This window comes from Amborella trichopoda, chromosome 7, assembly GCF_054954075.1.
Source record: "Amborella trichopoda isolate Santa Cruz 75 chromosome 7, AtrichopodaSantaCruz75HAP2 v2.0, whole genome shotgun sequence".
Taxonomy (NCBI): Eukaryota; Viridiplantae; Streptophyta; class Magnoliopsida; order Amborellales; family Amborellaceae; genus Amborella; species Amborella trichopoda.
Genome location: NC_142342.1, coordinates 29102501 through 29156048, shown reverse-complemented (window position 1 = coordinate 29156048; position 53548 = coordinate 29102501). Strand labels below are relative to the sequence as shown.

The 53548-nt window shown below is 33.8% G+C and overlaps 1 pseudogene; it reads right to left on the bottom strand.

Annotated features, from left to right (window-relative positions):
* Positions 1-13400: 13400 nt before the first annotated feature.
* Positions 13401-46794, bottom strand: LOC110007135 (BURP domain-containing protein 6-like; annotated as a pseudogene).
* Between the last annotated feature and the right edge of the window lie 6754 nt (positions 46795-53548).

The window sequence follows — 53548 nt, the reverse complement described above, 5'->3', positions numbered from 1 at the left end:
GTACCTTGTTTCAGGGTGCATGTTATCTATAAGATAAGCTTCTGCCACTTGATTTGGCTCTTTTAGAGCATATTCTTTTTCAATAACTATTATTGGTAATAATTCCTTTTCAATATAGGGTGTTCTATTTTTAGAACTTTTAGTTTTTTCATTTACCTCCTTATTTTTAGGAGAAGGTCTATTGGAGGCATTGGGTTGCATCTTTCTTCGAGTATCCCTGTAAAAACTCACGAGTCAAAAAGTCAGGTAGGGAGTTTGACTCCCATTTTATACATTCTATAGTAAAATCAAAGTGAGAAAGAATGGCTTGCCATCTGGCAAAAATCTGCTTGGATGTTGTATTTTTAACATCTTTTTCTATAATATCTTTGGCAGCCTTACAGTCTACCCTTATCAAGAATTCTTGATTTAAAATATCACTTTCAAATTTTGTGACACATTTTACTATTGAAAGTATTTCTTTTTTTATAGTTGAATAATTTTGTTTTGTTGGGTTTCAACCTCCTAAAGTGTACCTTACCAATTTTTCTTTTTCAATGGGTTTAAACCTTTGTTTTAGGATTCCACCATAACCTAGTTCTGAAGCATCGGTTTCAATGATTTTGAAAGCTTTTGGATGGACAATTACTAAGCAGGGTAATTGTTTGGCTTTTGCTTTAATCTGTCTAACTGCGAGGGTATGTTGTTCCCCCCAATCTGGAGAATTCTTTATAAGTCTTTGGAAAAGAGGTTTACAATCAGCCGCCAGATTTTTATAATAATACGCAATATAATTTAGGGATCCCAAAAATATTTGTAACTGATTTTTCTCTTTAATTTCATCAGGGAATTTGTCAGCAAATTGCAGAACTATATCAATAGGAGTTGTAGTTCCTTGGGAAATATTGTGTCCCAAAAATCTAATATTAGGATGAAAAAGTTTAATCTTTCTGGCTGAAACTGCCAATCCTGCTTGCACAATTATTTTATGAAAAATATGGAACTGTTTCCAATGTTGCTTTATTGATTCAGAGAATATAAGTACATCATCAATATAAAAAATTGTAAAAGTAGTAAATGGATTAAATATTTCATTCATAATGTTCTAAAATTTAGATGAGGCATTCTTAAGTTCAAATGGCATGACATTCCATTCATAACGCCTAAAGGGTACAGTAAATGCAATTTTGTATTTATCCTTTTCAGCTATTTGTATCTGCCAATAACCTGATCTCATATCAAATTTTGATAAAACAGTTGCCTTAAACAATCTATTGAGTAAATCCCTTTTGTTAGGGATTGGATAATGAATTCATCTTAAAGCTTTATTTAATGGTTTATAATTGATTACTAATCTAAGAACTCCTCTTTTGATTTCAGCCGCCTTTTCTACATAGAAGGCTGGACAACTCCACGGGGAGTATGATTTTCTTATAAATTTCTTGTTTAATAAATCTTGCATCTCTTTTTTACAAATCTCCAATAATCTATTAGTCATTTGAATAGGTCTAGACTTTGTTGGAATTAGTCTTTCATTAAAACTTGGTTCATAAGGCAATTCTACCATATGCTACTTTCTGTTCCAAAAGGCATTAGAGATTTCAGCACAAACTTCTTTTTTTAGCTTTTTTTGAAATATTTTTATTTCATTATGGATACTCTGGGATTTTAATATTTTATCATTTGTTTTATAATTTATTTCTTCCTTTAAGGAGAATAGAAATTTCTCTTTATTTTTTAATTGATTTTGAATCTGATTAATTTCCTTTATTTTTGGTTTATCAATAAATTCGAATTTTACTTTATGACCATCAATTTCAGATTCTATTCCTGTGTGATCCAATAGTTTTATTGGATGTAAGAGGTTCAAAAGGGTGTTCCAAGTATAACTGCTTGTGATAGTTCTTTTACCATTATGAATGATAATATAAAACAAGCTCCATTATTGTAAACAACTGCATCAGAAAGTTTATAATTAATCATCATTCTTTTACCATCAGCAATATTTAATATTTGTGTGGTTTTATCAAAATATTTAGAAGGGACAAGGTCTTCATTGATACAATTTAAATCTGCGTCTGAGTCTATTAAGGCGATAATATGAAAGTTAAATTCTTTATTAACTATGATTGTAATATAAGTGTGTCATTTTTTAGATATAACTTTATCAACCAGGTTGACATAAGTTAATGTCCCCAGATTTTTATCAGTAATAAGATTACTTTCATTTGAGTGAATATTTAAGTCTTCAAATTCAACCACAAGTGGGACATTCAGCTGATTTCTTTCTATAATAGGAGTATCTAATTGTTCAATTCTTAATTTAGGCTGTTTTATTTCTTGTTTAATATTATTTACTTCATACTTTAATTCTTCCATAGTAGTGTTTTTGGAAGTTCCTCTTGATTTTTCTTTTTGTTTCATCATGCTTATGATATTTTAAAAATCATAAGTGGGCCTTGTATAATAATCATTTTGTTCTATTATTTCAACATTAGGTTTTAATTTAGACATATAAGTGAGTAAAGCTTCTCTTTTATATATATATATATATATATATATATATATATATATATGGAAAATACTGAGATTAGCCCACTAGCTCATATGATGGCCCAGATTGAATCTGCACCGATCAGACAGTCACGGCTTCATTTCGTATTTGAATTTTAATTTTCTTCTACATATCAAAATAACTTGAAATTTTAGATGCGTGTCATTTAAAAATAGAATAATCTAATAAAAATATTAAAAATAATTTACAAGAAATAAATTAACCAAAATAGCCCTAAAACATTTCAGGGGTATTTTGATCAATTTATTTATTGCATATTATTTTTTAAATATTTTTATTAAGTGTACCTTGATGAGAAGAATAGATGTTTAAAATTTCAAGTTATTTGAATTTATATAAAAATAATTAAAATTCAAACACAAAATAAGGTCGTGACTGTCAGAACGGCCTAGATTAAATTTGGGCCGTTGGACTCATATGAGCTAGTGGGCTAACCCCAACTTTTTCCTTTATAATATATATATATATATATATATATATATATATATATATATATGTGTGTGTGTGTGTGTGTGTGTGTGTGTGTGTGTGTGTGTGTGTGTGTGTGTGTGTGTCATTCCGATTTGTAGAAAACAAATGAAAAATGAAACACTACCGGATAATTGTGACCGTATGATGAACTTTGGACGATGATGAAGGTAGGCAAAATCACTGTTTATTTTCGCCTATAGGTGTGTGTACATCTTAGTGAGGCGCACCTAATAAAAGTATAAAAATAATAATTCGCAAAAAATAAATTGACCAAAATACTCTTGAAACTTTTCGGGAGTATTTTGGTCAACTTATTTCATGTAAAATATTTTTTTGATATTTTTCATAGATTTTCCTATTTTTGATGAACACACGCTCCAAATTTTAGGTTATTCTGATTTGTAGAAAAAAAATGAAAAATAAAACACTACCAGATGAACTTTGCAAGTGATGAGGGTAGGCAAAATCACTGTTCATTTTCGCCGGTAAGCATTTTGTAGTATCTTAATATATATATATATATATATATATATATATATATATATATATATATATATATATATATATATATATATATATATATATATATATATATATATATATATATATATATATATGGGAAATGTTTCTATATTTCCCCTACAGCATGGAAGATCTATGCTTCCCCTACCATCCAGCCGTCCATTTTTTATCAAGTAAGCCATTTGATTTTAGATTTGATGCCTCATATTATTTTATTTTTTATTTTTTTATACATAGTATATGAATATGAAATTTGGTACGTTGCATCTTCTTATTGGGGCGCACCTACAAAAAATATTCAAAATAATTTTTTGATGAAATACAATAACCAAAATACCCCTTGAAACTTTTAAGGGTATTTTGCTCATTTTATTTTACTGATAATATTTTTTATAAGTGCGAGTTTAAGAAAGGAGTGGATGCCCAAAATTTGGTGTCAAAATAATTTGTATAGAAAAAATTAAAAATAAAATAGTGCAGAAATGTGACACTGTGATTGAGGCCGTCTCTACCATCTATTCAAAATGGATGGTTGGATAAGGGGAAGCATATAAGTTTTATACTATAGGGGAAGCATAGAAAGCTTGCCATATATATATATATATATATATAGGAAAACGCTTCCCAACGCCTACAGGCAAAAATGAATAGTGATTTCGCTTATCCTCATCACCATCCAAACTTCATTACACGGTCACAATTGTCCGGTAGTGTTTCATTTTTCATTTCTTTTTCTACAAATCCAAATTATTTGAAATTTTGAGCATGTGTACATCTTAGTGAGGCGCATCTAATAAAAATATTTAAAAAATAATTTGAAAATATAAATTGATCAAAATACCCCTATAAATTTTCGGAGGTATTTTGATCAATTTATATTTTATAAATTATTTTTTTCATATTTTTATTAGGCTCACATCACTAAAATGTACATACGCTCTAAATTTCATATCATTCTGATTAGTAAAAAAAAAAAAATGAAAAATGGAATACTACTAGATAACTATGACTCTGCGATAAACTTTGGATGGTGATGAGGGTAAGAAAAATCACTGTTCATTTTCGCCTATAGGAGTTTTGTAGTATCTTCCACACACACACACACACACACACACACACACACACACACACATATATGAAAAAAGTTCATGTACGCCCATGTGCGTACCGCTACAGTAAAGGCCCAATGGCCCAGATCGAATTTGGGCCGATCTGACGGTCACATTTGTTTGAGAGTATTTGAATTTTTTTTTTTTTAACAAATCCAAATCACTTGAAATTTTAGGTGTGTGTTATTCTCATCAAGGTGCACCTAATAAAAATATATAAAAAATAATTCACAAAAAATAAATTGACCAAAATGCCCCAAACTTTTCAGAAGTATTTTTAGTCAATTCATTCCATGTAAAATATTTTTTTTTATATTTTTTATAGATTCACCTATTTTGAAAAACACACTCCTAAAATTTCAAGTGATTTGGATTTGTAAAAAAAAATTAGAATTTAAGCTTTTTCATATTCATGATCACCTTACCCTAGATGATGAATTTTATTAAAAATGGAATTAAAAAATCTATCCTTAAAATGGACTTTAGAATGGGGCCACATATGTACATTGAGTTGGCCGACTCATGGAAACCTCATCTTGCTTCTTTGGGTTGGATTTTGAAGTCTAAAGTCATCAAAATTGTGAAGACTACTTAGAAAACTAAGGGTTGGGGCTTGGAAGAGTAAGGCCATCAAAATTGTGAAGACTTCGACCAATTTTTTTTTAAGAAGCGCCAATCTATTTAAACCATAAAGGATCAAACCCTAAGCTGAAACAAGTGCTTTAATACACGGGATCATGTCTTGATTGCCCACTTTTTCATCTTTGGTGCAGTTTGGGACTAGTGCCCTTTCCCACTTTTTTATTTTCTATCTACGATTGTAATGTAACCTTTCGAAATAGATGGCCCAGTGTACATTCTGCTTACGGTAAAAACTATAAGCGAAAACTGTTAGTGCTTATAAGAGGCAGAGCAGTTCTTTATTTTCCATATTCTTGGGGTTTTAGCTGGTTTATCCAAAGATGGATATGGAGCTTGGCTGCTAATGTTTTTCATTGTTCGTTCTTCTTTATCCATCATCTAGATTGGACATTTGGATGCAAATGAAATGATTATGTCCAGTAAAAAAAAATATATGAAATCTTAAAATAAAAATATTAAAAATTTGAAGTCTATGAAAATCACCCTCTTCTCTAACCTAGATCATCGATTCTACTGACAAAGTCACTCAAGTCATTGACAAACCTGGTTGACTCTACTTCCAACTACATCCTTTTGAGTTAACCTCTTGCCTTTATCAATCCTTTTACTTGAACTAACTCGCACCTCCTAACAGGTGCTAGATTGGGTTGATGCCACACATGGCCAGCCCATCTAAGTCTCATCTATCTCATCTTATCATCTATTGATGCTACACCTAAACTTTCTCGAATGGATTCATTTCGGATTCTATCGGCTCTTATCTTGCAACTCATCCATCTCAATATCTTTATCTCCCCTACACTCATTTTATAGGCATATTGCTTTTTGTTTGCCCAACCTTCTCAATCTCTCAATTTCATTGGATTATCGACCCAAGGTATCGAAAGTGCAATCATTTTTGTACTTCCTAGCTTCTCGTCTTTACTCATATTATTACTGAACTTGCATTCCATATACTAGGTCTTAGCCCGGCCAATTTTAAAACCTTTAGATATTTAATATAGTTTATCTCTCTACAACATTTGAGATAGTTTCTATCTCTAAAAGTTTGTAGGTACTCTATCTAAAATTTGATATAGTTTATCTCTCTAAAATTACAAGATGCTCTCTCTCTCAAACTTTAAATTTGATATAGTCTCTCTCTCTAAAAATTTGAGATGTTTTCTCTCTCTAAGAATTTTTATGTACTTTTTCTCTCTAAATTTGATTTATAATTTCTCTCTCTAAAACTTAAAATTTGAGATAGTTTCTCTTTCTAAATTTTGAGATGGTTTATCTCTCTAAAAAAATTTATGTACTTTCTCTCCAAAATTTGATAAGGTTTCTCTCTAAAATTTTAAAATACTTTCTATCTATAAATGTTATAATTTGAGATAGTTTCTCTCTCAAAATTTTTTGAGATGGTTTCTCTCTCGATAAAATTTCCAGTTAGTTTCTTTCTCTAAAACTTGATGTAGTTTCTTTCTTTAAAATTTTAATATACTTTCTCTCTCTAAAACTTAAAACTTGATATAGTTTCTTTCTCTGAAAACTTTGAGATATTTATCTCTTAAAATTGTTTAGGCAGTTTCTCTCTCTAAAATTTGATATAGTCCTTATCTCTAAAATTTTTATATACTTTCTCTCTCTAAAAACTTAAGATTTGAGATAGTTTCTCTCCCTAAAAATTTGAGATTATTTCTCTCTAAAAATTTCTAGGTACTCTTTGTAAAATTTGATATAGTTTCTCTTTAAAAATTTGCAATTACTCTCACTAAAAATTTGATATAGTTACTTTCTAAATTTTAATATGCTCTCTCTCTAAAAACTTTAACATTGAGATAGTTTCTCTCTCTAAAAATTTTAGATACTTTCTCTCTATAAAATTTTCATGCACTTTCTCTCTATAAAATTTGATATAGTTTCTCTCTCTCTAAATTTTTTGAGATAGTTTCTCTCTAAAAAAAATTTAGGTCCTTTCTCTCTTTAAAATTTTAATATATCCTCTCTGAGATAATTGGTTCATTCGATCCTTCTGGTCGTCATTAGGTCATCGATAACCATCACGTGGACCCTCTCCTCAGGGAGGTCGGTCTCTTGCGTGGTCAATGTCTTGCGTGCCTTCCGGGCTGGCTGTAGTAAGTCGGTCAGTAGGGGTTCGACATGCCCCAACTGAGCTCGAGCCTTGTACGCTAATCGGGTGAAGACCGATTCGCGACGGTCTTGGGACTACAGGGTCTGCATAGTTGAGTTGTCTCCTGTGACGCTGATGACCATGTAGGGTCCTGATCCTTCTACCTTAGGTTCTTCTCCAGTCTGTAAGGGGTGGAAGGGATTTTTTGCTAGGAGGTCAGCAAGCTTGTTTGCCCTGAGCTTCTTGGGTTCTTCCTTTGGCGCTATTCGTATGCCCCGGTCATATTTGGCTCTCAGGCTCTGGTGTACCTCCTTCCAGAACTAAGATGGGGAATGGTCTTCTGTCATTGAACACGACAAGGCCATCTTCATTAGGTGCTGCAAGGGATGTGGGTCAGAGATAGGGGCTAGTTCTAGTTTCCCTCTTGACTTGGGGAGAGAGGGGGGATGGAAGACCTCATCTCACATGGGAGTCTTGCCAAGTGCTCTCTTATGAGCTCCAAAGGTCGGGTCGGTCGGGAGAGGGTACTGCAGGAGGGTACTCTTCGGAAAGGTCTTGGAGTTCCAAGTCCTGGGCGTTTTGATCGGTGGAGAAAGGATGAATGGGGGAGTGGACAACTACCAGTGACCTCTTAGTGGGGAGCTTGATGCAGGCTGTGGTGGCAACGCGTGCGCACCCTTTGATGAAGGGTTCCGGGTGACCTGAGGGTTAACCCAGGCTTGAGCAATGTGTTCAGCCTTAGGAGGCTAGGTACCACGAGCATGTGTTTCTGAAGGATTGGCCTTGTGATCACCCCTCACAGGATGAACAAGCATGTGTTGAGAGGGACGACGAGGGAGTCGTCTCTCCTGTACTCGGCTAAGCGCTATCAAAGGACTACCCCTAGTAGTGCGATATATATGCATAAGGTATACAGGGCTTGGTTCGAGAATACTCGAACCTGGACAGTGGTTTGAGGTAGCCTAAGGGTTGCCCCGAAGTGTGGCTCGAGCGGGGCCTTAAGACCTACTCCTTCATGTGTCGAGCCTCTTGTTCTAGGGGCCCGATGTGTTAGAACATGGGGGGTGGCCTTTCAGTGACCACAGGAGTATTGACAGCTGGGCTGCTATGTGCAGGAAGGGAAGGGATTGCCTTTTGACTGCCTCGAGCAGTATGACCGACAAGTGACTTGCTGGTGGCAAGGTGTATGTGGTGTGGGGTGGCTAGTTTGCCACCCATGCAAGGTGCTTTGGTGGAAGGTCCACCAATGCTAGAAGATGGGGAATGAGGGACTTTTAAGTCCCTCCTCACACCATTCCAAGTACGCACCTGGGAGCGTGACGCCTGGTCCTTTCTCAGAAGGAAGGTCGGGAACGAGGTTCGAGGAACCTGTTCTCGAGGAACATTCACGAGTGTGGGGATCATCAAATTCCCAACTCGGATGAATGGTTTAAACAACCTAGAAATGTGTTTGCTAATTAGCAGGAAAACACAAGAAACGAAAGGCCAAACAAGAACGACCCAATGATGGGGTAGCGTATCCCCAGTGGAGTCGCCAAGCTGGTTAGGTACCTCGATCTCACCCTCTAGGTCGGGTTGACCTGGTGGCGTGGTTCTGGGTTTGAAATGGACCCGAGACTTGAGATCGCTCTCTCGAAAACCGTATGAAAAAGGCGAGGGTAGAAATACCAACCAATGACAGAGGAATTAGGGTCGCAAAGCAGAACTCACCTCGCGTAGGTCCGTGACGAGCTCAGGCTAACTCACGTGGGCTCCCTCTTAGATTAAGAAGAATGCCTCCCTGACCTGTGGCCGGCTCGAAATCGCCTCCCTTAACCTGTTTTCTTCTTACCTGTAAAACACACACACATTAGAGTGCATACAAGTGGGTCTGAGGACCCCACCTTGTCATAGGGTGAACACACACGTGCATGTGTACTCGAGGAGAAGTGAAAGAAATAGCATAAAAGAGTTCATGTCAATTCGACAGCCTTACAACATCTCCTTGACAAGGGGCTTTTGGTAAGATCCTATAGTAAGGAAAGAAAGGGGTGAGATAGAGGAAATGATAGAGAAAAAGGAAGAAGGGTTTGAAGGCTAGTATATCTTTCAACTAGTCCTTCAGAGAGAAGTGGGATGGAGATTGGTTTGGATTTCACCCAACTCTTCAGAGGCAAAGAAGAGAGATTTTTGTGGAGAGAAGAAGAATGAGAGAAATGATGAAGGTCGGCTTGGTTCTCGCTGAACCTTCAAATGAAGCCGTTTGACCCAACGGCTAGACGGGCGTAGTGACAAGACTAGCACGAAGACTGGTCTGGCACGACAGCTAGATGGGCACGGTAACTGGACCAGCACAATGACTAAAGTACTCGATGACAAGACGGACACCACCACTAAGCTGACACAATGGCTGATCTTGTGTGGCAGTTAGACGGGTACGGTGACTAGACCGGCACAACGGCTAAACTACTAGACGACAAGACTGACACAACGATTGTCCTGACACAGTGACTAGTCTGGCGCGGTAGCTAGACGGTCACGGTAACTAGTTCGGCACAACGGCTAAATTGCTTGACATCAGGACTAGCACAACAGTGCAAAGCTCAACCAGCCCTCTGGTCAAACGAGCAAAAGGAGATGAGAGAGAAAGGAATTTGTGTCCAGCAGTGTGTGCTGCTGTGCAGGGCGGAAAGTGGGAAGGAAGAAAGATCTCGCTCGACAGTGTTCATTGCCGTGCGCAACAGTCAGAGAGAAAGAAGGGAAAATCACGCTCGATAGTATGCGTTGTCCCGCGCAACAGACAGAGGAAGAAGTGAACATCGCGCTCGGCAATATGCACTACTGCGCGCAAAGGACAGAGAGAGAAGTGAACATCATGCTCGACAGTATGCACTGTTGCGCTCAACGAACTGACATACTGAGAAAGAAAAGGGCGTCACGCTTGGCAGTACACACTGCCGTGCGTAACAGACAAGAGAGAGAGTGTCACGCTTGCCATTTGTACTACTGTGCGCAACGAATAGAGAGGGAAGAGAACGTCACGCTCAAAAGTATGCACTGCCGTACGCAACAGACTGAGAGAGAAGAAAACCATGCCCGGCATTTGCATTGCCGTGTGCAACGAACAGGGAGAGAAGAGATCGTCATGCTCGGCAGTATGCACTGTCGTGCATAACAAATTGAGAGAGAGAAGAAAAACATGCCCGGCATTTGCACTGCCGTGCGCAACAATCAGGGAGAGAAGAGATCGTCATGCTCGACAGTATGCATTGCTGCACGCAGCAGACTGAGAGGAACATGAGACGAGAAAGCAACAGAGAGAAAAAGAAAGAGAAGAGAAAGGAAAAGAAAGAAGAAAGAGAGCAAATGAAAGAGAGAAGAAAGAAAAGGAAAGAAGAAAGAGAGAAAAGGAAAGAGAGAAGAAATAAAAGGAAAGAAGAAAGAGAGAGAAGGAAAGAGAGAAGAAAGAAAAGGAAAGAAGAGAGAGAAAGTTTACCTTATGCTTGGGGGTACCACCAAAAGTCTTCTCTCTCCTCTCTCTCCTTCTAAGACGTCCAAAATCTCAAGCAAAAAGTAGATTTTTTTATTGATGAAACTTGGGTCCTTTTATATGAGGTGTATGCTTGTTTATATAGAAGTGGGGCCCAAACATGGGTGTACAATCAAAAGTTGACCTAATTACTAAAAATTAACAATTAAGTGAATTAAAGAAATTATAAAAAAATAGGGTAAAATGATGATTTCGCCCCTGTACCAACAATCCACGAAATGTCAATTGAGTCCCTACTGTGCCCAAGAACTCTTATGATCTTCCTGGGTTGGTTTAGGGTCTTTCCGGTCTCCGTTCGGCTAAAAGATGATTCTTTTCTTGATCGGCTCGAGAAGGCGATCGTTTTGATACCACTTTCGCACCACGGATTGGGTCTTTGGACCACCATCACAAAGCACAAAAATTACGAGGAAAGTGGCTTGTTTAAAGACTATGCTCATTTCTCGATGTTTTTCGATGATTTCTTCGTTGAATACCGATGAGCAAGTCGTCGTGAGCGTTTGGCGACGAACATGGCTTGATTTAGTGCCCAAACGACCATTTTCCATTTTTGATCTTTTGGCCGGAATTTGGTTTTTGGTGGCTGGAAAGTGGAGCAACTTCGTACTCGTCGCACGTCAAATTTGACCGTCCATCACATGCGAGGTTCGGCTCTGATGAAACCTCGAACCTTGTGCTCATAATGGGTTTGATTTCGGGTCGATCTGAAGTGCAAACGTCATGATGTGGCCACTCGATCAAGGTGTGTTTCTGCTGGAAAACCTGCAACGCTGCCTTGAATTGCGATCTTCTCTCATATTTTTCTCACAACTCGGGCCATGACACGGGTCGTTCCACATATCAGATTGCTACACGCTCGTGAAATTTGAGCTTGATTCGGCTTGAGATGAGAGAGATACAGCCTTTTAAAAGTTGAGCCCGAAACCCATGAACACAGTTTCCGTTAATAGAAACCGGTTCATTGAGGGTGCACGGTAATAACTTGGTCTAGGAACGTCTGATCAAGCCGAAACTTGGTCCCTAGAGGTTTCAAATGTTCTGGATCTAATAGGAGTGGTCCCATAGTATTTTGACGCTATGGTGATAGGGATGTAATTATAAGGTCCATTTCAGTGCGATAGAGGCTGATTTTCTCGAAACTATTTATGCGTTTACATTGCCTTAAACTCGTCGGATTACGACGAAACTTGGCAGGTATTTTTAAGAGACCTTTATCAACATTATTGAACCTTCTTGGGCCATGTTGAGATATTTGAAAATTTCACTTTTGGATCAGGGCTTAGTATCCTACGGCTTCCATAGTCCACCGGTACTTTGGTACCTGCGGACCTAGGTCGCAAATTTCTTTTCTCTTTATTCGCAATGGGGATACAAGTGTTAAAAAATACCATTAAACATTGCTATGTTGCAAATAACTTTATCAATATTTTCATTAAATGATATATATATATATATATATATATATATATATATATATATATATATATATATATATATATATATATATATATATATATATATATATATATATATATATATATATATATATATATATATATATATATATATATATATATATAGTAAAAGGGTGGACACATGTTGCAAGAATAAAAAGGGACCTTGACCCTATATTTAGAGAGAATTTAAGGTAAGTAACCATTAAAAAAGATGGACTTTATAAAATGCACATGAGAGAATGAGGCGTGAGGTAGAGAGAAACAATGATACGATCTTTCAGGATGAGAGAGATATTTTAGGATAGAGAGAGAGAGATCTTTGAGAAGGGAAGAGAGAGAGAGATTTTATAATAGTTGATTGAGAAAAAATATATATGAGAGGGAGAGAGAGGGTGGGAGATCGAGAGAGAAAATTAACAGAACGACGAAGAGAGAAAATTAAAAGAGCTTTTTTAAAGGAAAAGAGAGAGATACGTCGAGATAAGGTAATGAAAGAGACTCTCTTTTTCTAACTAATGATGGATCTAAATGAACTAGATGATGTATTTCTCTCAATTTTCTATACATTTACATTTTTTTCTCTATTGTAAGGAAATTTTAGGGGAGATAGAGAGGGTATGTGAGTCTTCCATCTTTAAAAATTATATCTCATAACTAAAAATCTCTCAAAGATCTCTTTTACAATTTTTTCTTTCACTCTTTTATCTTTTTTCCTGAAATAAATTAATTAAATCCTTTGGTTTGTCATAAAAGTTACATGTAAAAAAACTGGAACATTGGCTACAAATCAAACTCTTTTCCTTTAAAGGAGTGCTTCATTCCAAACAGAGTCTTACATAAGCATTGAAATTTACTACAATCACACTACAAAAACTAACACCAAATCATGAGAATCATAGGTGAAATATCACCATATTACTAACTGATGAATGCCTTTATTACAATCCCAATTATACATTGAGATAGTGGCATTCAAGCTGGTCAACATCGTTTGAGGTTAAGATCACATGTCTGCCTCGAGAGACTTTGTGAGCCAAACTAGGTTATCCTCTGGTAGGAAATGGAAAACAGGTTCAACACCTGGCTTGCTGCCGAGCACTTTGAAAGAAACATGATTGGGGTCCCAGCTTGAAGTGTCCAAGTGACAAATTGCTACAGCATCAACCTTGTTTCCATCCTCACCTTCAAGTTTCGCCTTGAAGGCTTTGGCTTTAATCACATTATGGCAATAAAACACAGCATATGGGTAAGAAATAGTATGACAAACTACCAAAGATGGCAATGTCATTTGTACCGGAATATCTTGCACAATGTAAGCTTGAACAAGGGGATTCATCTCCCCTTTATTGTGCATGGTAGTGGCCAACACTTGGAGGTTAGCCTCAAGGCCAAATATGGATAGTACAAATTCATGCATGGACTCGAGACTTGTAGCACATAATTTGCTTTCTCCTATTGCTTGGGGGGACCTCACACATTTGAAGGGTTTCTTCTATAACTTTAGCTCGAGGCGATTCTCGAGGGATAGAGAAGTGTTGGAAGATATCAACAAGTGAAGTTGATGCAAAGGGAATGGAATCAACTTCATGGTGTGGTAAAAAGGAAGGGGCTCGAGAGATGTTAACATCAAGATGGTAGACCTCAAATTTGTTTCCAACCTTGAGATCCCTCTCATTGAAGAAAACTTTGGTGCCTACTGGATAATGATCTATATGGGGGCTAGAGTGGTCATGCTTTGTCACAGGGGATTGTGTGTCTATTTCTTTGATATTGTTCTCCGAGGTAGCATGCTTTGAAGATTGAGTTTGAGATGAACCTATGGGATCTTCTTTCTTTTAATAGGCAGAGAGAAAGAGGCTTCTCTTAGGGTCAAAATCAAAATGCTTCGTTGATAGTGCTTGTGATGCACTACCATCTTTTTTCCCATAACTATAGAAAAAGAGAGGGTTGCGCTTAGGGACAAAATCCTCAGTATGTGCAGTTCGGGATGAACCTAAGGGATCTTCTTTCTTTTGGTCGGCATAGAAAAAGAAGTTTCTCTTAGGTTCAAAATCAAAATGCTTCGCTGATGTTGCTTGTGATGCGCTACCAGTATGCACAGTTAGGGATGAATCTAAGGGATCTACTGTTTTTTGGTAGGCATAGAAAAAGAAGTTTCTCTTAGGGTCAAAATCGAAATGGTTTGCCGATATTGCTTGTGATGTACTGCCATCTTTTTTCCCATAATTATGGAAAAAAAGAGGGTTGCGCTTTGGGACAAAATCCTTAGTATGCGCAATTCGGGATAAACCTAAGGGATCTTCTTTCTCTTGGTAGGCATAGAAAATTAACTTTCTCTTAGGGTCAAAATCAAAATGCTTCGCTGATGTTGCTTGTGATGCACTACCATCTTTTGGCCCATAACTATAGAAAAAAGAGAGGGTTGCGGTCAGGGTCAAAATCCTCATTATGTGCAGTCTGGGATGAACCTAAGGGATCTTCTTTCTTTTGATCGACATAGAAAAAAAAATTTTCTCTTAGGGAAATCAAAATGCTTTGCTGATGTTGCTTGTGACGCACTACCATTTGTTTGCCCATAACTATAGAAAAAGAGGGTTGCGCTGAGGGTCAAAATCTTTAGTATGCGCAGTTTGGGATGAACCTAAGGGACCTTCTTTCTTTTGGTAAGCATAGAAAAAGAAGTTTCTCTTAGGATCAAAATCAAAATTCTTCGTTGATGTTGCTTGTGATACACTGCCATCTTTTGCCCATAACTATAGAAAAGAGAGGGTTGTGTTCAGGGTCAAAATCCTCAGTATGTGCAGTTTGAGATGAACCTAAAGGATCTTCTTTCATTTGATAGGCATAGAAAAAGAGGTTTCTTTCATGATTAAAGTCTTTCATGGATGCGGTGTCTTCTTTGTTTTTTTGTTTTTTCTCTTCCAAAATCCTCGCATCACTGAAGATAAGCTGCACAAATACGACTGAATAGTAAGTATTGCTTGGGAAAGTAGAAAAGAGAGTACACAGAACACCAACCACATATTATGGTATATCATTAGGATACACTAAAGATACTCCAAAAGGTATTCAAGGAAATAAATTTTCAATTATACCAAAGCATTACAGCCTCTTGATCCTTTGTTTGGCCCATGGTGACATGCTTAAATCTACGCCTAGCGTAATTAATAGTAAGCCATATTTTGTCAAGCTGCAGCCAAATTATCGCCCAATATCAACTTTGACTGCATAATAGATTCAATATTTCATTGCTCTAGCTGGTGTCTTGTCCAGCGTAGTCCAAAGAAAAAAAATAGGTTAGTAAAATATTGCTAAAAAATTGTGTTTGAATAGTGTGGGACGGTCAAACCCATTGTTTTTAACGGGTTAGACTAGTCAAACAAAGTTTACAACTTTTATTAAAAATATATTCATATTTTAAACTATTATTAGCATTTTACTTCATATATTTAAATTCCAATCCAACTGATTTGACTGGTAATTCGATTGGACCAGATCCATCACCACTTTGTTGGCAAGTCTGAGCTTGATAACACTATCTTAGACTATCATTAAACTTTTTTCTATTTTATAATTCCAATCTAATTCATTTGATAGATAGTTTCACCGATTTGACCAAATTAAATCCATCACCATTTCGGTGGCCGGTTCGATACTGATAACCTTGATTTTCAGTAGGGAAAGTTTGCACTAAGACCACTTATTCTTGGTACCATTAATGTTTGGTACAAAAGAGGTTATAATTACATTTAGTCATCAAATGTTAAATTTGCCAGCTCAGGTCTATAATAGGCCTCATTTGAATTTAGAGAAAAATTTCCTCTAATAATGTGGGTAAATAATTTTCCTCAAATAATATGAGGAGAAACATCCCACTCTACCTAGTTGAATTTTCATCTAACGACTTGAGGTGTTTATGACCTTTCTATAAGGAAGTAAGGATCTCATTATGCACAATCTCTTTTTCATATATATAGGGAAAGTAAAATCAAGGGGTAAAAGCCCTTTAAAAATTGTCAAGGGGGTTAAAAAATCTCAATTAAAACAACATTATCTACTTTTTAATTTTCATTTCACTAGGAACCTCTTTAAAAAATATATATTCATAAATACCCAAATTGCATTTGGATAGGGATGAGAACCCTAAGCAAATAGGGAATTCTAATAATTTGACCCACCTTGAACAAAAAATGGTACTCTCATGTTGCAAAAATTACTAAAACACCCCTAATTGTTCAAAGTACTCATCCTCGAACAAGGTCAATTTGAGAATTTTTAAGAATTTATCTTTCAAAATAAAAATTAAAAATAAATCCTTTGATGTTAGTTTGGGATTTTCAAGCTCTTGATGACTTAATATGGTGATATATTTCCCCTGCCTTGTTTGGTTAATTTTATCAAGGCCCTCACAAATGATTAAAATGAGGCCCAACCAACCTATATTTAAAAGAAAATATAGGGGCAACCTTAAAAATTGGGGAAGTATTTTTAATTTACTACACAATTCCCATATTGCTTTATAGTGTAGAGATGTGACATTGTGAATGGGACAATCTTAACCCTCCATTCAGAATGGAGGGATGGATAAGGAGAAGTATATAAGTTTTATACTGTAGAAAAAAAGGTTGCCCTTTTTAATTAACTACATTATTCCCACATTGCTTTAAATTTAAGATCGCATGAAGTACAACACTTTCTCCGTTCATAAAATCTTGATTGTAATTGAACGTTTAACTTTCAGGCTATTTTCGGATGTTGAACATCCGAAAAACCTTTCAATTTGGATGTTCAACACCCGAAAATGGGAATGTGAATGTTACGCTTTCGGCGTAATTTCGGATGTTCAACATCCGAAAAAGGGTAAAGTTGTTTTTTTTTAAAAATTACGTTATAAATAGTAAAAAATGGACATACATGTAATAATGGAAACTATTTGGTACATCCGTAATAACACAAAGTATAACGGACATGTATGTAATTTTCCTTTTTCTATATATACTTGACTTTTTTGGTCCAATTCTTCAATCTTAGACTAGAACCGCACAATTTCCCTCTTTGCAATACGATGAAAAAATATTTTTAGAGAAATTACAATTTAAAAGGTATTATTTTAAAATACAATGAGGTCAAATAATCTTTGTTACAAGAAGACCATTTATTTTTGTTTCAAGGAGGTCAATATTACTTCTAACCACTAGATGTCAAATTGGATGGCTTATGGTACGTCACAAAGTTCAAATAATGTTTTTTTGAACTTTGAGTCTAGTCAATGACATACTCGCAAACACGTCATTTGAAATCCTGATGGACAAGAATAATTGTAACCTCCTTATAATAAAATTAAATGTTCTCTTTAAATAATATTTCGTAAAATAAAATAACAAAAAAGATGTTATTTTAAAAAAGAAGTTGTATACAATAAGACCATTTACTTATTGTACAAAAAAGTCACAATTACTTATAACCCTCCGATATGAAATTTGAGAGACTGGTCTATCACGAAATGTAGGAATTTTTTTTTAAACCTTGAGCTTAAATAATGGAACAAATTCAATCACCTATTTCACATCAAACGGTCAGGATTAAGCGTAACAACCTTATACAAAACGAAAAGTTTACATAGAGCCTATGCTCTGAACAATCAATTAGAGCCTACCTCAAAGATTTCACTATAAGAGGTTGTTTTGATGCCCAAATATCCGCAAATTGATCATATCGACATCAAGATACATGGACATAAGAAAAAAATAGATTTCTTTGGACATAGTGTATTTTGTAATGCATTTTTCTACTGTCAATTTTCAAAATTTTCAAGTTTTCATAGATATGAGGATCGACAATATTTTTTAAGCTTTAACCTTTATAAATAAAGATGAAAATATATTTTAAGGCTACCACAAAGATTTCTAGTATTGAAAGGATATTTCTCAACACTATTTGAAGGTAGGCTCGAATTTGATTGTTTTAAGCCTAGGCTCTATGCAAGCCGCACCCTTATACAAATGGTAATTCGTCTCATTATACAATCAACGGCTACAGTTTGTATAGAACCTAGGATCTAAATAATCAATTAGCGCCTACCTTCAAATAGTATCGAGAAATGTGGTTTCAATAATGAAAATCTTTGTGATAGCCTTAAAATATATTTTTATTTTTATTTCTATATTTTAAAGCTTCAAAATAGTGTAGATTGAGCAGATCTATGAAAATTTGAAAAACTTGAAAATTGACGGTTTAAAAATACATTACAAAATACACTATTTCCAAAACTTAAAATCAATTTTTTTCTCATGTCCATGCATCTTGATGTCGAGATGATCAATTTGAGGATATTTGTGCAGCAAAACAACCTTTTCTAGTGACATTTTTGAGTTAGGCTCTAATTTGATTGTTTAGAGCCACAATTCAATATAAACTTTTCCCTTGATCAAAACCGATATCACTTTAAAATAACCTAAATTGCCTTTGTAAAAAGAGACTGATTAACCACCAAAAAGTGAAAGTCACTGCTCCATCAATTAAAAATTAAAACGTCTCCTTTTGTTGATAGTTAGTTCTAACCACCGCTTTTTCTAGTAGTATAAGCACGCAGTACCTCCCAACCTTCCATCCAAACGGCCATATTATACATAAAAAATAAAACTAAAAGTAGCGTATATTGTGCCCCACCAAAACCATGTAAACTCTATAGTGTGCTCCAACAAAAGTGTTCTACACTTACCCTCTCAAGTAAAAGGCTAATTATTTTATACTGAAAAGTTTAAGATCTAATTTGGAACCATCATATGAATTTTTTTTTTAACAAAAAGCAAAAAAAATTGAGTCTGTAGAGCTTAGATTGGACGGTTTCCATTTAATCTCGAATGTTCTTTTTTCTATTTTCTAAAACATTTTTTGAGAGAGAACATGCCATTTTTTATGTCCTTTGTATCAGGTTATTTACTAAGTTCAGGAAGTCCCAATATTTGGGCCTGTCGCATATGAATAAATGAGAAACACGATCTCAGCAAACAGAAAAAGAAGTAAAAAAATGCGGTACCTTAACGTGCCATGAGACATGGTTGAGGTGATAATGTGGCATATGAATATATTAGAAACAGGATCTCGTCTACCTAATAGAAAGATAAGATACTTTAAATTAGAGTGAGATATGGTTGAGGTGGAGATAAGGACACTGAAGGAAATGAATGAATGAAAACTTGGACATCTTAACACCCGTACAGGTAGCAACTGACGCCCTGGCCCTATCGTGGCTCTTGTCTTTGTAGGGCCGGCACAGGCCCATCAGGGCTAGAAAGGCCAGGCCCTAGCCCAAGCTTAAGCCCAGCCCTAGATTTATCTGGGCTGGCAGGGCAAATAAAATTGAAAAAAACAAAACAAAAAAAAGGGCCGAACTGGGCCAGCCTTGGCACAATCCCAGCCTGGCCCTACCCAAGGGTTATGGTCTCTCGTGCGTAGTCCGACCCACCCATTGAGCCACATTTCATAGCTCATGAACTAGTCTTTTAGGGACAGGCTGACCAGGGCGGGTCGGGTGACCCGGCCCATTGCCACCCTTAGCCACAAGAAGTGTTAAATTTAAGAATTGAGCAGAAATAGGGTATCTTGAATTGGAGCAAGGCATGAGTACGATGAAGAAACTAAGGAAAAAAGGCAATGTGGCCTTTCGAGTACGTGGGGAATAGATTTAAGGAACATGTAGGCTATTGGGGGAGTTTACTTTACAGCCTCCGGTTAAGGTGGTGTTTAGAGAACTCACTTGAGCAGTTAGTCCAAGAGGAGGCTAAATGGGTAGACCATCAACAATCGCATAAAAGCTTACATGGGCGTCCACTTGTTGGTCGCACACAACCAATAGAGAAGTGAGACACTAAAATATATGTGGACTCATGCATTTTTTATTTAATTCGATTTGGCCATTCTGAGTTCCATTTTCTTCAATCTTCTCTATATCAGCCTCTCTAATCTTTGCCTCTCAATCATCTCTCTCTCCTGAAATTCTATGGCTCGATGGCCCTTCTCTTCTCCCCCTAAGGCACTCAAGGAACAGAGGCCCTTTCTCTCTCTCTCTCTATCTATCTCTCTCACTCTAATGGAAGAGTGGCGCTTCTCCCTCTCTCTGACCTCTACATCAACCTTAGGATCAATGTGCCCTCTTCCACAATTCAAATCTATCGTTGCTATCCAACTCTTCATCCTTCTCAATATGGGACCCCTATTTATAATGGGATTGTCTACGAAGAGATTATTTATATGTTTATGTTCCGATCTGGGTCGATTTCTAGAAGAGATATGCTCGAATCTTAGCAAAACTGAATTAAATTTGTGACAAGTAGATAAAGTGAGTCTGCTTGAATTATGAACCCAAGAATGACACATATCTATTCAGATTAGATTCTTTTTCAAGTCCACTGGCAGCGCCAGCTTCTAGATCTGTATAGTTCGCTTTAAAAACTGTTTAAAAATCCACTAAAAATTAAGAAGTAACAAAAATACAGAAAATAAAAATAAATTAAAAATGGAAATAAACTAAATAAAACTAAGAAAGGGATAGTTACATTTGCGAACCTGGTATCTAAAGTTTCGGGCTTGGATCGGGCATCTCTTTTGATTTGCACCACCATCTCGTTTTGGATGTTTTATGCTTGTTGGAATCGGTAGGTCTATAGTTTTTTGACCTAGAACAATGGTTTCAAAGGCAGAGAGAAAATCTCGGGATATATAGGTAGGGTCTACTTAGGCTTTTCTTAGGATTGGATGATGTTTTCCTTAGTTTTCTAAAGGCCCGTTTGGTTCCCTGAATTTTCAATCCTGTGGAAAAATGTATATTGGAATTAGTATTTACTGGAATTGATATTTCCTGGATTATTGTGTATGGTATTGGGATTCCATCTGGTAAAAATCTGGAAAATGCAAATTCACTATTTGGATTTTGCCTAAATTACATTTTTCTTGGAAATGCAAATCCTCTCTCTCTCTCTCTCTCTTTATATATATATATATATATATATATATATATATATATATATATATATATATAGATATATATATATATAAAAGAAATGGTTCATATAGACCCTAGGCTCTAAACAATCAAATTAGAACCTACCTAAGAAATTTCACTAGAAGAGATTGTTTTGATGCCTAAATATCCTCAAATTAATCATCTCAACATCAAAATGCATGGACATGAGAAAAAAATGGATTTCAAGTTTTGGAAATAGTACATCTTGTGTGTGTGTGTGTGCGTGCGTGCATGTTAGGGTGCTCATATTATATAGCTTTTTATAATTGTACTCAACAAATTTGGAATATCTATATACCCTTGTTTTGTAATACAATATTTTTTATAGAAAGTGTATTTTTGGTCATTAGAAGGGGTGTGACATCACCCACACGGAACATTATATATAGGGTTATGTTAGCGTGCTCACACTAAGGTGCTCACACAATCGGTTTTGTACTTGGACCTTGTTTTTAGTAAGGGTATTTTGGGTTGTTAGAGGAGATGTAACATTATCCATATGGAATGTGACACCACCCACATGAAGCATTAAATGCCACTAGTGTACTCGGCGTGAGTGATGTCACACCCTATGTGAATGATGTCGTACCCCTCATAGTGACAAAAATACCCTTACTAAAAGATGATCCGTATACAAAACAAGGGTATAGAAGTATCCAAAATGTGTTGAGTACAATGACAAATTAGTCGATAGTGTGTGCACCCTAACATATATATATATATATATATATACCAAAATATTTTTTTTTTAAAAATGATCCTATTCTATAGACTTCACAGGAAGGGACTTTAGGAATATTCCCATTTTGGAGTTGCTTTTCCTCCCATATTAGTGTGTTTGTGTGTTGAGTTTAGGTTGTGTTAATTGCTAATTATTTGATTGTTAATTTAGTTAGTTTTTAGATTATTAGTTTAGTTTGTGCTAGTTGGTATCAGAGCCATTGAAGCCTGAGAATTAAAAAAAAAAAAAAAAACCAAAGATTTTAAATAACAAAGGAATCCAGTAGGGCTAGTCTAGATTAGCAAAGTCATTGTGGCCTATTAATTCTGTAAGTCCTTAGAACGACAACGTTAAGGCATTGTTCCGATTGACTAGCTAAGAGACGCTACTACTATCTTATAGGTCTGCTAGTACTAGTGGTAGGTTTAGGATAAGTAATAGTGAAGAAGTAGTAATAAATAATATAGAAAAGCAAGTCCAAAATTGGAATATTCATAAAGTCCCTTGTTGTGAAGTCTCTAGAAAATGATCATTCGAATTTAGGAGTGATTATATAATTAAAACTGTTGAAAAGACTATTCCAGTGTATGCATCTCAAAATAGATTCTAGTTATTATCAAAATCTTTGATTGAAGAGCATCAGAAAAAGAAATATAATTATTTACATATTGGCTTAATTCAAGTGGCAATAAAACCTTTAATAAGAACAGGGTTGAACAATTCTATACTTTTATATTTAAGAGATTGTAGACATAAGAGATTTACTGATTCCTTATTAGGAATTGTAGAATAAAGCTTGAGCGAATGACCTATTTACTTTAATTGTTTTTCAAATTTCTTAGTATCTCTAACAGATTAAAATATCCTCAAGGTTTAACCTTAAACCTAAAAACTCAGAGATTTGATATGGACATAGGATCCCAAAATCTAGCCATAGTCTATAGAATATGCTATAAGGCTATGACTACACTCTGCCCAGATGTTAAAAAAATAGATGAAAAAGGGCAAACATTATTTTTCCAAACGAATGTAGGAAAATCCAATCTAATTACCCCTAGGACTATCTCCTGGAATGAGATCAAATTGCCTGATAGATGAAACCTTCAGGATGAGGTTCAACCAAGGCCTCTTGATAATAAGGAGGTCGAACAGATAATTGAATATGAAAATGCAGAAATTAAAATCCAATTTACCTCAGTAAGAAAAGCTAGAATAAATATAGAGGATAACCAGATCAAAGTTCCCTCTAGGGTTTCATACTCGTCAATTCCTCAAAGCGAGCATGAAAAAGATCATGAAAGAATAATTTTGGAAGGGATTAGAACAACCCAAGAGCAAATACAAAGACCCTATTAGAGGGTAGAAACACCTAGATCCTCAAGATATCAAGAAGAATTAAAAAATCCTACGAGTTCTAGTTTTTCAGATATGGTAATTGACCTGAATGTATTGAGTAAAGAAACAACATTTGAAATAGATAGAAGGGCTATAAGAGAAGAATTTTATTCTAAAGAAAATAGAGAGATAAGAAAATGGTACCATGGTGAGTTTAAAGAAAAACTAGGACACGAGTTCTATGAAAAGTTTGTAAAATTTGTACAAGAATAAAAAATTAATGTAATTTTTTTTGAACGGTTAGAATATTTCTTAAAACAGCAAAGGATTCTAATTCCTAATCTTAATAAATAAATAAATATGGTAAAAAAGGAATTTCAGGTTTTCACAACTAAAGATGGCAAAGAAATTCATGTTGTCTATCCTCCTGAGATGCCTCTAAACATTAAAGGGGGTAAAAGTTGTTCCTTATAAATTGGAACCAAAAGGAATAAGTCAACATGCATCAATAGAAAGTATAAATCATGTAATGGAATAAAATAATTATACAAACCTATCTTTAAAATGCTGAGGGAAACAGGTTTCCCAAATAGAACTTGCAGTTGGTAAGGAAAAAAATGTAAAACAAAGTCTTGAAACTCTAGGACAAAAACCAAAAACCAAGAATAAGGGCAAATAACCAATTATGTTTAGACCTCCTCCAGAACTTCCAAATAAAACTTTTAAGCTTAATCCAGCCACTAGTGAATTCTTAAACCAACTTACTGCCAAATTGGCTCAATTAGATATTAAAAAAGATGACCCCCAGGATTCAGGACAGGCATTAACCCTGCAAGATATAATAGAAGACTATTCAGAAGAGGAACTTGCTAAAATCGAAAAGGGGTTTGACCCTAACCTGGAGATAAATAAAATAACGTATAGAACTAAAACAGTTCCTACCGCTCTTATAAAAATGTATTAACCTAAACCTTCACTTGTAGACCTCCAATATAAAGAAGAAACCATAGGAGGAGCAAAATATACTTGTAGATCCATAGTAGAATGGAATATTGATGGAATGTCTGAACACCAGATTATAACTATAATGAAGCGTATGACTATGTATGCTAAGGCTTCTAAAAACAACAGGAACAAAGACCCAGATATTGCTAAAGCAATTGTTTGCGGATTCACTGGCCAGATTAAAGGTTGGTGGGATTTTGTTTTGGAAGCCGTTGGGCTCACAAGAAAAAATGAGCCTAATGGTCGAGATTGAATTTGGGCCGATCTAACGATCACGGATGCCTGATAGTGTTTGAATTTTACTTTTCCTTTCTATAAATCTAAATCAGTTGAAATTTTAGGCCTGTGTTGATTAAAAATAAGTGAATATTAAAAAAATATTTTACATGAAAACAATGATCAAAATACCCTCATAAATTTTCGGGGGTATTTTAATCAGTTTTAATTTTGGGGATTATTTTTTTTATATTTTTATTAAATGCTGCTTGATGAGAAGAACATTCACCTAAAATTTCAAGTGATTTGGATTTATAGAAAAAAAAAATTAAAATTCAAATACTTTCGACCGTCAGATCGGCTCAGATTCTATCTAGACCATTGGGCTTATATTATTCTGTGAGCTAGTGGGCTCACCCTATCATCTTCCTATATATATATATAGATATGAAAGAAATGGTTTATATATACCCTACGCTCTAAACAATCAAATTAGAGCCTACCTAAGAAATTTCACTAGAAGAGATTGTTTTGATGCCTAAATATCCTCAATTGATCATCTCGACATCAAAATGCATGGACATGAGAAAAAAGTGGATTTCAAGTTTTGAAAATAGTGCATCTTATAATGCATTTTTGGACTGTAAATTTTCAAGATTTTCTAGTTTTTGTAGATCTGCTCGATCTACAATATTTTTGAAACTTTAAATTTTATGATTAAAGATGAAAATATATTTTAAAGTTATCACAAATATTTTCAAAATTGAAACCACATTTCTCGACCCTATTTCAAGGTTGGCTCTAATTTGATTAATTGGAGCCTTGGCTATATACAAACCGCACATATACACACACACACACACACACACACACACACACACACACACACACACACATATATATATATATACATATCATTTTTAGCAGTCCATTGACGAGTATTATTAAGAATTTGTTGTTTGGTATTTTCAGGTAAGTGAAAATCCCACCAACCTCGAAGCCATCCTGTGAAACCGCAGATAATGGCTTTGGCAACTTCTTGATTATGGTTACCTACCATTTTGCATGCAGAAGCATACATGGTCATATGTTTCATGGTGTCTAATATCTGTTGTTCAGACAATCCATCTATATTCCAATTTACTATTGATCTTCCAGAATAAGAAATATTTTGAGCTACTAAGTCTTCTTAAAATTGTATGTCTACAGGAGTAGGTCTATGATGATTAGGTCTAGCTGTCAATGGTTTCCATGACTTTCCATATGTTATCCTTTGGATGTTATTGTTATCTTGACTTTGATTGTTTTCCGTAAAGGCTTCTTCCATATTTTCTATTGTGTCAGCTATTATGGGTGTCTCGACCTGCAGAGTTAACGTAGATGATTCAGGGATAACTTTACCTTTTTGTTTTTTGTCCTGAATCTCTAGTTTTTTATCCTGAATTTCTAATTGAGATAATTTTGATATTAACATATCCATTAAGGTCTTATTGTCTTCTCCAAGTTTAAATCTTTCTTTGTCAAGTGATGGAGGTGGTTTGAATAAGATATTTTTGGTTTCTTGTATAGGTACAGGTCTTAACATATTTTCAATTCTGGATGCCTGCTTTCCTAATGATTGCATATATAGATTGGTGCAATTATTTTGTTCTATCACATGTAGAATTAATTCAGCTTTATGTTGTATTATTTCTCCTATAGTCATTTTATATGGTGTAGTTTTGTTTCTAATTTTAAGTCTGGATTTAATCCTTTTATAACAATACTTTTTTCAGGAGGATGGATACTTGTTAATGTATTTCCATCAATTGTCTCATATGAACTATATTGACTTTGTATTGTATTTACTTCAAATTTAGGAATATGAATTTTTTTCTCCTTACATATTTCTCTTAACCATACAAAAAATCCTTTATTATAGTGTTCTCTTTTTCGTGCCTTGTTATATTTTATATGGAATAATTCTACTAATCTAGGTTGAAAATTTTGTTTATACCAAGTTCTAATTGCCTCATTTCCTTCAGACAGATAATCCTGTTGAATAAATTGTTTATTAAGCCTTTTTTCTTCCTGAAGAGTTAAGACTTGAAAATCCATTTCTGAATCAGTTAATTCTGGTTCAGATTTTTGTACAGACTTATATTGTGGGATGACAATAGTTTCTCTTGTTCTATATAAGCTTTCTAATTTTGGAGATGTAGATGAAATAGAATTTCTTGGTAATTCTATTATAGGATTATTAGATGATTTTATTTCAGAATCAACTTTACTATTATGTCATCTTTGTTTGGTAAATTGGATTTCTATTTTACCATTTGGATTTTCTATAACCTTATCAGGAATAATATTTAATGTTGGGGCTTGGTATTGATGGTTTTCATTATAAATTGACCAAGATTCTGGTAGGATAATTTCTGACCATTCTATGGTTTTTGGTATGATAATATTTGACTTCTTGATATTGGTTTGGAAAAATACCGTGTTTCCTTTTGTATCATATTGTAAAACATTGGGACATAATGTAGTCATAACTTTATTAATATATTCGATATACTATGGCTATATTTTGGAATCATACGATCATATCAAAACCTTGAGTTTTTAGGTTTAGGGTCAATACCTTAAGAATATTTGAATCCTTTAAAGATATAAAATAATTAGGGAAGCAATTAAAATATACTGGACCACTACATAGACTAGATTCTACCATACCTAATAGGGAATCATTAAATTTATTATGTCTAGTATCTCTTAGACATACTAATATTGAATTATTTAGTCCTAACCTCGTTAATGGTTTAATAGCTACCTGTATTAAACCTATATGAAGATAGTTATAACTTTTATCTTTATGAGATTGTATTATTTTACTAGTTAATAACTGGAAGTCTTCTTGGGTACTTGTTACAGACAAAGTTTGTTCTACTGTTTTAATAGCATAACCTATTTTGAATTCAAATGTTAATTTTTTATAAATATCACTTATAGGGACTTTAGGTAAATTCCAGTTTTGTATCTGGTTTCTGATATTATCGATAGCTATTTCTTCTTTATTTTTTATCCTTAGAGTATTACTAGTTTGGGGTAATGCTTTATTTGAAATATTCCTAATGAAATTTTCCATTATTAGGTTGCGGATGAGTGCTCTTTTAGCTACCTCTTACGTCTTTTTGACCTCAGCGGCTGTCCTGGCCTTAACGGTCTCTCGACTAGATGCTTTCTGGCCTCAACTCTCGGACCAACTTCCTTTAATGAAAAATTTAATTAGGTTTCTATCTCCTAAAGTATTAATTCTAGTAGTAGTACTCTGTTGGATACTACTTAAAGAAGAAGGTGTGGTCTGGTTTTGATACCAAATTTTGCCTCAAGATTTACCTTCCTAAAAGAGTCCTAAACAATTCTAAATTCTGCGTAAATAACCAAAATATAAACCTATCATTAAGATGAGTAAGAGAGACACAGGAGTAATATCAATAATAATCCAAGTATAATAAGTAGTTTGATAAAGTTTTATGCTAAGTACTGTCTGCATTATCATAACAACGGTTTATTACAGACTTAAGAGTAACAATAAGTACCAAACTTAAATTTAACAAAGTGTTACAAACATAACAACTGTTTATTACAGACTTTTGACAAGAGTAACAATAAGTACCAAACTTAAATTTAACAAACTGTTACAAACTCCAACTATAACTGACTCATAGACTTCTTATGGAACAACAACTATAAAATTTTTACAATCATAACAACTGCACATCTCATAAAACAACTCAATACACAACTTATAATACTTACAGAGTGCAGATACAAAATAGTTTCCACTTGTCTGGATAATAATCTGGTAAGGCTTTGACGTTACAATCACACATAGATAATTTTGAAAAGAAGAAGGGAAGAGTAAGAAGAGATGAGAAGAAAGGCTGCTCTCTGAATTTGCCCGATGCCTTCGACTGAGGAGGTTTTCTTCTATTTATAGAGCAGTAAGGAATGTAAATGGGTGCCAAATGGTTGACACGTGGTCGGCCAGGATTGCAGGGAATCTTCTTTTGTGAAAGACAGGTTCATGAGATAACTGGAGCATCTTTGTGGAGACAGGTGGCCTTGTCTGTGGTTAGAGCATCTTACTGTGGAGACAGGTGGCTATTTGTTACTATTTGTTGGTCACATCAGCTTTGCTTTAGGTCACATCTGTTTTGCTTTGGTCACATCAGCTTTGTTTTATATCTGCTTTACTTTGGATCACATCTTTACTTTTGGGTCACATCTGCTTTGCTTTTGTTTTTCGTAATACTATTGAAAGAGATAAGGGAGAATTTTCGGTATGTACATTTGTGATTAAGTAGGTTAATACAGAGTGTGCTTCTGGGACATTCCATGTCCTGATTGATCTGGTGTATCAGGAGGTTCTTTTATTTCAGGAGTGCTAGATGTGCCAGATGCACTATGGAGGGTAGTTTCTGCTTCTTCCTCAAACATTTTTCATTAATTGTTTTTCTAATTCTTCCTTAGTGGCTTTAGGATTTTGTTTTTCCATCATGGTAATATATTCTGCCAGATTATTTGGGTTGGAGTATGAGTGTGAGCCATAAGCCAAAGGGATTTGTTTCAGCTGTATATTATCTGGTTCAATATTCTGGTAGACAAAGACGTCCCACCATTTGATGGCAATTTGTTTGCCTAAGCATGACATATATTCAAAATTATTGGTAATAATTGGGGATATCACAAAATTCCATTTCACAATCCATGGTATTTGATATATTGCAATAAAATATAAATAGTAATCTATATTGGGATCACTCCCATTGTATTCAATAAAACGATTTTGAGAAAACTGCAAAGGTTCAAGTAGTATTTGGGTTAAAGAACCCCATGTCGCAAACCAATTTTTGAACCAGTTTGGAAATGGAGTTGTCACAGGTGTTTTGAACTGTAGGAACCAAGTGTGAGAATTATATGGGTTTTGGAGTGTCAGTATCTTATGCCAGGCATCAATGTAATCAGCATGTCTATTTATTTAGGAATTCTGGGGAATATAATCTCCTTGCTTTGGAAGGGTCAGATCCCCAATCTTCAAAAGATAATACTTTTCGTATTTGCAATTTTGAATAGGCTATTATTTTTGAATTCTTCTAATTGTAATGTACCAAGGAAATGGATTCAGTTTCTAACAGAACCATTTCATACCATTCCCTTGTTTTGTTACCGATAGATGGACAGAGGTTATTGTACAAGTAGTACTTGGCAACAGTATTTGGGTTTTCAGACACATGTTTGGTTTCAATGATTGGATCAGCAACAAAGTAGGTTTCGAGATATTGAGATTTTCCTAGTAAAGTTGGTTTCTTTAATGTAGGTGTAGATGTCTGAAAAATTGGAACTGGAGGACAGCTGGAGGTTGGCTGGAATAAGCTGGGTAATATATATATATATAGAATTACCAAGAAGTTCTACTTCTTCTATAAATCCAAGATTAGAAAGTCTATATAGGACAAGAGAAAATATTGTCATCCCACAATATAGATCCATACAAAAATCTGAACCAAAAATAACTGGTCAGAAATGGATTTCCAAGTCTTAACTCTTATAGAAGAAAAAAGACTTAGCAAACAAGTTATAGAACAAGATTACTTATCTGAAGAAAATAGGGAAATAAGAACTTGGTATAAAAAACATTTTTAACCTAGACTAGTAGAATTATTTCATATAAAGTATAATAAGCCACGAAAAAAAGAGAACAATATAACAAAGGATTTTTTGTATGGTTAAAAGAAATATGTAGAGAAAGAAAAATACATATTCCTAATTTTGAAATAAATACAATACAAAGTCAATATGCTTCATATGAAACAACTGACAGAAATACAATGACAAGTATTCACCCTCCTGAAAAAAGTATTGTTATAAAAGGATCTAAACCAGAATTAAAATTAGAAACAAAAGCTCCACCATATATGTATTATTTTATTAGTTAATAACTGAAAGTCTTCCTGAGTACTTGTTACTGATAAAGTTTGTTTTACAGTTTTTATAGCATAACCTACTTTGAAGTTGAAAGATCCTTTCTTATATATATCACTTATAGGGACTTTAGGTATATTCCAGTTTTGTATTTGTTTTTCGATATTATCTATCACTATCTCTTCTTTGTTTTTTATCCTTAGAGTATTACTAGTTTGGGGTAATGCTTTATTTGATAGATTCCTAATGAAATTCTCCATTATTAGGTTGCGGAGGAGTGCTCTTAGCTATCTCTTACGTCTTTTTGACCTCAGCGGCTCTCCTGGCCTTAACGGTGTTTTGACTGGATGCTTTCTACCCTCAACTCTAGGACCAACTTTCTCTAATGAAGGAATTTAATTAGGTTTCTCTCTCTTAAAGTATTACTCTTAGTAGCAACATTCTTTGGATACTATTTAAATGAGACTATGGTGTCGCTCTGATACCAATTTCCAACCCAAGATCTACCTGTCTAGAATAGTCCTATTATAGCCCTAAATCATGCGTAAATAACCAAAATATAAACCTATAATTAAGATGAGTAAGAGAGATACAGGAGTAATAAAATTAATCCAGGTATAATACGTAGTTTGATAAAGCTTTATGCTAAGTACTGTACGTATTATCATAACAACTGTTTATTACAATCTTATGAAAAGAGTAATAATAATTATCTGTAACAAACCTTAACAAACCTGAACTAGCTGTTACAAACTCAAACTTAACTAACTGTTACAAACTCAAATATAACAACTGTTACAAACTCAAATATAACAACTATAAAAATCAAAACGACTCATAAAACAAAACTTACAGAGTGCAGATACAGTAACTGCAAAATAGTTTCCACTCGTCTGGGTAATAATCTGATAAGGCTTTGACGTTACAATCACACATAGACAGTTTTCTTTTGAAGAGAAATGGGAAGGGATGAGAAGAGAGGCTGATCTTTGAGAGGAGAAGATGATCTCTTAATTTTTTCCTTCCTTCCTTGAACTGATGAGGTTTCTTTCATTTATAGAGAAGTAAGAGATATAGGTGGGTGCCAAGTGGTTGACACGTGGTTGGTCCTGATTGTAGAGGATCATTCGTTCTTATCTTCGGGAAGGTAAGTGCCAAGTGGTTGGTCCTGATTGTAGAGGATCATTCGTCCTTATCTTTGGGAATCTTCCTTTAGTTGTGAAAGACAGGTTGATGAGATGGCTGGAGCATCTTTTGAGTGATTGTGGAGACAGGTGGAATCTTTCTGATGTTAGTGGAGCCAGGTGGCTTTGTCGGTGGTTCGAGCATCTTTAATGTAGATTATTGGTGGCTAGGGCATCTTAGCTTTGGGTTACATCTGAGTCACATCTATTTTGCTTTGGGTCACATCTTCCTTTGTCTGCCTTGCTTTATATCACATCTGCTTGCTTTTTGTCATATCACACTATTGAAGATATGTACATCTTGGTTTGAGTGGCTAATACAGGGTATGTTTTTGAGACATTCCATGTCCTGATGGGTTTGGTGTATCAAGTGGTATTTCTATTTCGGGAGTACTTGGTGTGCTGGATTCATCATGGATTTGGGCAGTTTTTGCCTCTTCTTCAAATATTTTCATTAGTTGTTTTTCTAGCTCCTCTTTGGTGGCTCTAGGATTTTGTTTTTTCATTATGGTAATATATTCTGCCAGACTATTTGGGTTGGAGTATGGATGAGAGTCATATGCTAATGGGATTCGTTTGAGTTGTATATTGTCTGGTTCAATATTATGGTAGACAAAGACGTCCCACCATTTTATGGCAATTTGTTTGCCTAAACATGGCATATATTCAAAATAATTTGTATTATTTGGGGATATCACAAAATTCCATTTAACGATCCATAGTACTTGATACATAGCAATAAAATATAAGTGGTAATCTATATTGGGATCACTCCCATTGAATTCAATAAAACGGTTTTGGGAGAGTTGCAGAGGTTCAAGAAGTATTTGGGTTAAAGATCCCCATGTTGCAAACCAGTTATGAAACCAATTTGGAAATGGAGTGTTTACAGGCATTTTAAACTGTAAGAACCAAGTGTGAGAATTATATGGGTTTTGAAGTGTCAGTATCTTATGCCAAGCATCACCGTAATCAACATGTCTGTAATATTTATTTGGAAAATCTGGGGAATATAATCTCTTGGCTTTGGAAGGGTCTGATCCCCAATCTTCAAAAGATAATACTTTCCTTATTTGTAATTTTGAATATGTTATTATTTTCGAATTCTCTTGATTATAATGTACTAAGGAAATAGACTCGGTTTCTAGCAGAATCATTTCGTACCATTCTCTTGTTTTGGTACCTACAGATGGATAAAGATTATTGCATAAGTAATACTTAGCAATATTATTTGGGTTATCATGCACATGTCTGGATTCTATGATTGCATCAGCAACAAAATAGGTTTCAAGATATGGAGTTTTGCTGGGTAAAGTTGGTTTCTTTGGTGTAGAGGTTTGGAAAACTGAAGTTGGAGGAGAAGCTGAAGGTTGGCTTGAATGGGCTGGATAATTGATATTTGGGGAATAGGGAATAGGACTATTACTAGGTGATAAAGCAGGTTCCATTCTTATGGGTGACTGGGTAATATTTACTGGAATGATATCCAGTGAGGTTTCCATAGGGGCTTTTCCCCTTTGTTCAGAAGTGGAAGTATTATTATTCTTATTCATATTTGCATAAAACAAAGTTAGTGGAAAAGATAAAGCTGGTGGATAAAAATGATCAGTGTTGCCCTCCATGCAAAATTCACGAGTAAGAAAATCAGGAAGATGGTTAGTAGTACCTTTTAAGTGTTCGATAGAAAAATCAAAAGAGGATATCTGAACAACAAATATTAGACACTATGAAACATATGACCATGTATGCCTCTGCTTGCAAAATGGTAGGTAACCATGATCAAGAGGTCGCCAAAGCCATTGTTTGTGGTTTCACAGGATGGCTTCGATGTTGGTGGGATTTCCACTTACCTGAAAATACAAAACAACAAATTTTGAATAATACTCGCCAATGGACTGTTGAAAATGTAAATAGTCAAGATGTTCTAATTCTGAAAGTAATGCTGTTAACACTCTCATTTACACCATCACACTTCATTTTGTGGGGAGTACAGCCTTACTTGGCTTTGGTACCAATTTCGCCGCAAGATCTACCTGTCTAGAATAGTCCTATTATAGCCCTAAATCATGCGTAAATAACCAAAATATAAACCTATAATTAAGATGAGTAAGAGAGATACAGGAGTAATATCAATAGTAATCCAAGTAAAATACGTAGTTCGATAAAGCTTTATGCTAAGTACTGTACGTATTATCATAATAACTGTTTATTACAATCTTATGAAAAGAGTAATAATAATTATCTGTAACAAACCTTAACAAACCTGAACTAGCTGTTACAAACTCAAACTTAACTAACTGTTACAAACTCAAATATAATAATTGTTACAAACTCAAATATAACAACTGTTACAAACTTAAATATAACAACTATAAAAATCAAAACGACTCATAAAACAAAACTTACAGAGTGCAGATACAGTAATTGCAAAATAGTTTCCACTCGTCTGGGTAATAATCTGGTAAGGCTTTGACGTTACAATCACACATAGAAAATTTTCTTTTGAAGAGAAATGGGAAGGGATGAGAAGGGAGGCTGATCTTTGAGAGGAGAAGATGATCTCTGAATTTTTTCTTTCCTCTCTCGAACTGAGGAGGTTTCTTTCATTTATAGAGAAGTAAGAGATATAGATGGGTGCCAAGTGGTTGACACGTGGTTGGTCCTGATTGTAGAGGATCATTCATTCTTATCTTCGGGAAGGTAGGTGCCAAGTGGTTGACACGTGGTTGGTCATGATTGTAGAGGATCATTCGTCCTTATCTTCGAGAATCTTCCTTTAGTTGTGAAAGACAGGTTGATGAGATGGCTGTAGCATCTTTTGGGTGATTGTGGAGACAGGTGGAATCTTTCTGATGTTAGTGGAGCCAAGTGGCTTTGTCGGTGGTTCGAGCATCTTTACTGTAGATTGTTGGTGGCTAGGGCATCTTAGCTTTGGGTTACATCTGGGTCACATCTATTTTGCTTTGGGTCACATCTTCCTTTGTCTGCCTTGCTTTATATCACATCTGCTTGCTTTTTGTCATATCATACTATTGAAGATATGTACTTCTTGGTTTGAGTGGCTAATACAGGATATGTTTCTGGGACATTCCATGTCGTGATGGGTCTGGTGTATTAAGTAGTATTTTTATTTCGGGAGTACTTGGTGTGCTAGATTCATCATAGATTTGGGCAGTTTCTGCCTCTTCTTCAAATATTTTCATTGGTTGTTTTTCTAGCTCCTCTTTGGTGGCTCTAGGATTTTGCTTTTTCATTATGGTAATATATTCTGCTAGACTATTTGGATTGGAGTATGGATGAGAGTCATATGCTAATGGGATTCATTTGAGTTGTATATTTTCTGGTTCAATATTATGGTAGACAAAGACGTCCCACCATTTTATGACAATTTGTTTGCCTAAACATGGCATATATTCAAAATTATTTGTATTATTTGGGGATATCACAAAATTCCATTTAACGATCCATGATACTTGATACATAGCAATAAAATATAAGTGGTAATCTATATTGGGATCACTCCCATTGAATTCAATAAAACGGTTTTGGGAGAGTTGCAGAGGTTCAAGAAGTATTTGGGTTAAAGATCCCCATGTTGCAAACCAGTTACAAAACCAATTTGGAAATGGAGTGTTTACAGGCATTTTAAACTGTAAGAACCAAGTGTGAGAATTATATGGGTTTTGAAGTGTCAGTATCTTATGCCAAGCATCAATGTAATCAGCATGTCTGTAATATTTATTTGGGAAATCTGGGGAATATAATCTCTTGGCTTTGGAAGGGTCTGATCCCCAATCTTCAAAAGATAATACTTTCCTTATTTGTAATTTTGAATATGCTATTATTTTCAAATTCTTTTGATTATAATGTACTAAGGAAATAGACTTAGTTTCTAGCAGAATCATTTCGTACTATTCTTTTGTTTTGGTACCTACAGATGGATAAAGATTATTGCATAAGTAATACTTAGCAACATTATTTGGGTTGTCATGCACATGTCTGGATTCTATGATTGCATCAGCAACAAAATAGGTTTCAGGATATGGAGTTTTGCTGGGTAAAGTTGGTTTCTTTGGTGTAGAGGTTTGGAAAACTGGAGTTGGAGGAGAAGCTGAAGGTTGGCTTGAATGGGCTGGATAATTGATATTTGGGGAATAGGGAATATGACTATTACTAGGTGATAAAGCAAGTTCCATTCTTATGGGTGACAGGGTAATATTTACTGGAATGATATCTAGTGAGGTTTCCACAGGGGCTTTTCCCCTTTGTTCAGAAGTGGAAGTATTATTATTCTTATTCATATTTGCATAAAACAAAGTTAGTGGAAAAGATAAAGCTGGTGGATCAAAATGATCAATGTTGCCCTCCCTGCAAAAATGCACGAGTAAGAAAATCAGGAAGATGGTTAGTAGTACCTTTTAAGTGTTCGATAGAAAAATCAAAAGAAGATAATATCGCTTGCCAGCGAGCAAAGATTGGCTTAGAGACAAGGTTTTGCACATCTTAAGTAAGAATATCAGTGGCGGCTTTGCAATCTGTTCTAATAAGAAAATGTGTATTAAGTATATCACTCTGAAATTTAGTAACACAATGAACTATGGAAAGTATTTATTTTTTCACGGTAGAATAATTTTGTTGAGTAGAATTCCAAGTTTTCGAAGTATAGCGGACTAATTGCTCATTGGAATTTATTCGTTGTTTTAAAATACCTCCTAAGCCTAATTCAGAAGCGTCACATTCTATAATTTTGAAAGCATTAGGATTAGCTAAATTTAAACAAGGTAATTCTTTAGCTTTAATTTTTATTTTCTTTATATGTTGAGTATGTTCCTCTGTCCACTTGGGAGGATTCTTTTTAAACCGTTCATATAATGGTTTAGCATCTATAGCCAAATTTTCATAAAAGTCTACTATATAATTTAAACATCCTAAAAACCTTTGTAATTCGGTTTTGTCTAAAATAATATCAGGGAATTTATCAGCAAATTGAATAGATCTTTCTATTGGTATAATTGTACCATAATGAATATGATGGTCTAAAAATCTTACTTTTGTTTGAAAAAGATTTATCTTTTTAGCAGATACTACTAAACCTGCATGTTTGATTGCGTGTATAAATGTATGAATATGTTTAAAATGTTGTTCGATAGTATCCGAGAAGACTAAAACATCATCAATGTATACTATCATAAACTTATAATATGGATTAAATACTTCATTCATTATTTTTTGAAATTCTGATGGAGCATTTTTTAATCCGAATGGCATTACGTTCCATTCATATTGTCCAAATGGAACATTAAATGCAGTTTTATATTTATCTTCTTCTTTTATTTGTATTTGCCAATAACCAGATTTTAGATCGAATTTAGAAAAGATTGTAGTAGTATCAAGTCTATCGAGTAAGCCTTTTTTATTAGGTATTGGATACTTAATCCATTGTAAAACTTTATTCAAAGGTTTATAATTTATTACTAACTTTGGTACGCCTCTTTTTTTTTTTGCATTTTTATTGACATAAAAAGCAGCACAGCTCCACGGAGATGCACTTATTCTTATTAGATTTTTTCTTTGTAATTCATCAATTTCTTTTTTACAAAATTCTAATAAGGTTGTATTCATTTGTACTGGTCTAGCTTTGGTAGGAATTTTTGTTTCATCAAATCCTTTTTCGTAAGGTAATCCTACGATATGTTTCTTTCTTGTCCAAAAGGCATTGGGAAGGTCACTACAAATTTCTGTTTCTATTTGAGTTCGAAGATTATTAATTTTTGTTATTATCTCAGGGTTTTCTAAGTCTTCTTCTATTTGTTTATATTTTATTTATATTTTAAGGGAACATAGAAACTTTTCTTTATTATCGATTTTGTCTTTGACTCTATTTATTTCTTTAAGTTTTGGTTTTTCTAAAAATTCAAACTTAATTGTTTGTCCTACTATAGATGTTTCTATTCCTGTATTATTAATTGTTATGGGATATAATAAGGTTAGGAATGGAATTCCAAGTATGACTGTCTGACTTAAGTTTTTTACCATAATAAAGGGTGTTGGAAAACAGTGTCCGTTATTGCATACCATGGCATTTGATAATTTGTATTTAACAAATAGTCTACTACCATCAGCAGTATTGAGTATTTGAGTAGTTTTATCAAAATATTTTGATGGAACTAAACCTTCATTAATACAATTTAAATCTGCACCTGAATCTACTAAAGCTAATGTTTGAAAATTATATTCTTCTTCAATGACAATTTTTACTAATATAAACCATTTTTGGGAAATAATTTTATTTACTAAGTTTACAGATGAATTTTCTTCAACTTCTTTGGTTCCGGAGGTTTCTGGTTCTATATCTGCTAGTTGATCAAATTCGATTTCATCTGTATCAGTTACAGTTCCCGATATGTCATTTTGTAATTCTAATATTTTGATTCTAGTTTTTAATTGTCCTACTTCTGTTTTTATTTCATTTACTTCTTTTTTTAATTCAGATATTGTGGGTTCTCTTTGAAGTATATCTTTTTATTAATTCGTTTAAGTATTTCAGCAAAATTGTAATCCTCTGGTGGTTTGAGTAATGGAACTGGTTTATTTTTTGCTTTTGTTAATGTGATAAATTGGGTAATAATTTCTCTCTTTTCTTCGGGATAATTTATTTTTTCTATAAGGTCTAATATTAATGTATCTTCTTTAGATAGCATATTACAGGAACATTCTTCTATGTCCTGTTCAGATTCAGATTGTTCTGTTGAGGTCATGAAATAATCTTCATCTTTTATTTGTCCTACTATTGTAGTATTAGTGGAAGATTCAGAAGAATCATCATCATATATTTGTATTATATCATATAGTTTATTTCTAATGGATTCTTCTAAGATTATAGTATCTATTTTCTTTTTTATTTTGCATTGGCTTTTATAATGGCCAACTTTTCCGCAATTACAACATACAGGTAATTTCCTTTTAACTTTATGGTACTTGTATTTTGGAGAGAATCTTTTTATGAATTTTTCTTTTTTATGTTTTTTATAAGATTTCTTTTCTTTTCTCTCTGTCTTATATTTTTTCTTTTTATGAAATTTATCTTTAGATTTCTCTATATGATATCCGAATTGTTCACAGAAGTCTCCTAATTCTTTTTTACCAGTCATTTTTTGTTTATCTAATTGTTTCTTTAATTTCATGTCTGTACATAAGGCTAATCCTTCTGTACATATTTCTACAGATAATTCTCCTAATGTATAAACAAAATATGATATTATTCCTCCATTTTTATTTTTTAATCGAGTTTTTACCTTTTCTGCAAATAAATATGGTAATCCAGCAATAAATTTTTCTTTCCAATGGTCCTGCTGGCTATCTTCTCTACTTAATAGTCTGGAAAAGAAAACATCTTTGTACCATTTATAATGAGATAGGGTTGGACATCTTAAATTAGATAACAAATCTTCAGATCGGGCTTCAAGTAAGGCTGTACTCCCCACAAAATGAAGTGTGATGGTGTAAAAGAGAGTGTTAACACCATCACTTTTGGAATATAGAACATCTTGACTATTTTCATTTTTAACAGTCCATTGGCGAGTATTATTCAAAATTTGTTGTTTTGTATTTTCAAGTAAGTGGAAATCCCACCAACCTCGAAACCATCCTGTGAAGCCACAAACAATGGCTTTGGCGACCTCTCGATCATGGTTACCTACCATTTTGCCTGCAGAGGCATACATGGTCATATGTTTCATAGTGTCTAATATTTGTTGTTCAGATAATCCATCTATATTCCAATTTACTGTTGATCTTCTTGAATAGAAAATATTCTGGGCTACCAAATCTTCTTCGAATTGTATATCAACAGGGGTAGGTCTATGATGATAGGGCTTAACTGTTAAAGGTTTCCATGATTTTCCATATACTATTCTTTGAATATTATTATTATCTTGTTCATGACTATTTTCCGTAAAGGCTTCTTCCATATTTTCTATTGTGTTTGCAATTATGGGTGTTTCTTCTTGTAAGGTTAATGTTGATGATTCAGGGATTTCTGTAGAAATTTTTTCTTTTTCTTTGTCTTGAATTTTTAAAGTTTTTTCTTTAATTTCTAATTTAGTTAATTTTGATATTAATTGATCCATTAGGGTTTTATTATCTTCTCCAAAATTAAATCGTTCTTTATCAAGTGATGGAGGTGGTTTAAATAAAACATTTTTGGTTTCTTTTATAGGTACAGGTCTTAACATATTTTCAATTTTGGAAGCCTGCCTTTTTAAATATTGCATATATAAATTTGTATAGTTATTTTGTTCTATTACATGTGGGATTAATTCTGCTTTATGTATTATTTCTCCTGTAGTCATTTTATATGGTGTAGCTTTTGTTTCTAATTTTAATTCTGGTTTAAATCCTTTTATAATAATACTTTTTTCAGGAGGGTGAATACTTGTCATTGTATTTCCATCAGTTGTTTCATATGAAGCATATTGACTTTGTATTGTATTTATTTCAAAATTAGGAATATGTATTTTTCTTTCTCTACATATATCTTTTAACCATACAAAAAATCCTTTGTTATATCGTTCTCTTTTTTGTGCCTTGTTGTACTTTATATGAAATAATTCTACTAGTCTAGGTTGAAAATGTTTTTTATTTCCCTATTTTCTTCAGATAAGTAATCTTGTTCTATAAATTGTTTGCCAAGTCTTTTTTCTTCTGTAAGAGTTAAGACTTGAAAATCCATTTTTGAGTCAGTTATTTCTGGTTCAGATTTTTGTATGGATCTATATTGTGGGATGACAATATTTTCTCTTGTCCTATATAGACTTTCTAATCTTGGATTTATAGAAGAAGTAGAACTTCTTGGTAATTCTATTATAGGTCTTGTAGATGATTTTATTTCAGAATCATCTTTACTGTTATTTCTTGTATTGTTGGTAAATTGAATTTCTATTTTACCATTAGGATTTTCTAGTATTCTTTCAGGAATATTGTTTATTATTCGGGCTTGGTATTGATGATTTTCATTATAGATTGACCATGATTCAGGTAGAGTAATTTGTGACCATTCTATGGTTTTTGGTATGATAGTATTAGATTTTTCAATATTGGTTTGGAAAAATATTGTTTTTCCTTTTGTATCATGTTGTAAAACATTGGGGCATAATGTGGTCATAACTTTGTAATATATTCTATATACTATGGCTAAATTCTGAGATCCTGGGATCATATCGAATGCTTGGGTTTTCAGGTTTAGGGTTATTACCTTAAGAATATTTGGATATTTTAATGATATAGAATAATTTGGGAAGCAATTAAACTATATTGGACCACTACATAAACTAGATTCTACTATGCTTAATAAGGAATCATTAAACTTGTTATGTCTAGTATCTCTTAAACATACTAATATTGAATTATTAAGTCCTAACCTGGTTAATGGCTTAATAGCTACTTGTATTAAACCTATATGAAGATAATTGTAACTTTTTTCATTATGAGATTGTATTATTTTATTAGTTAATAACTGAAAGTCTTCCTGGGTACTTGTTACTGATAAAGTTTGTTCTACGGTTTTTATAGCATAACCTACTTTGAAGTTGAAAGATCCTTTCTTATATATATCACTTATAGGGGCTTTAGGTATATTCCAGTTTTGTATTTGTTTTTCGATATTATCTATCACTATCTCTTCTTTGTTTTTTATCCTTAGAGTATTACAAGTTTGGGGTAATGCTTTATTTGATAGATTCCTAATGAAATTCTCCATTATTAGGTTGCGGATGAGTGCTCGTAGCTATCTCTTACGTCTTTTTGACCTCAGCGGCTCTCCTGGCCTTAACGTTGTTTTGATTGGATGGTTTCTAGCCTCAACTCTCGGACCAACTTTCTCTAATGAAGGAATTTAATTAGGTTTCTCTCTCCTAAAGTATTACTCTTAGTAGCAACAATCTTTGGATACTATTTAAATGAGACTATGGTGTGGCTCTGAGACAAATTTCGCTGCAAGATCTATCTGTCTAGAATAGTCCTATTATAGCCCTAAATCATGCGTAAATAACCAAAATATAAACTTATAATTAAGATGAGTAAGAGAGATACAGGAGTAATAAAATTAATCCAGGTATAATACGTAGTTTGATAAAGCTTTATGCTAAGTACTGTACATATTATCATAACAACTGTTTATTACAATCTTATATATATATATATATATATGTGTGTGTGTGTGTGTGTGTATACATACATACATACATATATATATATATATGTGTGTGTGTGTATATATATATATATATATATATATATATATATGTATATATATATATATATATATATGTATATATATATATATATATATATATATATATATATATATATACATATATATATATATATATATATACATACATACATATATACATACATATACATATATATATATATATAGATTGTCAGGCATATTTTTCTTATCAAGGTAGTAACCAAATTGTTCACAGAAGTCACCAAGTTCTTTTCGCTTAGTGATCTTTTGTTTATCTAATTGTCTTTTTAATTTCATGTCTGTGCATAAGGCTAAACCTTCAGCACATATTTCTGCGGAGAGTTCTCCGAGTGTATATGATGAATAGACAATAATTCCATTATGTTTTTTCCTTAATCTTTCCTTGACTTTCTCAGCAAATAAATATGGTAGACCAGCTATAAACTTCTCTTTTCAGTGGTCTAGCTGACAATCTTCTCTTATTAATAATCTTGAAAAAAATACATCTTTATACCACTTATAATGGGATAGGGTAGGACAGCGTAGATTAGATAGCAGATCTTCCGATCGTGCTGCTAGTAAAGCTGTACTGCCTACAAAATGAAGTGTAATGTTTAACTGTTTACACAATTTCACTGTTGGACAGTTCTATTGTTGTAACTGTGACAGTAAACCTGTTCTTTTTACATCAATGAGTTGTATGAGATAAAAGTTACATCTTGATTAGCGAAACTAAGTTAAATTTACATCTTAGAAAGTTGGTCCGAGAGTTAAGGCAAGAGACAAGTGAACGCCTATTGCAAAGTACCGCCAAGGCCAGGAAGAGCCGCTTAGGGAAAATGCTGGGCCACTGAATGTCCAGATTGTCATTATCCGCAACCTACGGATGACAAATTTAATAAGGAATCTAACTAGTAAAAATGCAACTTCATCTCAAACACTTAGAGTAAAAAATAAAGAACAAATAGTCATTAACGACATCGAACATAATATTCAAAATTGGAACATACCTAAAGTACCAATCCATGACGTTTACAATAAAGGATCATTCAAATTCAAGATGGGTTATGCCATCAAGACTGTAGAAGAAAGTTTATCGGTTACTCAAAACCAAGAAGACTTTCACCTACTCTCAAAGAAAATCATTGAAAAACATAAAGAAAATAATTACAAATATTTACATATTGGTTTAATCCAAATAGCCGTGAAACCTTTGACCCGATTAGGGTTGAACACCTCTGTGCTTGTATGCCTAAGAGATACAAGACACAATATTTTCACAGACTCGCTACTTGGCATGGTTGAATCCAGCCTCTGTAGTGGTCCCATATATTTTAATTGTTTTCCAAATTTTTCTGTTTCTTTGACTGACCCAAATATTTTAGATATATTAACAATTAATTTAAAAACACATGGTTTTAATATGATCCAAGGTTCTCAAAATTAAGCAATAGTTTATAGAATATATTACAAAGTCATGAATACCTTATGTCCAAATATTATGCAAATTGATCAAAAAGATCAAACTATATTATTCCAAACAAATATGGAAAAATCAAATATGATTGTTCTCAAAACAATAAAATGGTCAGATATTATACTACCACAGTCATAGGTATTACAACATGCCAATCAACCTCAAGAGGTTCCCCAACACCATATTCCTAATCAAATAATAGAACATCCTGATGGTAATATTGAAATAAAATTTCAACAATTACAAGTTCAAGATGATATTAATATTAATCGAAAAAGGAATATCAAAAATAAAATACCAAGTAGAAAATCTTATTCTACTAATCCGAATGTTATAATACTACCACCTCCTACTCAATCTTGTTCAATACCTAGTTCAGACCTACAATTTCAAGGAACACGAAGAACAACATATGATGTTGTTATTCCCACATATACTCCTGAATCTAGTACTACAAATACTACTGAACCCAGTATAGAAGAATTACAAGACTTTCAAATATTAACTTTACAAATAGAAGAATATGACAATTCACATGATAAATATTCAGATGAATACATAGCAGCGTATTTAGCCGCTAAACTAGAGAGAAAAAAGAAAAAAATTGATCATAATTATATCAAGCAAGATTTTATGTCAGAAGAAAATAAATATATTAGACAATGGTATCTTACAAAAGTACCATTACAATTAAGAGAAACATTACAGGCTATAATAAATTCCTTAAAAAGGAAAAAGAAACAGAAGGATATTTTCTATGGTTGATAAGTAATTATCAACATAAACTTCATATCCCTTCATTTGATGAAATTCAAACGATAGAAGAGAAAACTTATACTAGTACGGATGGTACTACAACTGCTAGTACTCACCCTCCTGAAAAAAGTCTAATACTCAAGACAGCTATGAACCTGCAAAATCTCCATCAGTATATGATATAATTGCTACTCTATATAAAATCTTACCCAAAGAACTTGGTAAGAAACAAGAATTGATTCCTCATATTGTAGAACAAAATAATTATACCAATCTTTATATGCAATCTTTAGGAAGACAAGCAGAAAGAATAGAAAGACTTGTCACCAAAGAACAACCTTCTGCTACAATCATACCTAGATCAGTTTTGTTCAAACCACCTCCAGAATTAAATAAGAATAAATTTCATATTGGAGACAATAACATCCTTAATGGATCAATTGATATCAAAATTATCTCAATTAGATATTAAAGGAGTACCTTCCCCACAAATAACTATTCCACCTATTGTTAATATACCACCTGAGTCGTGTGATAAAGGCAAAGCAATATTACCTGAGCATGAGACAATGCTGCTTCAGGAAGAAGAACCAATCATAGAAGATACAATCCAAAATCAAGAAAAAGCATTTATAGATACTACCCCTATTTCCGAAACCATAAACAGAATAGCCTATGGAAAATACTGGAAACCAATAACAGCTTTACCATATCACAAGAGACCTACACCTGTTGATATACAAATGGAAGAAAATGCCATACAACAGGCAGTATCATACTCAGGAAGATCAATAGTAAATTGGCAAATAGATGGATTATCAGAATTAAAAATATTGGATGTTATGAGGCATATGACTATGTATGCTTCTGCAAATAAAATGGCAGGCAACCCTGATCAAGAGGTTGCAAAAGCAATAATCAACGGATTTACTGGCTGGTTACAAGGATGGTGGGATTTCTATGTAGATGATGAAACCAAACAAAGAATTCTCAATAATACTAGGCAATAGACCGCCAGAAATGAATAAAACCAAGAAATAATATACACAGAGAGTGATGCTGTCAACACTCTAATATATACCATTACACTTCATTTTGTAGGCAGTACATCTTTACTAGCAGCACGATTGGAAGATCTGCTATCTAATCTACGCTGTCCTACCCTATCCCATTATAAGTGGTATAAAGATGTATTTTTCTCAAGATTATTAATAAAAGAAGATTGTCAGCTAGACCACTGGAAAGAGAAGTTTATAGCTGGTCTACCATATTTATTTGCTGAGAAAGTCAAGGAAAGATTAAGGCAAAAACATAATGGAATTATTGTCTATTCATCATATACACTCGGAGAACTCTCCGCCGAAATATGTGCTGAAGGTTTAGCCTTATGCACAGACATGAAATTAAAAAGACAATTAGATAAACAAAAGATCACTAAGCGAAAAGAACTTGGTGACTTCTGTGAACAATTTGGCTACTACCTTGATAAGAAAAATATGCCTGACAATCTATACAAGAAAAAGAAGAAATACAAAAAAGAAAAATATAAATCAAAAAATTCAAGATCAAGACTGTCTCTCCCTACCTCATCCAACTGCTTTTAAAATCATAGAATGTGATGCTTCTGACAAAGGCCTCGGTGGTATTCTCAAACAAATAATTGATTCTCAAGAACAATTACTTCGTTATACTTCCAAAGCTTGGAATACTACTCAATTAAATTATTCCATGGTTAAGAAAGAACTCTTAGCAATTGTTCATTGTGTTTCAAAATTCCAAAGTGATATTTTAAACCAACATTTTATCATACGAACCGATTGCAAAGCAGCCAAGGATATTCTGCAAAAAGATGTTCAAAATTTAGTTTCTAAACAAATATTTGCTCGATGGTAGGCTATATTATCCTTCTTTGATTTTTTTATCGAACACCTTCCCGGGTCTTCTAATTCATTACCTGATTTCTTAACCCGTGAATTTTTGCAGGGGGGCAACACTGACTCTAACGACGAACAGCTCTTATCACTTGCCTTGCAACTGTTCGAAGACAATAAGAATATTAATATTTCACCTTTACTTTCACCTATTAATATGGGTTCTCGAGGTACTCCTTGTAGAGAAAAACAACCCATAACCAGTAAAATAATACCATATGAAGGGGAACAATCGCCTTTGGCAATTCGTTCGCCTTCTCAATCTCCTGTCCACCAAATTACCTATCCTAAAGCAACAGCTTCAAAACCTACATATTCTCCAGCACAAAGCAAATCTGCTACTCCATCAAATATACCCAGATCTGCCTACCTTGAAAGAGCCTATCTCATGGATATTACTATCGATGAGAAATATATCAATACTGAGCCTATAAAACTTGCTCCTCTTTATTTGCTCAACCATCTTAACCCGTCCAATGGGGTTAAAGCAAGAGAATACTTTGAAGTGATATTAATGGAAACAGGATCCATTTCTGTAGTCCATTATTTCCAACAAAACACTCGGACTATTGCATATAGTAAAGTCCAGATCAAAAATATACTTTCCTATGAAGAGTGGGGTTGCAATCCCGCGCATGGAAAGAAACTTCAAAATCCAGACTTTTCATATAAGTATTTTAAGTATGCCGAATATATAGAGGCATGGCACAAATTGGTCGATGGTGGAGGATTCTTTTTGAGTCTATCATATAAAGTTTTAGAATCTAAAGCAAGGTTAAGATAGAAATCACTAACATAATTTAAACAACCTAGGAACCTTTGAAGTTCCTTTTTATCAAGTATTTGATCAGGGAATTTATTAGCGAATTGTATGGATCTATCTATGGGAATGATAGTTCCATGATGAATCATATGTCCTAGAAATCTTATATTGGTTTTGAATAATGTTATCTTTTTAGCTGAAACAACTAATCCAGCATTCTGGACTGTCTTATAACCTTAATTCTTTGAATTTGTTTATTTGTTGAACTATTTTTTGCATATAATTTTAACTTGTTTCAGAGTAAATAAGCGAATAAGATGCTATTATATCTTATTATTTCTTGCATAATCCTATAATAATTCAATACATACAATATTAAGCAAACAAAGGGAATTATAGAAACATCTATTACTAACCACTGTGCATAGGTAAATTCTCTAATTTTTATACTGAATAATATTTTAAACTGCATAATGAACTATTTGCATAATCAAATATTCATAAAAACACTTTATTCAAACTTGTAGCACACTGTTTACATTTACAGGATAAAGCACGCACACTGATATAATTACAGAAAGCACACTAATATTAATACAGAAAAGTAAAGCAGATAGTATGGAAGCAAACAGAAGATTTAAACAGGAAGTTCAAATAGAAGACTCAGAGGTAGAGAGATAAACGTAAAGTAGAATGTTTATGGAAGACTCACTGGGTGCATATACAATAGCTGGAAAATAGTTTCCAGTTTTTTGGGCAGTATGTTGGAAGAGAATGGAAATTGCAGTCACACATATTTCAGAAAAGGAGAGAGTATTGAACCTGGAATATTTTGACTACGAGGTCATGGTAGCTGATATTGGATATGATCTGGTCTTTCTGGAAGAGGAAGGATTTAAGAGTATCTCAGAGAGAGAAGATGAATTCAGAGACTCCTTGGTCGAGGAAGGAGAAGAACCAGAAAGGCTTGAGAAGAGAACAACCTTAGAGAGAGAGAGAGAGATTTAGACTTCAAGGTCTGAGCAGAGAAGAGAAGAAGACGGTGTCTTCAGAGAGCGAGAGGGAGAGAAAGAGAGAGAGGAATTTCGACCTGAGTTGAAGAAGGAAGAGGTCGACCTTATATAGAGGAGGGGCCTTAGGTTCGAAGCAAAGAAGAGAAGACATAAAGGTAAGGTGAGAGGACATAAAGGTAAAGAGGTAAAGAGGATGAGACTTGACATGACATAAAGAAATAAAAAACGACAAAAGAAAAAGTATCTGCTACAGTATTTTTTGGCTTTTTCTGTTAATGGCCACAGTGAAAGCATCTGGCACAGTGTTTGTTTTGTCCTGTTGTGTCGGTGCCACAGTGAACGCATCTAGAACAGTGATTATTTTTGTCTTGTTGTGTCGGTGCAGCATCTTCGTACAAAATTTATACAGTGGTTTGTCGGTGATGATATTGGAGGGGAATCTTTATGTCGGTGATGATCTTAGTCACACATCTTCAGCCTGATGATCTTCTATGGTCGTTGACTGAACTCATCCGGGTCGTCTTCATCTTCATCTGGATCAGTTTCTTCCGGATCTTCTATTGGGAGATTGAGGTATTGTTGACATTTAAGGGAGATGATTGTACTGTTTCGTCAGAGGAGACTGGCTTTCTCCTTGCTTCAGCGAATATCACTTTCATCTGGTTTTCTAACGTCTCTTTCGAGGCATTAGGGTTTGCTTGCAACATATTTCTTAGGTATGTGGGAAAATCAAAGGAAGTATTGGCTGTATTCTGGCTTTGGGTTTTTTCCAGGGGTTTTGGAGGAATTCTTTTTGGAGTGAGTGAGGATGGGTCTATATTAAAGATGTCCCACCATTTGACTGAAATGGTCTTTCCAAGTCTGGGTATATCGGTATAATCAGAGGTGGTATCAGGGGAGATGGTGTACTCCCATTTCATTATCCAAGGTATTTGGTATAGGGCCATAAAATAGAGGTGATTGTCTATGGTGGTATCATTCTGGTTATAGGCTTGGAATTTGTCCTGCACTACTTTGAATGCAGGTAGTAAAATTTGAACAGTTGATCCCCACACAAAAAACCAGTTTTTGAACCAGGTGGGAAAGCGTTCTAAAATATGTAGTCTGAACTGGATATACCAGCTATGAGTATAATTAGGATTTTGATAATAGAAAAATTTGTGCCATGCCTCTATATATTCGGCATACTTAAAATACTTGTATGAAAAGTTTGGATTTTGAAGTTTCTTTCCACGCGCGGGATTGCAACCCCACTCTTCATAGGAAAGTATATTTTTGATCTGGACTTTACTATATGCAATAGTCCGAGTGTTTTGTTGGAAATAATGGACTACAGAAATGGATCCTGTTTCCATTAATATCGCTTCAAAGTATTCTCTTGTTTTAACCCCATTGGAAGGGTTAAGATGGTTGAGCAAATAAAGAGGAGCAAGTTTTATAGGCTCAGTATTGATATATTTCTCATCGATAGTAATATCCATGAGATAGGCTCTTTCAAGTAAGGCAGATCTGGGTATATTTGATGGAGTAGCAGATTTGCTTTGTGCTGGAGAATATGTAGGTTTTGAAGCTGTTGCTTCAGGATAGGTAATTTGGTGGACAGGAGATTGAGAAGGCGAACGAATTGCCAAAGGCGGTTGTTCCCCTTCATATGGTATTATTTTACTGGTTATAGGTTGTTTGTCTCTACGAGGAGTACCTCGAGAACCCATATTAATAGGTGAAAGTAAAGGTGAAATATTAATATTCTTATTGTCTTCGAACAGTTGCAAGGTAAGTGATAAGGGCTGTTCGTCGTTAGAGTTAGTGTTGCCCCCCCTGCAAAAATTCACAGCTTAAGAAATCAGGTAATGAATTAGAAGACCCGGGAAGGTGTTCGATAGAAAAATCAAAGGCGGATAATATAGCCTGCCATCGAGTAAATATTTGTTTAGAAACTAAATTTTGAACATCTTTTTGCAGAATATCCTTGGCTGCTTTGCAGTCGGTTCGTATGAGAAAATGTTGGTTTAAAATATCACTTTGGAATTTTGAAACGCAATGAACAATTGCTAAGAGTTCTTTCTTAACCATGGAATAATTGAATTGAGTAGTATTCCAAGCTTTGGAAGTATAACGAAGTAGTTGTTCTTGAGAATCAATTCTTTGTTTGAGAATACCACCGAGGCTTTTGTCAGAAGCATCACATTCTATGATTTTAAAAGCAGTTGGATGAGGTAGGGAGAGACAGTCTAGTGTCTTTACTTTGCTTTTAATTACCTGTACTGCCTTGGTATGGATATTGGTCCATGGTGGAGAATTCTTTTTGAGTCTATCATATAAAGGTTTAGAATCTAAAGCAAGGTTAGGATAGAAATCACTAACGTAATTTAAACAACCTAGGAACCTTTGAAGTTCCTTTTTATCAAGTATTTGATCAGGGAATTTATCAGCGAATTGTATGGATCTATCTTTGGGAATGATAGTTCCATGATGAATCATATGTCCTAAAAATCTTATATTGGTTTTGAATAATGTTATCTTTTTTGCTGAAACAACTAATCCAGCATTCCGGACTGCATGTATAAATGTGTTAATGTGTTTGATATGTTGATCTATCGATTTCGAGAATATTAGTACATCATCAATATATACTATCATAAAATGATGGTAAGCATTAAAAACATCATTCATTATTTTTTGAAATTCTGATGGAGCATTTTTCAAACCAAATGGCATAACATTCCATTCGTATTGTCCAAATGGAACATTAGATGCAGTTTTATATTTATCTTGTTCTTGGATTTGTATTTGCCAATAACCAGATTTCATATCAAATTTGGAAAAGATACATGCTTGAGCAACTCTATCTAGTAAATCTTTTTTATTGGGAATAGGATATCTTATCCATTTTAAGACTTTATTTAAAGGTTTATAATTAATAACAAGTCTAGGAACTCCTCGTTCCTTTTCAGCATTTTTATTGACATAAAAGGCTGCACAGCTCCAAGGTGAGGAGCTTGGTCTTATTAGTTTTTTCTGTTGGAGATCATTAATCTCTTTTCGGCACATATCTAATCAGATAATATTCATTTGTATTGGTCTAGCTTTTGTAGGTATTTGTTTTTCATCAAAGCCTTGTTCATATGGTAGACTGATATTATGCTTTTTTCTTTCCCAAAAAGCATTGGGATGCTCACTACATATTGAAGTTTCTATATGTTGTTGTAATGCTTGAATCTTTTGTTGTATTGAAGAAGTTTGTAATTGTTCTTCAATAGCCTTATATTTAATTTCTTGTTTAAGGGTACAAAGAAATTTTTCTTTGTTATTCAATTGACTTTTGGCACTATTGAGTTCTTTCAATTTTGGTTTATGTATAAAATTAAAGTGTATTGGAATATTTTGAATAACTGAAGATATTCCTGTTTCATTTATGGTTAAAGGATATAACAAAGTAAGGAATGGAACTCCAAGTATTACTGCTTGGCTTAATCGTTTTACCTTTATGAATGGTGTATCTATACATTGATGATTATTACAAACAGAAGCATTAGATAATTTATATTTAATAAATAATCTACTTCCATCTGCTGTATTCAATATTTGAGTAGTTTTGTCAAAATATTTTGAAAGTACAAGTCCTTCATTGATACAATTTAAGTCAGCTCCAGAATCTATTAAAGCTGATGTTTCAAAACTATAATCTTGAGCAACAATTATCTTAACGTAGACAAACCATTTTTGAACTACTATTTTGTCTATTAGATTCACAGAAGGAAGAGGTATTATTTTAGCTTCTGACGATTCAGGGATATCTAATGATGGATTAATTTTCATTAATTCATCAAAGTCTATTTCATCTGTATCTGAATCTTGTTGAGACATTTGTTGTAATTCTAATGATTTAATTCTATTTTTTAATTGAACTATTTCAGTCTTTATTTCTTTGATTTCTTGTTTGAGATCTGAAATGGTCGGTTCTTTTTGTTGAGAAGTGTGTTGATCACTTACTCTTTTCATGATTGAGGCAAAGTTATATTCATCAGGGGTTTTATTAAGAGGAATTGATTTTGCTTTATTTTTTGTAATATTAATGTATTGAGTAATGACAGCTCTTTTTTCTTCTGGATCAATTATTTTATCAATAATATCTAAGATGAAATTATCTTCTTGTGTAAGTGTATGAACATTATGTATTGATATTGGACAACTACAATTATCATTATCTTTTGAACTTACAGATTCTGTATCTGAAGAATTAGTGGAGTCAGAAGATTCTGTCCACATCAAATCATCATCTTGGATTTGATCTATAAAATCAGAAGAAGTGGAAGATGAAGAATCATAGTTAATTATATTGTATGATTTTTATTTTATTGTTTCATCTAACTGTAAGGCTTCTATTTTCTTTTTTAATTTACATTGGTGTTTATAATGCCCTACTTTACCACACTTATAACAAACTGGTAATTTTCTCTTTTTCTTTGTATTGGGAGAAAATTTTTTGATTAGTTTCCTTTTAGATTTTTTATAATATTTTCTATCTTTATCCTTATTTTTTGATTTATATTTTTCTTTTTTGTATTTCTTCTTTTTCTTGTATAGATTGTCAGGCATATTTTTCTTATCAAGGTAGTAGCCAAATTGTTCACAGAAGTCACCAAGTTCTTTTCGCTTAGTGATCTTTTGTTTATCTAATTGTCTTTTTAATTTCATGTCTGTGCATAATATATTTCTGCGGAGAGTTCTCAGTGTATATGATCAATAGACAATAATTCCATTATGTTTTTGCCTTAATCTTTCCTTGACTTTCTCAGCAAATAATTATGGTAGACCAGCTATAAACTTCTATTTCCAGTGGTCTAGCTGACAATCTTCTCTTATTAATAATCTTGAGAAAAATACATCTTTATACCACTTATAATGGGATAGGGTAGGACAGCGTAGATTAGATAGCAGATCTTCCGATCGTGCTGCTAGTAAAGCTGTACTGCCTACAAAATGAAGTGTAATGGTATATATTAGAGTGTTGACAGCATCACTCTCTGTGTATATTATTTCTTGGTTTTATTCATTTCTGGCGGTCCATTGCCTAGTATTATTGAGGATTCTTTGTTTGGTTTCATCATCTACATAGAAATCCCACCATTCTCGTAACTAGCCAGTAAATTTGTTGATTATTGCTTTTGCAACCTCTTGATCAGGGTTGCCTGCCATTTTATTTGCAGAAGCATACATAGTCATATGCCTCATAACATCCAATATTTTTAATTCTGATAATCTATCTATTTGCCAATTTACTATTGATCTTCCTGAGTATGATACTGCCTGTTGTATGGCATCTTCTTCCATTTGTATATCAACAGGTGTAGGTCTCTTGTGATATGGTAAAGCTGTTATTGGTTTCCAGTATTTTCCATAGGCTATTCTGTTTATGGTTTCGGAAATAGGGGTAGTATCCATAAATGCTTTTTCTTGATTTTGGATTGTATCTTCTATGATTGGTTCTTCTTTCTGAAGCATCATT